Raw genomic sequence first — 72,089 nt, 5'->3', positions numbered from 1 at the left:
CGTGCATGCCTTATACAGTACGTGTGCGTTCATCGCTGCTAGGTCAAGGATGTTGTAGAACACAGCAACCGGCCACCTGCGTGTTCCTGTGCGCACTGAACAAGCACGCGCCTTCTGGTCCATGATGTCAACGCCACGCTGGGGAAAAAAGAAAGACAAATATATGTGACATTTTGAAGAAATCATTTTATCACCAGAAGAGCACCAGAATACTTCGTCACACTAATATGTTTTTCATTAGCATACCTTCATGTGGTTGTAGTCTGTGACCGTGTTTGTTTTTTTTTTTTTTATCTTGCCCAATCTCCACATCATGGTGCATTGTGCTGAGAATGCAGACAGACTTCATCTTTTTGGGCACATACACTGTCAGCATGGCACTGGGAGATCTAAACACCAGCGTGGAGAATTGTTCGTGTATTGAACTGACTTTAGCTGCAGGTGGAAGTTCCCGTCGCACTTTATTCATGGTGCCAAGCAGAGTTGTATTGCGGTGCAGCAGTCTATTAGCCAGCGAAAGTGACGTGAAGAAGTTGTCTGTTGTTACGGTTCTGCCTTTGTCCAGAAATGGCTCCATAAGCTTTATGACCACAGACTCGGAAAGTCTTTCTCCCGTGGGACGACTGGGATCTTTTCCTAAATAAGGAGTGGCATTGCACATGTACTTTGTCTCCAAATCTGCCGCAATCCAAAAAGGCAGAACCGCAACAACAGACAACTTCTTCACGTCACTTTCGCTGGCTAATAGACTGCTGCACCGCAATACAACTCTGCTTGGCACCATGAATAAAGTGCGACGGGAACTTCCACCTGCAGCTAAAGTCAGTTCAGTACACGAACAATTCTCCACGCTGGTGTTTAGATCTCCCAGGGCCATGCTGACAGTGTATGTGCCCAAAAAGATGAAGTCTGTCTGCATTCTCAGCACAATGCACCATGATGTGGAGATTGGGCAAGATAAAAAAAAACAAAAACAAACACGGTCACAGACTACAACCACATGAAGGTATGCTAATGAAAAAAATATTAGTGTGACGAAGTATTCTGGTGCTCTTCTGGTGATAAAATGATTTCTTCAAAATGTCACATATATTTGTCTTTCTTTTTTCCCCAGCGTGGCGTTGACATCATGGACCAGAAGGCACGTGCTTGTTCAGTGCGAACAGGAACACGCAGGTGGCCGGTTGCTGTGTTCTACAACATCCTTGACCCAGCAGCGATGAACGCACACGTACTGTATAAGGCATGCACGGGGTCCGCTGAGAAAAGAAGAGTGTTCATGGCTCACCTTGCAGAGGAACTTCGTCGTCGCTTCTTACAGGAAAAGGCGATGGAAAAAGAAAAGATGATACAGCGTCAACAAACTTCCGTTCTAAGACCTCAGCTTCCCCCAGGGAAGAAAGTACAGTGTCAGGTGCTCATTCACTGTAATAGGAACCATAGCACAGAGAGGTGTGTACACTGCAACAAGTACACATGTCGTAAATGTAGGAATGGCGGACCTTGGGTGTGTGGGAACTGTTAATATTTGAATGTGATGATTTTATATAGCACGGATCGGAAATCAGCAGTTCTTAACATTGCACCACGCAAGCTGTTGTATCAACCACCAACTGTAACTTGCTTTCTTTATTCTTCGGTTATAGTCTTGAATAAAAGTGCACTTTTATTTATGTGAAACCAGCTGTGTCAGATGGGGTTGTATGGATTGATTCTGAATGTGACTGCGAGAATGAAAAGTGAATTAAAAAAAAAAGCTAACCTTTACCAGTATCATAAGTTACACCGCCTGTTACAGACTGAAATCAAATTTATGTTGTTATTCTAAAATTGTAAGAATAAGAGCAGTTAAATTTTCGAAGTGGAGCCGTGCGGAATCGAACTCGCCACCCTCTGATCCCCAGTCAGGGGCTGATACCATTACGCCACCACGGCGGTTGTAGTAAGAAAGTCAATGTGGCATGCTAACGCGGCTTTTTTTTTTTTTTTTTTTTGCATGAAGGCGCACGTGTTCTTTTATTTGTACCTTTTGTGAAAGTGTTTCTTTGATATATGGACTTCAGGCTTCATACGTTATATAGTTTATGCCTACATTTTGTCATTTACTATTAGAATATGAAAAACGTTTCTGTTTTAAAAATGTGTTTGCACAGCCAACTATAGAAATGGAACACACATGAAATGCGTGTATTCCAAATAACGCTAGAATTATTTCCACTGTAAAACTCCACTTCAATCCCAGGTAATCAAATCAAGGCAAGGCTTGAGCTAGGAGAGAAGTTCATTCTAAGTCGGTGGGGGGATGGAATAGCTGGCTGCTAGTAGCTTTATCAGCACATTTAGATGACAAAGGATTCTGGCGGAGAGGTGCAAACGGATTTAAGACGCGATTTAAGGTGGGACGGATTTACGAGTTTTTTCGTAGGCTCTGGTAATTCTAGTGTTAACATAGAAGAGTGCTGAATGCCACATACAAGGTAAAGTAGCATTCATTTGAAATACAAGTGGGGTGATGCTAACCTGAAAAAAATTAAAGTGGTTAGGGGTTCAGGTTGACATTAATTATTCATTGTTTTAGTGAAGAAGCAATTTAAAAAGCCAATCACATGTTGGATCATATTTTGAAAACTACTTAATCAAGATATATTAGGTTTTATAATGCCCTAGAGCAGCAGTTCCAACGCTGTTGTCCATGGACTGTCAGTGGTCCCCAAGTGTGTGTGAAATAGCCCACAAGGTGATGGTCACTGGGGCAGAGACTTTTAAATTGCTCAGATATGTTAGTCAGATATGTTCTTACTTACATATTTATTTGTAACAATCAATACTGTTAGTCAACATCAGTCCTACTAACTCAATATACTTAAATACATGAGAAATGGGCCTAACATTACCACCATAGGGCGCCCTATCCAACTTTCCTGCAGACTCCGCATTAACGCATTCCTGCTCTATTCCTATTTACTTGTGTTGGATGCCCCCTCTCACTCTGGTGCAATGTTTCTTCAGCCTCCATAAGTGCACAGGTCTGTCCTCTAAACTCACTTTGATGTTAGCCTGGAGAGACCAAGTCTGGTCAAGCAGTCCTTTAACTCCATGCAGCCAATGATGTGCACATCAAGGCTGTCAGCTGCCTGCTGTTACTCATCTTCATGTCTATGAAGTTATTATAGATCACTGGCTAAAATCTTAGACTACGAAAAACAAATATAAGAAATGTTAGATTGGAATCTTTGTCCTTTTTGCATAAAATAAGTTGACAATGCAAAATTACACTAACAGGTGACTGTTGGATTTAAGTGGTCCACTATTAGCTCTGACTTCAGCAAAGTGGTCCTCAGTCCAAAGAACTTTGAGTACAACTGCAATATTGTGTCTGCATCTGAAGTACAGTGTGCAGTTCTGGGGACCAATGTCCTAAAAAGACATAGCAGCTCTAGAAGTTGTGCACAGAAGATCAACTAAGTTTAAGTTGTAGATGATACCTGGACTGAACTGAGGCTTGAAAATGTATCTAAGTAAATGTAAAGTAGTATCTGAAGAAAGAAAAGAAAATTAGATTTGAATTTACAATGGGAATTTTAAACTTGAAAAGTGCTTTCTATGTCCAGACAGTGTTCAGAGGTGATCAAGAAAGGCGAGTAGGGTGTTAGGTTCTATTTGATGATATGTAAGTACAAGTCAAAGGAGGTTATGTCTAAGCTATTGTGGAAGGTCAGCCCCCGGACACAGACAGACAGACACCAGAATGTCCAAAACACACACGTTTATTCTCCTTTTCTTCTTTACACAAGATCTAAATGCACCAACACCGGTTCTCTTCTCTCTCTCTTGCCTCTACTCCCCTCCTCACAAGCTCCATCTCTTTCCTCCCAACAACGGCTCGTCTACTGGAGCGAGGCAGCCCCTTTTATAACAACACTTCCAGGTGTGGCACAAGTGTCAGATGAGCACCCGGAAGCCCTCTGGGTGCCCCTGCGATTTCAGCCAGCAGCACTTCCTAGTGTGGCGGAAGTGCTGCCATCCGGGGTTCCATAAATGTCCGGGTGCCCCCCTGGAGGTGGCCACGTCCTCCCACAGGATTGAGCTTCCCAGCTCCGTGACCCCCATGCAGTCCAGGGAGGCTGCCCTCCTGTGCTCTGGGGAAAGTACTGCCTCATTTCCGATCGCCTGCTTCTTCCAGTGTCCCAGTGTGGCAACGTCCCCGGACGTCTGTCACACTATATAATGCACTAGTAAGGACTCACCTGGAGTACTGTGTACTGTTTTGGTATCCATATTGTAAAAAGACATAACAGCACTAAGGAACATTCAGAGAAGAGCCACTAAACTTATTCCAGGACTGCAAGGTCTGAGCTATGAGGAAAGACAAAAGGAGCTGAGCATTTTCAGTTTAAGAAAACTGAGATTAAAGAATAATATGATTGAAGTGTTGAAAATTATGACAGGAATTAATACAGTGAATACCTGCTATTACATTAAAATAAAGTTTTCAAGAAGAACATATAGACGCAGGTAGAAAAATGTTAAGGGTACATGTCACACAAACATTATAAAGTCTTTATTCACACAGAGAACAATAGAAATGTGGAAATATGTTACCAATAGTAAAGAGCAAAATTTTGTGTCACATGCAGTTCAGCAAAATTACACCTCAAATTTGCTTTGTATACGATTTGGCAATTTTGAAATGTGAAACTCATTAAAATGAGGGTTTTCTGGGGGATATTTTTAAAGTTGTTTGGGATGGAAACATGGAATATTGCTCCCTGAGGGTTATTCCACACCATTTCCTTCTTTCGACGCCCTCCAACACCGCTGTAGCATTGTCAATCATTCACGACTGCTTTTATGTGGCTCCAGATGCTCTCATCTACCTTTGTGCACTGCCTGCCTTCTGCTTTGCACCACTCATTTTGGGTGATTGGTAGAATTTTAGATTTTAGCCATACAGAAGTATTTGTAGGTAAGTTCTCTTCAGCCACAGCCTCTTTTCCATGCTCTTCACCTGAAAAAAATCTGCCATGTTTTTGCACAAGGAGAAGAAGGTTGCAGATGAGATGCACATATATGTGGGTAATGGAATTAGTTTCACTGGTTGTGTAATAAAATTTGTTTCGCAATTTTTTTGCAAAGCAAAACCCAGTGTTTCCATTTTCCACAAATCATTTCAGGAACCTTCCAAACTCAGGTTGCTATTATTTTGGAGAAATTACATGAAAAGGATTGATGAGCTGTGTTGGACTGTGATGGTGCAGGTTTGCTCCATCATCCCACTCTTCTTTGCGAGCTTCTTGAACCCACCACTGTCGATAATCTTGCAGAGATGAGCTGAGCAAATTAGGACACATACATAGTAAAGGGTAGATGCTAAAGTGAGCAAGTGCTTTAATTAAAACATTCCAAATCAAAGTGCAGTGCTCCATCCATTATGACAATAAATAATCCATAAAAACCATGATGATCTGTGAGATAAAATCCAGAATCTAAATTAAGAATAAAACTGACACAGTCATCGGGTCAATGTTCTATCTGTTGAGCCCAGCACAACTCCCCAGTTCACTGATTGCTCACTCAGTCAGCGGAGACACCAGCAGCTGCAGCCCTCACCAACCCAAACCCTGTCTTATATGCCTCGAGCAGTGTCATCCAGACCACTCAGGGTCAATTGTCCTCTCATCATGCAACTCACCCCCCTGGTTTGACTCAGATCCCTGGAGAGGAGTCCGCCACGATCGCCTCTAGTCCTCCGAAAAATAATCAGTGAGGACTATCCACCCCTAGAGCGCCGATCCTTCGTTGGGCCAATGACTGTGCTGCCTCTCGCCCACTCGGTAGCTGGCTCGTCCTGCCTCTCCACCTGATGCTGCTCTCATGGCACTGTTTCTGTTCATTCTGTTCTGTCTTTTTTCTGTGCCCCCTCTATTCCATGCAGGTTCCTCATATACTACCTCTCTATTTGGGCACAGGTGCAGTGAGCTGCCCCTTCCATGGCACCATTGAGATACTTGACTGATCTGCCTATCTCTCCAAATGTGTGTGCCACTGTTAGTCAGCACCTCAATTAATCATGAAGCGAAATGTACTCGCTCACCCCATGCCTACACTTTTTGGGGCGCGATTATTTAATTAAAATTCACACAGCACCACAGACCTCTTACCACACAGACTGGCTGGCATATTCTCAACAAAATTTTTCTAATGCTATAATAACCAAATGTATACCAGGGAGTTAAATTCCCTCACTTTTTATTAGTGAATGCTTTACAGGGACCTTGTGAGGTCCTTGGTGAGGAGTACTGTGCAAGAACAAAGTAGTTTGTACAATTGTATTGTATTTCTGAGGTGGCAATGATAGATTGGCCATCATGCTCTGTGAAGAGGATTACTTGTGTTCTGTTTTATGTGTTGTATTTATCCCATTTTGTGACACTCATTGCATGCCCAACCTACCTGGAAGGTGGTCTCTCTACAAATTACTTTTCACAAGGTTTCTTCCATTTTCCACAAGATTTCTTCTATTGCTTTTTCCCTACAAGTGTTTTTTGGAAGTTTTTTTTTTGTCTTCTTAGACAAGACTGGATGGGGGCTGTCAAAAACAGGGCCTGCTAAAGTTGTTGTTGTTGTGAACTGTTGTTGCACACTTCAAAACAAAACAGACTTCACTCTTAGTCATCTGCTGCAGAATTACCCAGAAGATTGAAATTTTGCGGAAAATGATACATCATAGTCATTTCCACAAGGGATGTCTTTGAAGCTTGAGATGAAGTTGGATACTGGAAGGAGAACCCAACTAAGCATGACCAAGTCAGCAAATTCAATTTACCAATTTAATAAACCCACTAGCTAAATAAATTGATACATTGACCAAATACTGACATTCTTACGTACTCTTCAAGGCAGAGGTACTCACAGGTCATTTTTTTGAACTACTATAGAAAGCCTTACGTCAATGGTGATATTGCCCATTTACACCTAGTCTTAGTGTACCATCATGCAATGTACTATACATTTCCCTCAAAATATTTATTTAATCTATTCTTTCTCTTTAAATATTTTAGTACTTTAATTTTATTTCAGATACAATAGTTATTAGTATGGTTTATTCTTTAATTAAATACATTGAAGACCCAATTTTTCATTTAATGCAGAGTTATCATTAAACCATTACATCAATCCTCATTAGGGATTCATTCAACACATCAAATCAAGAATAAATCCACAACCATCTCTGTAGTATGTATATATTCAGTTAACTACATTAATATATGAATCAAGACAATTTCACAATGGAAATTACAAAGGAAGTTGGAAACAGGATTTCAGTTCAGTTCTTTTGAATACATTCTGCATCACCAGGTAATAATTCCTACTAATATTCACTTTTAAGTATATAATTAAATTTCTCCCTTCGCCCCTTTGTTACATCATTTTAAAAAAATATTTTACAGACTTTTAGAACGGAATCATTTCCTGCCGTTACTACATATCCTTATTTAGTCTTTTGCATCTTGGTCTACTATTTATTTTGATTACATAAAATCAAAGAGTGAGACATCATTCTTAGCTTTCTACTTTCATTTTGTTAATGCTTTTCCGCTTTTCTAAATGTTTGTGGATAGCACCTGGAAACGCTACCTGAATCCTTTAACAATTACAGCAAGGCGTGGAGAGGTGCGCAAATGGTCCGAATGCACGACAGCAATTGCTGGATTCATCTTGATTGAACCTGTCTAGCCAGGAATCTACAGTAAAGAGAATAATTATGTTGCATACCATTTCACCTTCTTACACGAGAGCATTGCAGCAGACGAGTCTTAGCTTGTGTGACTAAAACTTCTTACTGGTGCTGCAAAGAAGACAAGCCTAGCAATAAGCCTAGCAATAAGCTCCTGAGGTGTAGTCTCTAGGGAGAAAGTAAAAACTGCTAAAGAAAAAAACAAACAAAACAAATATTTGTCATTCCATGTTGCCAGTGACATTGGATGTAACACAAACACCTGATGAATGTTCATAGTGAATTTAAGCAAAATTAAAACACTGACTCAGAGTGACACAAACAGATCAGCACGTGATAATGAGAAATTTAAATCACATCAAAATGAAATACGTTAAACTGCTTTTATTCAAGATATTTTTATTTAGCCTTTTGTTTTCTTATCAATTGTGAAAATTATCATTGCATGGTAGCAAAGTAGTTAGCACTATAACCTCCAAGCTCTAGGTGGCTGCCTTAAAATACCAGCCCTGTGGATGTTTGCACATTTCCCCCCTCATTTGTTTGTGTTTTTCTCCTGCTGCTCTGATTTTCCTCTCACATTCTGAAGATATTTACAGTACGTTAGGTTCATCAGTGACTCTAAGCTGACCCGATATTTATTAGTTTGTGTGTGTCCTATGAAAGGCTGGCACCTTGTCCAGGCTGTTTGCTGTCTTTTGCCTGAAATTGCAGCCTTCTGCAAAGAACACTAGAGTAAGGAACTATAGGAATTTATAATTGAATAATGAATAAAGAATTAGTTGTGCGGCACAATATTTAATGCTGTCATCATATGGAGCTTTCAAGACATGATTGCTACATCCAGTCCCTTACAGTATGGAATGTACATGTAGTTCTTGACCCTGCAGGTTTTTCTCAGATACTTTTGAATTCATCCCACATCCTAAAGAAATGCTTCTTGGGTTAATTGGTGATTCTAAACTAACCCTGCATGAATTAGATTCCACCACCACGACAACCCTGAATTGATGTTATTTTACATTAAAAAATTAATTTCCTAGTACATTGGTAATGACAGTCTTTCTGAATGCTTAAAAATCATTTTAGTTAATTCAAACAGCAAAAGGAAAACAAATGGCATATTCAAATGAATAACATCTTTGCACTGGTTACTTTCAGATGAAGTACAGTATGAAATTGAAGTCTTTAGTATATACCATATAATATCCATGTATAGCGGAAAAAAGAAAGATGTCTTAGGGTAACTGAAAATATACAACAAGTAGAATTTTTTTAGAGTTATACTTTAGCATAACATACCTAGAATTTCCCATTGCTGGACATTGTTGGGCTATCATGGCAGACATGCCTATTCAATGTTGCCTGGTCATTGGGAGCTGTGCCCCTGGATTGGCAGACCAGAGTAGTGTTCCCTGTTTTTAAAAAGGGGGACTGGAGTGTGTCCTCCAACTATCTGGAGATCACACTCGTTTTCCTCCTTGGAAAAGCTTCTGCCAAGGTGCTAAAAAGGAACTTTGCTCCAGTCATGGAACCAAAGATCCAGGAGGAGCAATGTGGGTTCCATCCAGGCCTTGGAACATTGAACTAGCTCAGACCCTCATGAGGATCTTGGAGAGGGCACAGGAGTACAGCCAATCAGTCTACATGTGTTTTATGGACACGGAGAAGGCGTGTGACTGTGTTCCTGCAGGGATTCTGTTGTTTGCTTTTTCAGACATCAGTGCCTGAGGCAAAGCCCGTGACGTTGCACCATAGCAGCTCCTTCGCTTATTTGACAAGGTGAAGATCAGATTATTACATTCATAGGTCTGAATTGCAATCTGATTATTTGAATGGTTACCTACCAGGTAACACTTGCGGTTGGTCGACCATTCGTCCGAGGTTCCATCTCCATAAAGCAAAGCAAAGGCGTGTACACCTGATAAGCCCCAATTAGGGAGAAACACGTGTCGTGTACTCTTTATATTATTTGGAAGCTTCATTTTGACCCAGTAAAGGAAGTTTATTAAGCATGTTCAGTGGTAGTAGTAGTAGTAGTAGTAGTAGTAGTAGTAGTAGTAGTAGTAGTAGTAGTAGTAGTTCTGTTTAACATTTTTATCTTTATTATTATTATTGTTGTTATTATTATTATTATTAGTGGTAGCAGTAGTAATAGTTTTCCTTCTTTTTCTTCTTCTTATTAGTAGTAGTAGTAGTAGTAATATTACAATTGTTTTTGTTTGTGTTGTATCATTTATCACAAGCGATGCAGTTGGCTATATCATGTAACAAACAGTAACAGCACATTGATACCCTGAACCATTATTGTTATTATTATTGTTATTATTAGTAGTAGTATTTAGGCCTTCATTTATAAAAGAAACACGACAATTGGTATATCATTGCCATTAAATACAACTGAAGTCCAAATCGATGGGTTGCCCACTGGATTGCAGCAACCTTTCCAGTTACCAGTTTTCCAAAACTTAAGCACATAAGACCACGGTTTTCAAACTGTGGTACGCATACCACTGGTGGTACTTCAAGTCATGCTAAGTGGTACTCGTGTGGTCCTTTATTTTCCACGAATCGATGTTGCTAGAATGCCAATATGTTGCATATAATCATATATAGTATAAGTATACTACTGTAAATGCGTGGAAGACTCCAAGCCGGCTTTTATTAGTGCGGGCACCCATTTCCTTAATTAGTTTAATATCACTTTAACATCATAATTATAGTCATTATAGTGATTATAGTGACTTTTTCTTCAAAACAACACGGGCGTAAATTAACGATTCATTGACAGTGGTACTTCAGTTTACTGGTCCTCGCGGAGTGGTACTTGTTCAAAAAAGTTTGAAAACCGTGGACATAAGACATACTTGAGATCATTCATGGCACAAAACTGAACAAGCAGCTTGGTAATCACCAGCTTCAGCTCAGACCTTCCACAGGAACTCTCGTGTGATGACTTCATAGATGAAGTTCATCTTCAGAAAATGTAGACATGTATGGTTGTGATATGCAACAAAGAGACTGAAGAAACACCTAAACATTCAGTTTCAAGTTTTTTTTTTTTTTTTATTTGTATTTGATGTTAAAAGTTATAGTTAAGTTTGTGATATATGTTTCTTTGCTTATTTATTATTTATTTATTCTTCAAATTAAAGCTGTTATAAGAAATACTAATTTAGTGGATTTAGGGAGAAGAGGGGTGGGATGGATTTCCACTTAGGGTCCCAGTTTGGCTAGGGGCGGCACTGTATGAGATCAATGGTCTTTCTAATTGAAGTTAACGGTAAAGATTGCAGCTTGGAAAGTGAAATTGTAAAATTTGCTGAAATAAAAAAAACAAGACTGAATATTGTCTGAAACCGCAGAACAATCTTGATAGTGGTACACACTCAGAAAGTGCATTTCAGTGTATTACGTGTGATATGTTAACAAACATGTGACTAAAACATTACATTTAAATAGAAACAGAAGACAGTGAGTTAACTTAAAGAAAATTTGGATAAAGGTTTAAAAGTTTCTCCTTCCTAAATTAGAGTCTACTTCATATTGATCATATTGCTTGACACAATAAAGACTAATTTCTTTTAAAGGTATAGTAGTTTATACATTCTGCTTTATGTGTTATGTGTATGGATTTTGTAATATAAGTGTGAACTCATTTAAACCAAGAGTCCAAACTTGGCCAAAGGAACGAGTGTGTGAATGTGGCAGGTCGATTTCTGTCTTTTACACCCAGTGTGGCTGTGATACGTTCTCACCCTGGCAAACTTGACTTGGATTAAGTGGGTTTGAGAAAGTTACTGTATGTCAGTTTAGAATTTTTTTACTATGTCACATTTACTCTACAAAACATAAACCAAGTACTTCTCAAAAGAGAAAGTTCTATAAAATTATTCACAGCTAATAAAACATCTGTTTAAACCAGGTAGGAAAACATCTTAGCCCATTTTTTTTCCCTCAAGACAGATCCAGCTGTGAAAACACACACACAGTTTTTTCTAAAGATGTTTCTGCTCATTTATCTTACTTTGTCACACTCATGGCAGTTTGTAAAGTATATATTGTTCCATTTTTTCCTACATCATTGGATCAATGTCATGCTGAGTGTGATGATTTGCCCTTACTTGCCAATGCTAGACCAAACATTTAATTACCTGGAAAGCTCATTGTTGAGACTCAGAGCCTTATTAGGCTCAGGTTTATGAATAAAAAACAAATATTATTTGATGACTAAAGACAGCTAGCCTTCAATTTGTAATGTAAGCGTCTAAAAAGTAACTGCATTACTTTGTGTTATTTTAGCATATAGTAAAGCAGTCAGCATACCGAGATCAACATTTGTGCTGCAACATTTTTTTTTTAGTTATGTTATATATTAGTTTAAAACCAGTCGGATCTGTCTGTCGGTCTTTCACAGTTTCTCATCCTTGTTTTAGACTAAGATTTTTGCCTGCTCCAAATGACTTTGTCCACCACCTGCTGATTTTCTCTTTTACTTTCCCACTTGGAACTTTACTTTTGCAAAGTAAGCACAATGCTACCCTGGGATTGACCTTATAACATATTTCATAGGAACTACCAATCCTAGTTTATACAAAGAACCACACTAACCAATAAACCAATTAGGACCAATCCTCCATTACCAGAGGTGGTTGTCCACATCCTTCATTCCATCATATCCATCTATTTCCTTGCCTGTTATAACATAAACATTGGAATAGGAAAAGTATTTCTTTAGGGACATTATACATTAAATGTAAATTGGGTTTTACTGTGCATTTTTAACTCAGAGTCTTGCACTTTTTTTAGTAGTTAGCAGTTGCTATAGCAAGTGAATATAATCTATCTATCTATCTATCTATCTATCTATCTATCTATCTATCTATCTATCTATCTATCTATCTATCTATCTATCTATCTATCTATCTATCTATCTATCTATCTATCTATCTATCTATCTATCTATCTATCTATCTATCTATCTATCTATCTATCTATCTATCTATCTATCTACAGCCTTCCTTTATTATGTGATTTGTGTCACACAGCTGACTAGTAATTCTCAGTCCTTCATTGTTTTCTCTTCAGTTTCTTCCTACGTGTTTCAGATACTTCATGAGAAACACACATTGGTATAAATGTGACCAATGTGGATGCTCAGCTGCTGGTTTCTTTGTAACAGGCAGCAGATTTAAAAAACAAGAGGTAATTGAAAACAGTAAATCCAGCTAAAAGAACTTATTAAATGTTTGGAATTTTAATAAGAAAGTTAGCTACAACAAAAACAAAAATGATACTTGAACAATAATTGCATCTTAACTTTCCATTGGGGACTATCTATCTATCTATCTATCTATCTACAGCCTTCCTTTATTATGTGATTCTCATCCATTTCTGAAAATGGGTCAGAAAATGAAAAAATTGCGTATCGAAAGACCATTTCTATTTTTTGAATGGAAAAAATAATAATAGAAGCTGTATTTATTTTTTTTATGCAGTCATTACATTTGCTGGACTAGACCCTGTACGATTGAATGAAGTTGTGGGTGTGCAGCTTTAGTTCTTGGCTTTTCTTGATAGGATCCGACACCTACTGCTGAAGACCATGTTGACAGTGAAGTGGATATTGACTTTTTAAAATGCATAGAGTGAATTGTTTATTTGGCTTTTCCTAGATCAGATACTAAAAAAAAAAAAACATGCCGTAGTCTGGATCCAAATCAGTAAGTGCAAGTCCTACGCAGTCTTTGCATCCACAGGCATGTTGGTCACCTGCCATTTTGGTGAGACAGAGGGAGCAAGCGTCTCATCATGCATCCTGTGTGCCTGGCAGTCCCGTCTTTAGCTGGAGAAATCTGTTCTTGCCTAATCGAAAAGGAAATGAGTAGTAACCACAAAACAACAGTGAAAGTTTTCTTTATAATTTTTTCAAATGAGAAAATGTGAGTCAGAGAGTAACAGAAGGGAAGAAAGACATGTAGAAAGGAGAAAAGGAAAGTATTAGAAAGCCAGTGGTGCAGAGGTATTCCTGAAAGGCAGTTCGTCACTTTGAAAAAAAATAGGAAGAGAAACAGAAAATTCCTACAAACATTTATTTTTTCAAAACAGAGCCTTATAGTTGAACTGATTAAATATGCCGAGGAGACGAAAACACCTCCTGCTTTAAACCATTCTGTTGTGGAGTGGCTCTGCTGCACAGTTCATTCAAATGCCGGACTTTTCAGTTGTTCCTCTGTTTGTAGGAAGCTCTGCACAGCACCACTGAGTGAATGGGATGATTTTATTCCAGCTGCCTTACACTACGTCATCTGTCTGCACTTTTGGAACACCACCGAGATTCAAATGCCATTAAAATTACAAATATATTACTGAAAAAACTGCTTAACTCACTTCCTGATCATCATTTTCTGCCTAATCCCGTAATAATCCTTGTTTTTATTTTTTTTCTATGCCAGTAAGTACTGCAGCTTAGTATGTTATTTAAAAAAAACTGATGAAAATAAATCAACAGAATTATTTTTCAGATGTCGGCACATACTTGGCAATTTCTTTAAAACATTGTATGAATATTTGGTTGACATTGAGCTACTGAATGACATTTAATTCCATCGGAATGTAAAAGATTCTTATTGCTGATGTCACCCATAGGGTGTGGGTGGCATTGTCAACACTTTGAACCTCAGACCAACACATTCAAGAGGTGCTGTGTGCTTTGACTGTTATTAATTTTAGCCCTTGGATATTTCTAAATACATTATTGATTATTCTATACTCTGTGTAAGTCGCTGAAACTTCTTTCTTTATTTGTTTGATTTGATTTATTTCCCCTTTCTATAAGCAGGATATGTCCAAATAAAATTCCAATATACTTCTTATATTTGTCATCCAAACAAAATATAATGAAAGATACCTGCATTTAATTCCAAATTCACTTTGCACGTTCTTGTTGGGTCACCATGGGTTCCCCACTTTGCTTCCACATTTATGAGATGGGCAGTTTAAATGAGTTGGAGTTGCTCTGAATGTGTTGGCTTTTTAAAGGACAGACATTTCATTCCAGGCAGATTCCTGTCTTGTTCATAATTCTGTTAAAGAGCCATGTGAAGGAAGTAGAATGAAACACATGTGTCTTCAACGGCCTTGTGCTTTCAGCAGCCAAATTTTAAAAAGTGCAATGCTGCCTTACAATCTCGGTGTACCTCTAGAGGATTACGAGTTCAGAGTTTAGGTCAGTGTCCTCACTACAGTTAATTAAATGGGGACTGGTATGTTGTATCTGTTTTTGGAAAAATCACAACCATTTCATTAGAGGGCTCTGTTGGTTAACATTAGTTTAGTAAAGATTTTGGTGTGATTCACAAAAAAAGTGTTTCTTATTCCTGATTATTTAGACATAGCACTGTCTCTGTGTGTGGTGTCACACACATGTGAGTAGGAAGGAGCTGTATGGACCAAGGGAAGGTAATTCTACATCATGCCAGGGGGTGGTGAGGTAAACCTTCTTCTCTTGCCTCTGCAGTCCAAACACGGGAAAACCTGCCTGATTCACCCTTGATGACATCACTTCCAGTTCTGGCGCACAGAAGAACGTTACTTACGGTGCAGGCCTTTAAAGCCACCATATTCTCATTAAGACATCAGTTCAGTTGTGGACTCTAAACTATGCACATCAGTGCAATTTTCACACCCTTTTGCAGAAAGAGATATTATACGGGTGTCTGCCCCAAACCTTTTTTGAGTGTGTCGAATCTGTTTATTTCACAGTGGACAACAACAGATCATGGATTTGTCCTGCATTTGAACAAACAGTTAATAACAATAACAATAGTGAAATGTCATCAACTGAAAAGTCTGCCTTTTTATCATCAATAAATGCTTCCCAAAGCTTTGCCCGTATTCTATTTTTTAGCCTGTTATATGTATGAATGGGTCAAAAGTCTTACAAGGACAGATATAAAGGGGACACTTGGGAAGGGTTATAGAGTAGAGCCACAGCTAGCATGTTTGGGCTTTTCCTCCAAACCTGGGAGCACTGCAACATGGAACATTTCCTGTAAGCCTGCCTCTGATCTACCACCTAGTCTACCCTTTCTAGGGCATATAGCCGCCACCTCCATAACCAAGAAGACGCAGAAGCATCTCCACTTCCTTCAGCAGCTGAAGAAGGCAGGACTATCAGCCCCATCCATTCTCACAGCTTTTTACTGGGGCACCAATGTCTGCTTTGGGAACTACAGTGACGCTGACTGTGAGGTCTTACACCAGATAGTGCATAATGCAAAAAAGATAACTGGGTCCTCTGTGCCCTCCATTGAAGACATCTTTGTAAAGTGTTGTATCCACAAATCTTACAGCATTTTGAAAGACCGCTACCACCACTACTATGGTGTCTTTGTCCCCCTTCCATCTGGTAGAAGGTTCTGTAGCATGTGAACCAGTTCTGCCAGGTACTACAACAGCTTTCCCCTCTTGGCTGTCTGGACTCCGAACTCTGTGCTGTCCCACTGCCCTCAGATCTGCCCCTAGTAGTGAATTTATATGAAGTACATTTATTAATTTATTTTCATCAGTAATTGTTACTACTGCTGTTTTTTATTATTAGTTTGACTGTTAATGTATATAAATTATTTATTTATTACTATCCATTTCAAATGATTACTATCTATTCTCTTACCTATTATTTATTTATAGTATAGTATAGTTCTTTACCTGTCTTGCACTTGTCCTGTGTTTATGTATATGTTTGTAGTATATTGTGAATTAAGGTTTTAAATAAAGTTGTTATGAACCAGATAACTAAGGTAAATACATGAACAGTAGGGGGAGTAAATAACAGAAAGGGGTTAGCAACAGAGAGCAATGGAGACGGGCGTCTTTTGTAAAGTTCTACTTCAGGTGCTTTAATAAATTAAAAGCTTTTCTGAGTTAGCCATCCGCCTTGCACTGAATCCTTTACGGAGGCTTCCAGAGCGAATAAAGAATATTACAGTGTTACAGATTGCGATTTCGTGCCCCTGTATACTGCAATAATGTGTTTGGAAGGCACACTGCTGAGAACTGCATAGCCAGTTATTTTTTCTGGTCAACCACTTTCCTTATGGCATTAAATGAAGACTCTTTGCTAGATTTCCAATCTTTACTCTAAGCCAATAAAAAAGCTTCAAGTGTTTCTTTGTGAGACATATTGTTCCAAAGATCTGTACGCCAATGGGGTTAAATCTAAAATGAAAAAGGAAATAAGAGGAGTTTTGTTCTTGATGACAGCATTCCCTGTTTTCAACCACGCAGAACACATATTTGAGTTTTGACTGAGTGAATGTGAACCTCCCGAGTCTTTTCCAATAGACATTCATAAAGTAAACAGTGTAGTCTAAGTCTCAGGCAAAACTGGATTTGTAACTTATACCCTCTTAAAAATAACATATTTTTCTCCTAGCTGCTTCCACAAAAAAAGTAAAGCTAAATAAAAAGCTTTAAATGTAATTTGTATTAGTGTCTTGGGTCTTCTGGGGGTGGCCCAACATGTTTAAACAATGCTGTTGGTGAAACTCTTGCAAATGTTGCAATGTCAGTTATTGCTCTGCCAGAAATTCTACCTGCTAATCTTAATGAAGCAAATAACACCAAGGACTAATACTCATGGTGTTGACTTGTCATAAACATTGAGGGGGCAAAAAATTATAGGATACAGTATAAATAATAATTTAATCTGGCTGTATTCGGCAGGATATTATTAACAATATTTATTGCATGCGTGCAGAGATTCATCATTGGTATCAAAAAAATTCAGTGCTAGTGAACTGCAGTAATGCTTTTAGTTAAACAAAACAACACAAGTTTTGAATATCTGTTGAAAGGCATTGTAAGCTTCTTGGAATTTTTTCTTAATTTAACAATTTGTCTGGCAAACATGCCTTTAATGGACTTAAGTTCAAGACTGTTAATGAGGTCACCCTTGAGGGACAGTGATGTAAAAGATTCCCCTTTAGATTCATAGTGATGAAAAATAATTATGACAGCCACACTTGATAAATGTAGAATTCATTTTACATTTTTGTCTTTTCTTTACTGGGATGAAAAAATCTGTTGAGGGCTTGTGCTGTGATTTTGAATGCTCTGGCTGGACCGTGTTTCAAGAATCCTGTGCTGAAATACTGTAGATCAGGGGTGCCCAACTCCAGTCTTGGAGGGCCGCAGTGGCCACAGGTTTTCATTCTAACCCTTTTCTTAATGAGTGACCAGTTTTTGCTGCTAATTAACTTCTTTTAAATTCATTTTCTTTGACTTGCTCTTGGAGACTCAGACCCCTTAATTGTTTCTTTTTCCTTAATTAGCAGCCAAACAATAACGAGACACAAAATGAGCCAAAACAGGCCCAGCAAACTGTGACCATCATACAATATCTGAAAATAAAGAAATCAGGAATGCTGATCTGCTCTTAGAAAAGAGAAAGTCCTTAATTTCGGAAATGTCTGCTATTACACAATGAGAGTGGCAACAAGCCATGGAATTAAAGAAAGGGTTTAATTAATGACAAGACTCAGCGCCTCATTAAGCAGCTTGTTGGAGTGAAATTGGTTGGAGTTTGAGGCCCTGACTTAGCTGGCCTTCTGTTGGCTCACTCACTTCACATATCACTTCTGCGTTGGTGCCATTTAAGGAAAGAAATGAAGCAATTCAGAGGAACGACGAAGAAATTCAGGGAAACATTTCTTAAAAACCAAGTCAATTAAACTTAATTCAAAAGAAGTTAATTAGCAGCAAAAACAGGTCACTATTTAAGAAAAGGGCTAGAATGAAAACCTGCAGCCACTGCGGCCCTCCAGGACTGGAGTTGGGCACCGCTGCTGTAGATAAACTGACGGACATGGTAAAGCAGTTATATGAACTTTTGCAAGGATGCCTCAATTCCTGTTAAATCAGTTAAAATATATTCTAAAAGCAAGCCGTGCATTACCAGAAATTTAAAAGAATCGTTAACCAGATAAAACAGTGCATTTCAACATGGAACATTAACAGGACAGAACAGAAAGGACTACAGAAGAAGGTCAAATGTGACATCAAGTATAAGGACAGGATAGAGAATAAACTGCAGACTGATAAACTGGGCACATTGTGGAATGGCATGAAGATGATGGATTGCATTCACAGTAAATACAATCAACATGTTGAATTGGCAGGGGTTAAAACTGACTATCAGATGACTCAATAATACATTGAATTCTGTGTAAGGTTTGAGACACAAAATTTTGCTTTGGAAATCATTTGCCACACGAAAAGACTTAGAACTGAAGCTAGGAGTCAGCCTTTCTTTAATCAAGGCAATGTCAAAATAATCCTTCAACAAACTAAAATCAAAATGAGTTCTGGCCCAAAAAGACTTAGTTGATGTCTGCATCAATCCTGAACAGGGCAGCTCTCTCCAATACTCCTCTCTTTATTTAATATACCTCTGGATTTACAGCAGGTGCCCGGTCTATGGAAAAAGGCAAATGTTATTTTGGTAGCAAAACATACACAGCCAAAAGCATTAAGTGACTTCAGATTGGTGGTCTTAACTGCTTGTATAATGAAATCCTTTGAGAGGTTAGTTAAGAAACAACCACTTAACAAAACCCAGGCCCATCTGGACCCTTACCAATTTGCATACAGAGCAAAGATGGTGTGGAGAATGTCACAGCAACATTTCTCAGTCTGCTGGAATAATAATAACAATGCATTTTATTTATATAGCATCAATCCTGTGCTAAAGATGCTCAAGGAACCAAAAAACCATGCAAGGTTGCTGTTTATAGATTTCTTATCACTTTTTAATTCAATCCAGACCCACAATTTAGTACACTGCAGGAGTTCGCTCAAGGACAATCATATTTTGAAATTTGAAGATAATTCTGCCATTTGTGAGTCTTATGCTGTGTGATTTTTGTGCCACTCAAGAGACCCAAAGTACTTAAGTCCTCAATAGTTCCCAAAAATGTCCACGAGAAGGGGAAATCCTATCAAAAACCCTGGCTATGAACACAGAGAATCATTATAGAATAAAAGATTTATTCCTAACAAAAATGCTTTGGCATAACATGGAGCTTCATGGAGCACAAAGAGGCAAAAAGGAGTTGCCCAGAAACAATAAAGCAGTCCAATAGAGTAATGTAGTCAAAAGCAGAGCCTGAAGTCAAAAATCAAAAAAAGCACAGTAGAAACCCAAGTAACCACACCAACTCCCAAATGCATTTGAATGAATCGGCAGAAAGTGTGCCTTTATAGGGCTGAGAGAAGTCCCTGGCAGTGATGAGCAGGTGGTCCTGCCTCTTGAGAAACCACTCACAAGACACAAGGCACATAACACATCCATAGAAAACAAGGCAGATCAACAACACAAGTAACATTAACATAAATAACTGACATAAAAATGAATGAAAAGGGGAGAAACTCAGGATAAAATATACAGTAACAGTGATTCACTTACCTATAATAGCCTAAGAGGTTTGAGGCCTTTAAAAATATCCAGGAAAGCAGCCTTAATCCCACCAGCTTGCCCAGAAGGAGATGCATAAAAAGGAAGCCCAGCTTCTACTAGAGTAGCTGTGTCTGCACCAGACAAAGATGTGCTAAACAGATAAACTTCAAAAATATACTTTGAAATGTTCCAAAAATGCTCACAAAATGACCAACTAGGGAGGGAAAAACTGTCAACCCTTTGCTAGTACAGCGTAAGGCAACAGAAACTCTTCAAAAAATGAGGTTTATTCACAAAAATAGAAAAAAAAGGAAAAACTCAAAAAAAGAGGCTCAAAGGAGATTGCCTAAGCAAAGCCCCAGTACGAAATCCAGAAATCATAAACTAAAAATAGTGTAGTATAATGTCAAAAAAGCCAGTAAATCCAAAGAATAATCAAAAGAAAACAAGATACACTCAGCAACCGCAAAGCACATAGTAATGTAGCACAGAGGGACTGCAATTCCCATGAGCCTTAATAGCACTGAGATCAGTCCATCAAGAAAGATGGCACCGCCTCTCACAAAATAGAAGGGACATGGCAGGACAAGCATCCACATATAGAAACCAAAAAATTAACAAAAAATACATAATTATATAAAGAATAAATATACATAACAATGTTAACATAAACAATTAATAATCAAATAATTAAAAATGAATGAATCCTGGCTTAAACATAACATGTAGAAGATAAGCCATTGACTTATTGATACATTTATTTAATGGTGTGATTGTTCCTTTTTACAGCTAAATATTTTTAAGGATACCCCACTGTCTTAACAATAACTAAAAAGGAGAGTATGGACATGTCAGAACACCACCAGCATCTAGGCACAATCATTGATAATAGACTAAACTTTGATCTTAAAACAGAATACATTTGTAAGAAGGGACAGACATGGCTATTATTTCCTTGGAAACTGAATTGTTTTAATGTGGACAAAACTATAATGACACCTTTTTGTAAGCCCTTTATTAAACCTGTTGCCACATTTTCTTTTATACTGTAGGTTGGGTTGGCAAACTCAGCATGAAGAATTTTAAACTAACTTAAGAACACTGTAAAAATCATTAGTATAATTATAGGTCTGCAGCAGAACCCTGTCACTGAGTTAGTTGCATTACAAACAAACTAGGCCAGCACAGTTCTGTCAGAGAATGACTGTGCTATATTGGATTATTTTCTAACAAAACTTATTGTGACCACTAGGGGGTACTCATTAAGACACAGGACGACACCTGGGATATTGTTCAAAATCAGCAATGATAAATGGTTTTATTTAACCTCTTTTGAAGTTGAAAAAGCTCATAGTGTTCCGATCTTTAAAGGGTTGAGGTTCCAACACTTATCAAGTATACAGAAAAACTTCTCAGATGGAGATTTTACCACCTTTTTTCATGTGCCATCTTTTATGAAGCTGTTCATAGGTTTATAACGAGGAGGAGTCTTTCATGCATCATAGATCACTTTGTCCTTCATGGGTGAAATAAGACTTGCTAGAAAACTGTCCTGTGGAGAGGAAACAGACTGGGATGTATCAAGAGTTTCTAAACCTCTCCTCACAGTCCTCCCCATGAAAAGAGAAGGTAGAGTGAACTGTGGCATTACTTAATTTTCCTAATTTAAAAAACATTATATACAAATGACTCTCTCAATGCTGGACCTTGTTGTAAAAGAGTGAGAGGAAATGGTTGTGTCTGTTTTTTAAAACCACATGCAAGAGATCATTAATCCAGGCTCTGTAATCGTTAAATATTCTGATGAATGCAAAATGTAATGCTAACCCATTCCCTTATAAATAAATCATACAGCCTCCCAACCAATAGTCACTTTCACAGATATAACTTGGGTAAAACACGGAAGGAATTTATATTGAAATTTGTTCATTTGCACCTAATTTGCTAGTTTAAAGTGCTTCCACATATCAACATGGAACACTCAGTTAAGAAGAAGGCCCATGGCCACGTCTTCTGAAAATCTGGATTAATATAGATCTTAGAAAGACTCAACCGGAGTGTACCTTCCTTAGTGAAATTTCTGCCCATTTTTCAAAAAACTAAACTTTGAAAATGTCTTATTTAACTCATTATTCCCTGGTCCCTGATGATTAGTGCATGTTCTTTAACAACAACATCTTAGCTAAGGTGCTCATAATGTATTGGTTGTAGTTTTACAGCTTTCGTCACATTCTAACAAAGATATTATATTATTGTAGGCTTTAATTTAGGAAATTGCAGGGTCAGGTTTATTGGAATGTCTGGTTTTGTTCATTCAGATGCACCCTCTACCTGGCAATCTACTGCTGAATTCCTGCATGGGATTGCCTGCATCTTTGAAAAATGATAATTGATTTGAAACTCTCCAAACAATAAAGTACATACCAAGGATCTTATTCATCGTTGAAGTGTCCTAGTCATAAGCACAGAGGTTAGTGCTATTGATACATGGCTTCTAGGTTTTAATCACAGCTCAGTCATTGTTTGTGTGCACTTTATAAATTTTCTTAGGTTTAATCAAATTCTTGGTTTCATCTCAAAGATATAGATTTTAGGCTAATTAGCAACACCAAAGAGTATTATGGTGCTGCTCTGGTTAGTGCTGCTGCTTCATGGTTCCAGAGTCATGAATCTGTACCTCATTTTGTCTATGTGAAGTATGCACAGTTTCCTCTGTTTCCATACATTTTTCTCCAGTTCTCTTCCTAAATTCCTTGACGTGGTGTATGTTAGATATTAAATCAGGTGTCTGTGTATGTGTGTGTGTGCCATGGGATGGCCTTCATCACTCCACCCAGGATAAATTCTTGCCTTGTGTTCCAGCCTGGGATGCCTCTCTAGGATTAATGGATTTTTGGTAATGGATGGATGGACTAACTCTAAATTATTACTGCTTAGGACAAAGTTCACAATAACAATGGAGAGCTATGTCAGAATTACTAACAGTTTTGCTTTTTTAATGATGAATCAGCCACCTTATTGGCACTCCTTCCAGGGATGTTTTTGTCTTGATTCCTGTAATAGATAACAGCATAACTAGTTTGCATATGGATGAATCAACAAACAAATTGAACTAGTTAGGATATGATTGAATCCACTCACAATCACTGCATGTTACTTCCAGTGTTCCAAAACATTTTGATGTTGGTCTGTTGCTCTTCAACTCCTCATTGCTTACACTGGGATTCCTTATCCTCCAAGATGTGCATCAGAGGGTCATCTTCTGGGCTCGGCAGAGGTAAGCACTATCACCCCAGGAAACGAGGAGACATTGTCACTGACTATCTTGTCTCTTCCCACTCACAGCTAAGAAAAGATGCCCAATGAGGGCAACTGACTCCACCCCTTCCAGTCCAAGGTCTATAAGAGCAGAGAGTCTCATTTGGGGATAAGCAACCCACCTGATGTAACTCCAACCTGAATCCAGACTGATCTTCATAGCCTTATCACCTTATCTATAGCAGATACCATTTTTTGTTCTATACTGTGCCATCTGTGTCTGTTATTTTGTTTGAACTTGTTGTTTCACTATGCAGGGTGACCCAGTTAGCACCCTAGCATTTTATTTGGACTTGAACGTTCCTCTCGGTTGACAATAACTCAAATATGGATGACAAATAAAGTACTATATGAAATTCAACTTTGTTGTGCACCGATCGTCAACATACTACCTACCTTAATATATTACCTACCAAATATCCACATGACCATTATCACCTAATTCTTCCATGTAAAGCCTGAAAACCATGAGGACTGATTTAGATCATGTATGTTAGGTAGAATGGCTAGTGGGAGCTGGGTGGTCTCATGGCCTTGGAACCCCTCCAGATTTTGTTTTTTTTTTCTCCAGCCATCTGGAAAATTTCTCTTGCCATCCACTGTCCTGAATCCCTTCATCATTTTAAACACTTCAATCATGTCTCCTCTTAATGTTATTTTGCTTAAACTGAAAAGGCTCAGCTGTTTTAATCTTTTCTCATAATTCACCCCCTGTAGCCCTGGAGTCAGCTCAGTAACTCTCCTCTGCACTTTTTCCAGCATTGCTATCTTCTTTTGGCAGCCTGGAGACTGAAACTGTGCACAGTACTCCAGGTGAGGTGTTATAAATCTTCATCATAACCTCCTTGGACTTGTACTCCACACATCTTGCTATATAACTAAACATTCTGTTAGTCTTCTTAATGGCTTCTGAACAATGTCTGACAGTTGATAGTGACAACTCCACTACAACTCCAAAATCCTTCTCATAAGATGTACTTTCGATTTTCAAACCTCCCATTGTGTATTCAAATGTAACATTTTATTTTCTTACATGTAATACTTTAAATTTACTGAAAATTAAATTTCATCTGCCACATATCTGTCCAAGCTGTCCACGTCTCTCTGTAATGGTTCAAAGAATTCTAAATTATCTGCCAATGCACCTAGTTCGGTATCATCTGCAAGCTTATGATATCATTTGCAAGCATAATAACTGTTGTTATGAAATTGTCATAACTTTTGTTATGAATAAGCATTTCATTGACATTTTCAGAACCTCTTTTGCCGATTGCATCACAATTTTGCAATGTTTTCTTGCAGCAGTAGCCATATTGTGTAATGGTAACTGTGGTCAACATGATATCATTACATGCAAAATACAGTATTAAAGATGGTGTATCCTAGGTTTTCGACACATTATAAAAACAACCTTTATGTGTGGTCAAATTTATTTTGTTTTGGGCTTTCTCTGATTAGTTTTTGTTTCATCTCTGCTTTAGCCCTTACAAATTATAATTTTGCCTTTGTCCTCTGGCTTTGTTTTCTTGTTACTCTGATCTTTTCTTACCAACCCCAATTACCAAATTATGTGAATTCAGACCATATGTCAGCCTACTTTCTTTTAAAAAATAAATATAATCTCTTTTTGTTCCCTGATACAAAACCTTCTTTGATCATTTTTGCCAGCCTGCTCATTACAGGTACTTTTCAGCACAGCCAGTCTGGATTTCCTCGCAAAAATATATGGTGAAAGGAATAGACAAGAACACCAAGTGTCACAAGGTGGGGACTTTACATTGACAGAATTAGGTCTTTTGGTAGTAACTGAATAATGTAAACTACAAGCGATAGTGGATCTAGGCTTGAAAGATCTTCCTGGCCTTTGGACCTATTATCTTGGAGTTGGGATGTAGTTGCAGACAATAACTCAGCTGGGCAAAGGGAAAAAATAAGAAATGAAAGCCTCCATAGAGAAAGAGAGTGGTTTATTTTGAAGGTGGGTATTGTAGTGGGAAAATGTACCAGCCACCTCTTGGTGTATTATTAAATATTACCATCTTTTTATCTCAGCCTAGATGTAGAAGCTAAACTAAGGCAAAACATCAAACTAATGAAATAAAAAAAGTTGGATGAGATTTGTTTAAAACTAATTTGTATTTATCATTCTGCTTCGACCTCTAAGTACAATTCAACTTATTTAATTTCTGAATTTAATTTAGTTTTATGCATAGACTTATTACCCTTGTTCTTACATTTACAGCATTTGTAATTTTACCCAGAAAATAATAAACCCCTAAATGTGTACATAAACAAAAATGTAATATCTTCTGTGGCGAACGGCTGGGGTTTGGGGTGAGTCGACACCTGGAAGGACCGGAGGAGGGATTATGCCTCCTCCAGACCACGAGGGGGTGACCGCCCTGGTGGCTATGCGGACCATGCGAAAGGAGCATGGAAGCTCAACCCTATAGGGGCCCATGGTCACCGCCAGGGGGCGCCCTGGTGCCTGAAAAGCCCTGGCCTTCAGCACTTCTGCCACACCAGGAAGTGCTGGGGGGAAGACCAGGGACACCCAGAGTGCTTCCGGGTGCACAGCCGGCACTTCTGCCACACCAGGGAATGCTGGCAGTAGCTCATTGGGAGGCATCTGGAGCACGTCCGGGTGGATATAAAAGGGGCCGCCTCCCTCCAGTCAATGGCTGGAGTGGAGGCGGACCAAAAGAGCAGAGGCATAGAGAAGAGGCCAGAACTTTCTGGGTGAATAGTACGGGAGTACTGGGTTGTGTGCGTCACTGTATATAGTATGTACAATAATGTGTCTTGGAACCTTCAGTGTCTACCTGTCTGTGTCCGGGTCAACTTCCACACTTCTTAAGACTCATATTATTTTTAAGCTTTGATCAAATAAAATTTTTATTTCCGTCCATATTTTCAAGATCTGCCTTTGCAAATGCTAGGTAAAACAGAAACTTAGGAATATCCTTACAGCTTCAGAAACAAAAGAGTAGAAAACAACCCGAGATGGGATGCCAATCCATGTCGTGGCATACACAAATACAAACACAAGGAAATGAAATTACGACCAGGAAATCTGTATGAACCCGCTGAAAGAAATGTGCAGATATGGTAGTGTATGAATGGCTATTCGGTAGGCCAATGATCTGTAGATAAAAACTGTCCCTGAATCCATTGGCCCAGATGCTTCTTAGTCCTTATACCAGTATGAACGAGAGAGGAAAATGACTATGCAGGATAGCTGAGATCTTTAATAATATGGTTTGCTTTTCTAAGGAAGCATGTGTTATGCATGTCCTAAAAAGAATGGAGTTGTGCACCAAAACTATTCTGTGCCAACATCAACTGTCTTTGTAGTGTGTTGAAGTTCTGGACTAAGCATGTAACATGCAAGGAGGTGATGCAAGGGGTGACGAAGGATCCATCTATACATTTAATGAAGTTGGCAAGCTTAGACGGAGATATATGGGCTTCCCACAGATGTCTAAGAGAGTAAAATTGTCAGTGAGCATTCTTGAAAATAGCAGAGGCATTGTGTGCTCATTTCAGATCATCTGTGATGGTGACTCCAAGAAAGTTAAACTTGTTCGCCCTCTTCATAGCATTCCCTCAAAAGTAGGTGAGAATACGGTCTGCCTCCAGCTTCTTCAAATCTATGACAAGCTTTAGGCTTTTGTTGAAACTAACAGAGATTTCTGTTGCCCTGGTTTCAAGAGGAAAGCTTTTCCCTGTCAGCCATCTCATAATTGTTGGTGATCATGCTTTGATGGTGCTGACAGCAGCAAATGTAATGATGTGGGTGCCTGTGTTGAGGATCTTGTGAAGGAAATGTTACTGCCAGTTCACATATCTTTGGACACTTTTAGGATGTCTAAAATACAGTGTCACATAGCCCACAGTAGCTTTTATCATCCAGGTATGGAATATGTCCTCCTTTGTGGACAGATTATGACAAACTCCAAACTGGAAGTGGTCCAGATTACCTGGAATATTGCTTTCAAATTGTCCAGGCATCAATCTCTCAAAGCATTTCATCACAACAGTACCGAGAGCTGCTAGTCTGTAGTCATTGGCACGGCCCATTTTTGTTTTCATTGCTTTTACATACTGTGACAAACTTAAAAATGTGATATTATGTAAACTGTATAAAACCATTGGGTAGCTATTATGTATAGTGTGTTTTACCTCATGTAACTGAGAATAGGTGTTACTAAATGGAAGGCATGTTGCATAGAGTGGTGGAGGGTCTTTACAATAGCTCTGTGCAGTTTCTCCCAAAAAGGACATCTGACAACTAGCAAACACACTACCATATATTATCATTCTTCATTGCTTTCCATTTAACAAATGCCATTCACCATATCCAGATATATTTTCATCATTTTTTTAACTAACTACTAAATTATGAATAACTTTGCATAAGAAGAGGGCCCATTATTGTATTATAGTTGCTGATGCAAAAATAAATGAATACTGCATCTTAAATGTCCCTGTTCAGTATTATTTAGAAGCTACAGAACAGAGCAAAATGACAGAAGTAAATGCATTATTATTTGTTCAAAATCAAACTGTAAAAGTAAAATTTTTAAAATTTTCAGAAAAAATCGATAAACGTTTCCTTCAACATATACTTAATCTATTTTTACAAATAAACTATTTGATGAAAATATATTTTTACATGAATATGCATGTGAATTGTATAAACACACACAATTTTAGCAAGCTCTTCAGTATCCTTCATTGAGGTTCATGACTTTATTGCAGTTGAACATACTGTATGGGCAGTATTTACTACATTTTTATATATTGTACTTTAAAAAATTCTTCACACATTGCATAGTCAAACATGTTTATGAACCAGTCAACAGATTTATTATAATTCAGTTTGTTTCATGATTGCAGGAAGACTCCTTTTTACTGTCTGCAGTTCTCCTTAGTCTCAACACCGGCCATTGCACCATGCAATAAATAACTAAGCAGACTTCATCGAAAGGAGCTCATAAATATGCATTTTTATTTGACTTGTCAAAGTGGTGAAAAAACCTAGGAAATAAAAGAGAGTGTGTTTATATCAGAACAACTTTAAAAATATGAAACACCTCATTTCACTTTTGCTCAATATGTTTCAGAATCTTATTTAAAAGCACATGACTCATGTAGGTCAGCATGGAGGGGGAAGAATTTAGCATTAAAGCCTCGCACTCCCAGCCTGGGCATTGCCTGAGTGGAAGTTGCTCATTCTAGGTATGTGTGATTTGTGATGTACTGGCACCATGATTATAGTGGGTGGGGTGGCTCCCCCTTGGAATTATGTAAGCACAGTGAAAAGACAGATTGTTTGAGTAATTGCGATGAGTACCAGCCCACTTCAAGCACTGACTACCATGTATAAAACCCACATTGCCCATCATTTTTCCACACCTGCTTAATGAAGAACATGCAAGTAAGAATTTCACTGTACTCTCATTAACATGACAATTGTCCTACTACTTCTACTACTACTACTATAACTAATGTTTTACGGTTACAGGTGGCTGGAGCCTAACCTAGTTGCATCAAGGGGAAGACAAAAGGAAGTTCTGAGCATATAGGTCCAATACAAGCAAGGTACTACCATCAGTGGTAAAAAAGAGCTAGCGGAACTCCTTATTGTATGCAGAAATTATATAAGAGACCAGAATGGGAGGGTTTCCACCTTGGAGGTCCAAAAGTGTACTGCTATACGAGGTGAGAGACAAAAATAACTGGACTGGGCTTGGGGCTTTGCTGGAAAACCGTCTGGAAGTTGAACAAACATGAACCATAACTATATCTCCTCCTACACGCCCTTCAAACTGCCGACCGGCTAGGTATATCCTGTGAATAGCCCAGTCAGTATTTGCACAACAATCGCTACACGAGTTGCCACTATAATGTCGGGTGAAAAAATCAAACAGCAAATCAATATCAAATTTCTTGCAAAATTGAACAAAACAGCCACAGAAACATATGAAATGTTAAAAACAATGTACGGTGATAACAGTTTGTCTCATACATGAGTTTTTGAGTGGCACAAACGTTTCAAGGAAGGACAAGAAAATGTGGAAGATGTTTAATGCCCAGGTTGCCCACACTCGTCTCGGACAGATGAAAACATCAAAACTGTGAATCAGATTGTTCGAAATGATCATACTGCTTTTTCCGTAAAGTAGGTTTTCACTGCCAAAAACATTCCTGTCCTCAACCATCCTCCCTATTTGCTCGATTTTGCTCCTTGTGATTTTTATTTGTTCCCGAAAATCAAAAGTAACCTGGAAGGAACACATTTTTCTTCAATGGATGAAGTGAAGACAGAAACGTCAAGCCTGTTGAAGAGCCTCAAGCCTGAAGACTTCCAGTACTGTTTCAATCATTGGAAGATACGTATGGAGCGGTGTGGAGATCGGGAGGGGGAGTATATAGAAGGTGACAATGTTTAGAATGCTGTAATTCATCAATAAATATATATTTTTTTACCAATCCGGTTATTTTTGTGTCTCACCTTGTACATAGACTATACTGAGTGGCAGGTGGTGTGTTTCCCTCTTGGAAGTACGAAAACTCAGTGAAAGGACAGATTGGCTACAGTGTGTAGCCGCCCACTTTCAAGCACAGACTAACATGCATTAAACCCACATTGTTCTACACTAGACCCATTAAGGGATGTGAAATAACTTTTAACTTTTGGAATGTGAGATGAAAACCAATATACAAGGAATAACTGATCAGACAAAAAAAAGACACAATCCCATCCACTTCAACACTAATTTAGAATGGCCAATTATCCAGGAATGGATTTTATCATTATCCTAAAATGGAATAAAAACATAGAAATTAAAAAGTGGAGAATATCCCAAACTAGAAGATAACAATCACAGTGGGATTATAATACCAAATTCTCTTGATTACAGCTGTCAGTTTTGAGAGACGACTACAAACACTAACTATGTTAGAGATGGTTAAGTTGTTCTTAAAACCTGATGACACATCTCAGTTTCCCAGGTTTGTTTTTCATCTACAAGATCTGATTTGCAATCCAAGTATTCTCTTGTTGTGTGTATACTATTTGTACTATTGAAATCTCCAATGTTTCTACAAAACACTGGTGTACAGTTAGTAAAGCCATAGTAAAACCACATCCTTCCATTCATGAACACCAAGCAACAGCAGCTTCATATCAAGAAAAAAGTTATAAATTATTTTTAAACTTTACATTCTGGAGCATTGGCCATTTATTAAATATTTTTCATTTATATAATGTTCAGCAATCTTAGCTTTCAACATGTAAAAGGGTAAGTGCTAACAATTTATAAGGTGTGCCTTACCTTTACTAATCGAGTTCTTTAATAATACAATATTCTGAAAGAAAAAAGAAACAGAACTGTTAAAGTTTCTGAGAAAATTGTAACTTTCCTGTGTATTTTTGCTATCAAGCATTGGTATAATATACATGTGATGAGGATACAATGAAAGGATAAAGTAAGCACATCCATTCCTGCTCAGCAAAACCCAAAAAAACTCAGCATAAAAGAAAATGTGAAACAAAAAAGACAAACACCATTGACACCCTGCACACACTTTCACATCCACCTCTTCATCAGAACCTTTAATTGCTTTAAATAATTAAATGTGTTCGTTTATATGAAGCTTCCAGCAACAAAACAAGCCAGCTTTCTAGGTGTGCTGTTTTTTTAATGTTATAAAGTCAATGAGGAGTATTTAAGGTAATTTAAGGTAATTAACTCTAGTACCTCTAGCAACAAAAGGATATGATCAAAGTAGAGCACATGATATTATTTATATGGACTTTAAGAAAACATTTGATAAGGTGCCACATGAGAGGTTGGGCATCAAATTAAAAGAAGTGGGAGTTCAGGGTGATGTTTTTAGATGGGTGCAGAATTGGCTCAAACAGCAAGCAGAGGGTGATGGTGCGAGGAACCTCATCTGAATTGGCCGATGTTAAGAGCGGAGTTCCACAGGGGTCGGTGCTAGGGCCACTGCTATTTTTAATATATGTAAATGATTTAGATAGGAATATAAGTACCAAGCTGGTTAAGTTTACAGTTGATACCAAGCCAGGTAGACTGGAAGATAATTTGGAATCTGTTGAGTGACTTGGACAGCATGCAGGCTTGGGCAGATTTGTGGCAGATGATATTTAATGTCAGAAAATGTAAAGTATTACGTGCAAGGAAGTAAAAATGTTTGGTTTGAATACACAATGGGAGGTCTGAAAATCAAAAGTACACCTTATGAGGAGGATTTAGGAGTCGTAGTGGACTCTACGCTATCAACTTCCAGAGAGTGTTCAGAAGCCATTAAGAAGGAACGCAAGGTAAGAAAATTGGTCTTGTCTATCTATTCTGTTGTCCAGTGTTATACATCAGTAACAGCAGCGTGGTATCAATTTTCTTGCTCTTGTTTTGGCCACATAAACGGCGTTCATAGCTGTAATGCGAATGATTGATAACTTCATGTGGTGGGGGTTGGATTAGTGAAACATCAGGAAACCAAAGTCCTGACTTGACTAGACTAGACTTATTAAACTTGACCAATGCAGTAGCGACCACCACTGCATTTACCGAGCTCAAAGAGTGGTCAGTTCAACAAGCTAACCCAAGAGTAGCGGCGAAAACCGGTGGCTCTATTCAAAGTGGAAAAAGGCCAACATTAGGGAAAGGGATCGGATGTATATTATTATATCAGGCCAAATGAATAATCCATGTCTACTTGTAAAACACTGAGGTCCATTTGTTTGCCTCCTCAGAGCAATCTGATTGGCCAGTTCAGCTTTGGTGATGCGACAAAAGGGGAAATGCAAGTGTGTGATGCAGGAGGAGGTGTAAAGGTGCACACTTTAGAGAGTCATCTTCACAGACAAAAAGTATAAAAGCAGATTGGACAGGAGAAAGGAGCTTAGAAAATAATGACGCAGTCACAGAAGCAGGCTTTACTGGAACAAGCTTGGGAAAGGGAACGTCAGTCGGAAAACAGAGGAAAGGTCCTCAAAGTACAGGTAATTCAAAAGATAGCAAATATGTTTAAATAGAGGTCCACATAGATCACTTAGATTTCAACCTGTCTTAAATGGGTAGCAGAGATAGTCTGTTTGTAAAGTTTCAGTATTTAAACGGCTTTGCGTGAAAATAATTTATTCATTCAGAAGAAAAGGGAGCAGATTTTGGTACACAGGGTTGATAACTCCTTACTTGTGCAAACTGACTAAAGACCTCCTGGCTTTGCTCAGAATAAACTTTTTTTCATATTTCTAAAGATTGGATTTTTCCTTTTACTGTATTTGGTGGATAAAAATGTTACATTGACCACCCGTCATTTACTGGAAGCACAGTAATTGCTGCTTTCTTTTTGTCATTAAAGATAAAAGTGAATTGAACTACAAAGTACAAGGAAGCAGCTGTGTCTTAATTGCCTGAAGTAAGAAGGATGATTTAATGGCAAAGAGTGGAAATCCCTAGACGACAGCATTGAGTCAGTTGTGATTTAATTTATTAAAAATTTAAAATCACTTGGAAATAATGACATCATAAAAATTCATAGTCTCTTAGTATACAGAACCTGCTTGTAAATGTGTGGCATGAAGAAACTGGAAACATTCATGAAGTAATAAAATAATTTCACTTATTTTAGCCGGGGAACATATTTTCTAACCTTTTAATCCAATTCATAGTTGCAAGGATGGAGATGTGAGCAGATGAAATGAACATTTAAATGGATTTAATGGCTTTATGGGTAGCATTGTTGAGCAGTGCAGCTCAAACCCATGCTTGGTCATCTTCCATCCATATACAGTGGTGTGAAAAACTATTTGCCCCCTTCCTGATTTCTTATTCTTTTGCATGTTTGTCACACAAAATGTTTCTGATCATCAAACACATTTAACCATTAGTCAAATATAACACAAGTAAACACAAAATGCAGTTTTTAAATGATGGTTTTTATTATTTAGGGAGAAAAAAAAATCCAAACCTACATGGCCCTGTGTGAAAAAGTAATTGCCCCCCTGAACCTAATAACTGGTTGGGCCACCCTTAGCAGCAATAACTGCAATCAAGCGTTTGCGATAACTTGCAATGAGTCATTTACAGCGCTCTGGAGGAATTTTGGCCCACTCATCTTTGCAAAATTGTTGTAATTCAGCTTTATTTGAGGGTTTTCTAGCATGAACCGCCTTTTTAAGGTCATGCCATAGCATCTCAATTGGATTCAGGTCAGGACTTTGACTAGGCCACTCCAAAGTCTTCATTTTGTTTTTCTTCAGCCATTCAGAGGTGGATTTGCTGGTGTGTTTTGGGTCATTGTCCTGTTGCAGCACCCAAGATTGCTTCAGCTTGAGTTGACGAACAGATGGCCGGACATTCTCCTTCAGGATTTTTTGGTAGACAGTAGAATTCATGGTTCCATCTATCACAGCAAGCCTTCCAGATCCTGAAGCAGCAAAACAACCCCAGACCATCACACTACCACCACCATATTTTACTGTTGGTATGATGTTCTTTTTCTGAAATGCTGTGTTCCTTTTACGCCAGATGTAACGGGACATTTGCCTTCCAAAAAGTTCAACTTTTGTCTCATCAGTCCACAAGGTATTTTCCCAAAAGTCTTGGCAATCATTGAGATGTTTCTTAGCAAAATTGAGACGAGCCCTAATGTTCTTTTTGCTTAACAGTGGTTTGCGTCTTGGAAATCTGCCATGCAGGCTGTTTTTGCCCAGTCTCTTTCTTATGGTGGAGTCGTGAACACTGACCTTAATTGAGGCAAGTGAGGCCTGCAGTTCTTTAGACGTTGTCCTGGGGTCTTTTGTGACCTCTCGGATGAGTCGTCTCTGCGCTCTTGGGGTAATTTTGGTCGGCCGGCCACTCCTGGGAAGGTTCACCACTGTTCCATGTTTTTGCCATTTGTGGATAATGGCTCTCACTGTGGTTCGCTGGAGTCCCAAAGCTTTAGAAATGGCTTTATAACCTTTACCAGACTGATAGATCTCAATTACTTCTGTTCTCATTTGTTCCTGAATTTCTTTGGATCTTGGCATGATGTCTAGCTTTTGAGGTGCTTTTGGTCTACTTCTCTGTGTCAGGCAGCTCCTATTTAAGTGATTTCTTGATTGAAACAGGTGTGGCAGTAATCAGGCCTGGGGGTGGCTACGGAAATTGAACTCAGGCGTGACACACCACAGTTAGGTTATTTTTTAACAAGGGGGCAATTACTTTTTCACACAGGGCCATGTAGGTTTGGATTTTTTTTCTCCCTAAATAATAAAAACCATCATTTAAAAACTGCATTTTCTGTTTACTTGTGTTATATTTGACTAATGGTTAAATGTGTTTGATGATCAGAAACATTTTGTGTGACAAACATGCAAAAGAATAAGAAATCAGGAAGGGGGCAAATAGTTTTTCACACCACTGTAGTGTTTGATTAATTTCCATGTCTTATTGTGGATTTCCCTCCAGGTACCCTGAATTACATCCTACATCCTCAAAGATGTACTTGTTAGATGATCACGCATTTCCAATTTCATGCTTTGTGACTGTGGATTTATGTGTGTGACTGGGCCCTGCTGTAGCCTGTCACTCACTATAGAGCAGTTTCCTGTCTTGAATATGATGTTATAAGGGTGGGCTCTGGCCCCCCATGACCCAGAAACGGATTACCATAGGTGTATTTGAGTATGTTATATTACTTTTTTTATGCTTAAGATTCAATATTGTAACGGTGCTGGACAAGTTACATCAGCCAGGGACAAGTCACCAAAAGAATGAGCTGGCATTACGTCATCAATAGCAGGAGCACCTATAAAAATGGTCATTCTGCACAGTCGCACATGATTTTTCCAACTAGTGAGGCAAGAGGCAAGCAGTCTTTTTAAGGATAGTGAGCCACAGCAAAGAGCCATGTAAAGAGCAGAAAATCCACCCATTGTGGTCCTTGCTGCTGACACTATATTGGTTTTAGAAGTGGGATATGGAGATGACCTACAATCTGATTTAGCATAGCACCAAGTGCTTTGGAGACCTAAAATGAACCTGTTTGGCTCTTTGGAGTAGGTGCTGGAGAGTCTTAAGGCTCAAGGCTTAGAAATGGAGACAGCTGAGAAACTGACATGTCTGCAGCTCCACCACCGCTTCTCTATCTGCTGAGGTCCATTAGCCCAGGTGCCTTGAACACTGGTAGAGCTTCAGGCTTATGAAGCTTGGGAAAAGTGCCACAGGTCGAGTTGTCACTGACCCCAAGTGAGCTGTGAGAAGCAGGGCTGGTGGTAAAAATGTGCAAGCAAAGGAGAAGGCAGACGATAGAGGCATTGTGAAGTGTCTCAAAGCTAAGATCCAGACCTGGAACGTGGTTTGCAGCACCAGTTCAGTAAAAGCACCTCTGTTGAACTGCATGACAGCACAGCACTTAGCATCCCAGTTATGCCACCTGCCAGTGCAGCATGTAATATCCCTACTGCGCCACCTGACAGCACAGCACTCCCAAACACTGCTGATGCATCCTTGTCACCAGCTACATGTCCGAAGCAGGAGAAAAGACCACCCAGCCATTTTGATGAGTTTGTGCACTGTTTCAGTGAGTTGGAAATGGCCAGTGTGGAGACAACAGCTTTGAAGGGAGGGCTATGGACAAGTTACATCAGCCAGAGATGAGTCACCAAAAGAATGAGCTGGAATTATATTATCAATAGCAGGAGCACCTTTAAAAATTGCAACTGCACAAATCACATGTGCTTTTTTCAGCTAGTGTGGCAAAAGGCATGCAGTCCTTTTAAGGAAAATGAGCCACCTCAAAGAGCCATGTAAAGATCAGAGAATTGATCTATTGCCTGAGAATCAATTCTATGTTCATCACAGAGAGGTATTTTCCAAGTCCTCTGGGTTCCAGTCAAACATTAGGAGATAAGACAGGAGATAAGAAAATATGAAATCATTTACTCCAGTTTCAGATGGCTTAGAATCTCCTTTTTCCTTCATCCCAAAATGGGATCAAACATGAATGAGTGCAAGCAAATGTATGTGAATTCATTAAAACCTTCCCAGCTTTTACAGGCAACAAATTATATACTGAAAATCAATTCATATTTATACATTCAAAGTTAAGGAACAATGTCATAGTTTAAGGCTTTACCTTCTTCTTGTGGCATTAAGAGGAACACCTTTAATCCCATGCAAGATGCTTTTTCTTGGAAATCCTGAACATGATCAGATGTTAAATTTCTGGAGCGGGCTTTAAAGGAAAACATTATTATTTTATTAGTTCTTCTGAATTTCATTTGTATTATGCTTCTGCTTAACAAAATGAAACTGATCATTAAAAAATGCATTTCTAGGATATTTTGTTCATTGACCATTCTGGCCATTGTCTCTTTAGATTTTTCTCGGTTCAAGTTTTTTTTTGTTTTACAGTTTGGTACAACAGTTTGCACCCACTTCCTAAAGATGTGGCAGTATTGTGATTGGTGACACAGTGTGATGGCGTGTGACAGGTCCCCACAGTCAACTGGTGCTACGTTCTGGCTTTGCTCCTGCCTTGCACTTTTTGCTGCTGGGATAAGTTATTTCTTCTTATAACCTTCTATAGCCATAAGAAGATTCAAAAATAGATGGATGAATTATGTTGGTTAAATATGCTAATTGAAAAACTGAAATGTAATGAAATTTCAAGATTTACTGCTGAAATAAGAATAGACAAATGAGAATAAGAAAGAAACAAAATATTATAACAACAATAAACACAAGAAAACAATGATGACTGTAAAAATTAACAACAGCTGGTTCTTGTGTGACCACTTCTTATGGCCACACCGATTTCACTCCTTTGGCAAACTGAGCCAAGGATCCTCTGAATATGCATAAGCGGGCTGTTATCTTATTCCTGCAGTAGGGACTGAGGAATTTGCTGGACATTGGGTATTGGCTGAGGGTAATGTTCCTTGATGTTGTGACTCTGGGTATCCCAAAAGTATTCTATAGGATTAAGGTTAGGAGAAGACAAAGGCTGATCAGCACCCACACAAGAAGCATTCCTCAGGACATTTGTGATCACAGCAGCTGTTTGTGGACTGGCATTGTACTTCTGTAGGGTCAGACATGTAGGAAGTCTGATTAGAGGACATTTGAGAGGACACCTTACTCTAAGGCCAGGTGTATAGAGTCAGTCCCTAACTGTCCTGTTATCGATGTAAGCATTATGTCTGCTGGCAGTTTCAGCAGTTGTATGGGTGGCAGATCTGGAATGATCTCTGAGATGAACCAATTAAATGGGTCAGACATGCTCGGGAGCGGTCAATCGAGAGTATTGCTTTATCTGTACCTTATTGGGTAAAAATGACCTAAAGAGCTTTTGTGTGCTTGGCAATTTGCACAAGCCACACTGCTATTCAGACAGATAAAACAACTTTTTGCAAACGTACACAAGCTTTAACAACAGATTGCTCATTACAGAAAATACTGTGTTGCTTTTCCCTATCAGTATGAAGAAAATTCATTAACAATGGGCAACATTTCATTAGATATCAGGGAAACCTAAGGCTGACAATTTGGATTCAGCTTGTGACTTTCTTCCACCTATTAAGTATTTAGAATTTGGTTTGTTAACTGAAGCTATATAAAATATAAAACCAGGTAGATTGAAATCTGTTGAAAGAAAGAAAGAAAGAAAGAAAGAAAGAAAGAAAGAAAGAAAGAAAGAAAGAAAGAAAGAAAGAAAGAAAGAAAGATTAATATTAAATATAATATTAAAATGGTAAAACACTAAATATGTAAAAATAAATTTATATTATATGATTGGGCTGGGTTTTCTGAGGGCCATGTGGCTGGATAACTACTGAGCACTACGCTTTCTGAAGGAGCAGTGCATTATGCAAATGACACAACCACAAGCACGAGAGACAGGTTTAAAATGGAAAGTGCTGGAATGGAGAAGCCCTTCCTTTGTGGTGATGATGGAGAAATATTCCCAGTCCAATGACAGCCGAAAACCCGCCTAATGGTGTAGTGGAGTAGCCCATTGAACAATGCTGTTGATGTTTGGTTTCGGACCCCTTAGAGTTCTTCTGCAGTGGACGTCTTTGTTCCCCTTTGAGTTTTGCTGCTGCTGATGCCGGGGTTCCCCCTTGGAGTTTTTCTGCTATTGATGTTTTAGTCCCCCTTGAAGTTTCCTGCTGTTGACTGTTTGCAACCCCCTTGGAAACTTTGCCATTTAGGTGGCAGCATGTAACCTTTGAAAACAGCATAAAAAATAGCACACCACCAAATCAAAATTTTGTCCCTGCACAACACTTTCAATAATAGCCCGATTTGTGGTGAAAACCGCACATCTGGAAACCCTGACGTGGTCCATCAGAGGCACGCTTACATACAAAAGGGATAAGCATGGAGGGTATATGTGAGCAAAGGGGAGTGAGGGTCATAACAACTGAGGCAGAAGAAGAGCCATGCAGAGAAGTTAAGGGCCAAGAGCGATTAAAGGCTTAAGGCCTCTCCCATGACCACAACAGTGGAAGTGCAGTTGTAACACAAGAATAAAGCTTTTATTTCAGCTTCTTGAACGTGTACCACTGTTGTTCCTCCCTGCCTGGTTGTGGGCTATACAATATTTTAATGTTCATGTAAAAATAGTAAAATATAAACAACAAATACATGCTTAGAATGACAAAAATAACGTACACACACATTATTTTATCTGAGGCTATTGAGGAACATATTAAATTATAGCAAAAGAAATATGAAATTAATTTAGGTAATTCAGATTGTCTAAAAGTATAGTTTGTTATAGACCACGAGTGCTCAAGTCCAATCCTGGAGGTCCATGGTGGATACAAGTTCCAAAACAATAGCTTAATTAGAAGCAAATATTTGCTGACTATGGCTTTTCTCTGTTTTCATTCTGGCATGCCCAGTTATTCTTTTTATCATAGATTTTTCCTTTCTGAGGATATCTTCCATATGATTTGTGTCATAGAGCTGACACGTAATTCTCAGTCCTTCATTGTTTTCTCTTCAGTTTCTTCCTACGTGTTTCAGATACTTCATGAGAAACACACATTGGTATAAATGTGACCAATGTGGATGCTCAGCTGCTGGTTTCTTTGTAACAGGCAGCAGATTTAAAAACAAGAGGTAATTGAAAACAGTAAATCCACATAAAAGAACTTATTAAATGTTTGGAATTTTAATAAGCAAGTTAGCTACAACAAAAAACAAAAATTGCATCTTAACTTTCCCTTGGGGACTATCTATCTATCTATCTATCTATCTATCTATCTATCTATCTATCTATCTATCTATCTATCTATCTATCTATCTATCTATCTATCTATCTATCTATCTATCTATCTATCTATCTATCAGCAACAATAGTTGGCTTCTAATTAAGAAATCAACATGGAACAAAAGTTTGCACCTACTGTAGCCCTTCAAGACTGAACTTGAGGACTCCTTGTATACTCAACAATGTTTAGTTGTTAGAATTCCTTAGATCCTCAATGAAACAAGAAAATAAAATATAATATTAGTATTGTAAAACTAAATTGATGATTATTTTACCATAGAGCATAATTCTGTTAAATGGATGATCTCCCGTTTCTTCGATTTCCTGTAAAATGATACTGTTCTTAGTATCCGACTGATAAAGGAATGTCTTCCTCTCAGGACGTCCTGTTATATTTACAAGGAAAATTTTCATTTAGTGGTGATGCTGTTAACTTAATATATACAACTAAGCAATGCAAATTTCTAATTTATTGACAAAAAGTCTTTTTAAATTAAGGGAAAAACAATAACAAATAACTTTCATAGCTGAATAGTATGATATTTAATAATATAAATTGTTAAGTGAATTCTCCCTTCAGAACACAAATGGTACATTTGCACTATAAATTTTAATTTGAATCAAAGTGAAGCATCTCTTGTAAACGGCATTACGATGGAAACGCAAGTAATTTCAATGTAAGATAAACTGAGTCTAATTAAGTTTGAAAAGCGTTTGAAAGTCAACTGATGCAAATTTAAAATAGACTTTTTTTTAATTACACTCTCAAATCCTTATCAGTCATAGCGTTTTATTCCAACATTTAGCAGTTTACATATAAAATGTTTTAGTTTGTTTCCTGTGAGTCTGTTACAAATCAGAAACTCAAAGGCAATGCCAAAAAAGATAACAGAACTTTAAAAAAACATAAAGAGTTAAATTAACTCCTCTGGATGATGACTTGTTGTGGCATTTCAGAGACAGAACAGAACCTCAGGTCAAATAGTTGAGGTGGGGAAACATGTGGCAGGGACGTCTAAAAGCATCACACATTCATTATAAAGGACATATTAGTACATGTCTTTAGTTAAATCATTTGGTTATCCTTGTTATACTCTTCAACGTTATATTATATTTTAGTTGGGACAGGGTAAATTTTCTTGTTTATTTTTTTTTTTATTTTATCCATTCCATTTGACAGCTCCACTTAAGTGTTTCAGTAAGTGTGCAGTAGTCAGCACACTGAATAGTCTAATCTGCAAAAGGTAGTTAGGGATGGAGTTTTAGAGGTAAAAGCGACACTGTAAGCAGAGGCGTAATTTGAATGTGATGAGCTTTAGTGCAAAAAAGAAAATGTGAAATTAAATCAAATCAAAATTAAATAATGGCCACCATCAGTAAAATACATCAAGCATATAAGCTACATAAAAGTTCAGAAGTCATAATAAACGTTTATGGAATTGTGGGAATGACAACACTATTAATCTGTTTTAATGTCAGATAGGCAAGCCTGCCAGTAGTAAAGCCTTGCGAAACAACAATCATACTCTTACCATGGGCCTTTCAACTCAAAGAGCTCTGGTGCAACTGGCCCACCCACGCTGCCTAAAGTTACAGCAATGACTGTAACAGTAACTTCAGTATGTTAATTATTAGCTGTGTAATACATAATTTTGTAACTGAGTCATTCTAAAATAATGCAATGAGCTTTAGATAAAAATTGATGTTCATTTTCTTCTCCTACCTTGCAGGTCCAAGCCATCTTGGTGCCTGTGTATGAAGTAAATCCACTTTTTATCTATGCATCCATGTCCACTCCTGAAAATAATCATAAACAATAACCACAATAATGAAGTTGATGATGTACAGCACTTACTGAACTGTGAGGTTTATTTTTTTTTTTTTATTATTTTGGCATTGCTGAATTGAAACTATATGAAAAACTGAAAGCTGTTAATGTTACTGCAGAATTCTTATACAGCATCTTACAGGTATGGTATATTAGATAGTCCAAATTATTTTATCCCCCATATCTTCTGTTTTATATCTGTGTTTAACAAGTTCACATATTGTTCATCCAGTAAAACAGACCCAGTTTCGTGATAGTCTTCAAACTAATGTTTGCTGTGCTCTCAGAGTGTACCAATGAGCTGAAGGGCCTCGATAGTTTGCTTTAGACTACCATGTGATTTGCCTTGCACAGAGCACATTTCTTCCTACGTTTCAATTCTCCACACATGCTGTATGTGTTTCCTTGAACTTTTAAGTCTCCATGCTAAGCTTCCCATTTAGAATAAAATTGGGAATATGGATGCAAATAAATACAAACAGCTTTACCATTAAACAATGTGCTTTTCATATAATTCTATTTAATTTAAAATTAAAGTATAACAATTAATAGATTATAATATAATCTTATCAATTAATTTTCACACTTATTATCTACAATAACAACTAGTTATGAAAGGTGCCTAATAGTAGAAGATTAAAATTTTTATTTAGGTAACCAGTGTGACCTCAGAGTATGAGATTTATAAACTTACTGCATTCATTATTATTATTAAATAAATTAAATTAAATTAAATATTATAATTATTATTATTAGATCTCAGTATGTGTGTCTCGGGAACTGCAGGTCTGACATTGTGGTCAGCAACACAGGAGCGCCTTTCTGTACTTTCTCCGGTCCTGTTCAGCCTATATACATCGGACTTCCAATACAACTCGGAGTCCTGCCATGTGCAAAAGTTCGCTGATGACACTGCTATCGTGGGCTGCATCAGGAATGGGCTGGAGGATGAGTATAGGGACCTAATCAATGACTTTGTTAAATGGTGCGACTCAAACCACCTACACCTGAACACCAGCAAAACCAAGGAGCTGGTGGTGGATTTTAGGAGGACCAGGACCCTCATGGATGCCGTGATCATCAGAGGTGACTGTGTGCAGAGGGTGCAGACCTATAAATACCTGGGAGTGCAGCTGGATGATAAATTGGACTGGACTGCCAATACTGATTCTCTGTGCAAGAGAGGACAGAGCCGACTATACTTCCTTAGAAGGCTGGCGTCCTTCAGCATCTACAATAAGATGCTGCAAATGTTCTATCAAATGGTTGTGGTGAGCGCCCTCTTCTACACAGTGGTGTGCTGGGGAGGCAGCATTAAGAAGGACACCTCACGCCTGGACAAAATGGTGAGGAAAGCAGGCTCTATTGTAGGCATGGAGCTGGACAGTCTGACATCCGTGGCAGAGTGATGGGCACTCAGCAGGCTCCTATCAATCATGGAAAATCCACTGCATCCACTAAACTGTGTCATCTACAGACAGAGGAGCAGCTTCAGTGACAGACTGCTGTCACAGTCCTGCTCCACTAACAGACTGAGAAGATCGTTCCTCCCCCAGACTATGCGACTCTTCAATTCCATTCGGGGGGGTAAACGTTAACATTATTCAAAGTTATTGTCTATTTTTACCTACATTTTTATTACTCTTTAATTTAATATTGTTCTATTTTAGATTTAAAAAACAAGAGGTAATTGAAAACAGTAAATCCAGCTAAAAGAACTTATTAAATGTTTGGAATTTTAATAAGCAAGTTAGCTACAACAAAAACAAAAATGATACTTGAACAATAATTGCATCTTAACTTTCCATTGGGGACTATCTATCTATCTATCTATCTATCTATCTATCTATCTATCTATCTATCTATCTATCTATCTATCTATCTATCTATCTATCTATCTATCTATCTATCTATCTATCTATCTATCTATCTATCTATCTTCATTTGATCTCATTCAGCGTGTCATGCAGCCAACATACAACGGAGGACATGCAGTATACTAGACAGAGTTGTTTCAAAAGGATTTAAAATTAATGTGACACAGATCCTGGACATTGGCATGCCTGACCATTTCTGAATGTTATTTGAAGTAGAAATACCTGAGAATATAACTAAAGAGCAGCACCTTGATAAAAGATGTCATTTTGATGCCGCAGTTGCTTCCAGGTTTTCCATTACTTTGAGTATTGCGCCTGAGTTTAGTTTAGTTTAGTTTAGTTTAGTTTAGTTTAGTTTAGTTTAGTTTAGTAATATATCCAGCAATGTAAATAGTAAGGTGGAATATTTTAATGCTAAGCTTAGGGCTGCCACCAACACAGACTACATTTGTTTAATGTGTGTAATGACATCCTTTACATGTTCTACAATTCTGTAATGGCCATTACAATTTTCTATGCTGTGGTGTGCTTAAGAAAAATAAGGTTAAGTTCTCTGTGTTTGATAACTGTAAACCTATCTATAACCTGCATTTTTAAGTTAAATTCTACAAAAATGATGTTTTTCTTCAGTAAAATCTAGAACTAGATTCTCAGAAAGTTTCAGTCAGATTTTAGATAAAATCATATTAAAGAAACTGGGTTGGTTACGGTAGGTAATGAAGTGCAGGCTAATGCTGACGTAAACACCATCTTTTTCTGTTCTGTTAGGTTTGAGCACAACATTTGAAACCATAGACCATAGCATTCGTTGATCGCCATAGTCAATGGATCTTATATAAAGGCAGAAAATTTGTTGTAACTTGTGGTGTGATTTTATGCCTGAAATTCATGATATTGTATATGGTGTTCCAAAAGGATCCGTTCTAGGCCCGCTGTAATTGTCAGTTTTCTTCGTACTCCCATTAGGCCAGATTATATGAAAATGCAGGGTGAATTACAACAGCTAAGTAGATTTCAAGCAGCCTTACTTAACTATGACCCCCCGATTATAACAGTTGTCATGTGTATGTGTAGTGTCAGTAATGAGTTTCAAACACAAGACAAGTTACAAGAGTGGATTTATGGAATTTTCTCTGAGAACTAGATATCCTGGAGTCAGTGGTGGAAACATTACTAGAAGAAAAGGAAAGTTTAAAATCTAGTCGATAATGGCACTGAAACTATTGTCTGGCTATACTCTTCAGGTTCTGGTTCACTGAACTGCATACCAGGAAAAATAAACAGCTACTGAAATAAGATGAGTCAGGAAAAAAAAAATTTTAAAAAATCCATTCGAATGAGTTACTAATTTTGTTCAAATGGATTTTTTTTGCCTGACACCTACAGGGCTCTGTTAAACAGCGATAGTAAATGAGGGGAAAAAAACCAGCTTTAGAGAGTAGGTTTTGATAGACTTTTACATTTGAGGAAAAACTATGTAACCTACAGGAAGCCATCAGATGAACACAGGATCCTTTCTGCAGAACGCAAGAGAAAATTGAATACTGTAGATTGAAGATTGCTTTTCCTTCTAAGGGTGAATTTAGGAGAGGGCCCGATGGCCCTGTGTGAAAAGATGGTGGGTGATAATTTCCTTGAGGTTTGGTATGGAGAAACCCTTAATACTTTTATGGGCATTTTAAAAAATTGTTTAGTTACTGTAAATTCGTTAATTTTATTGTTTTTGTACTAGTGTCTTGTTGTGTAAGGCACGTGGGTGGGGTGCACTGCAGTGCTAGATTTTATAAATGGTTGATTATATTTGTGTGTGTTTTCAGTATTTATACTAACAACTTTCATTCCGTTCTTACATTTGCTTCTGTCGGTGTGCTATGTACTTGTTGTGGCTAGTATAAAGAAGTGTTCGTCACTCACTCTCCAACTCTGACATGCATTCCTTTATTCATTTTTTCTTTTTTTCTGACATTCTGAGGATTGGTAGCATTTGTTAAAATTGTACCATGTCTGGGACAGAAATGTGTCTTGAGAAGTGGTACACGATGACCCTGAGGGAAAACCAACCCCGATTCAGTGTCTTACTAGCATTACAGAAGGAATGAGCAGTAATTTCATGAAACTAAAAAAAGGAAAAAACAGAAATTTTAGTTGTTGGCAGAAAAGAAAAAAATGAGGATTTTAGGAAAAAATAACTTGACCACATGGCTTTGCAAAGTAAGCACAAGTAAATAATTTATTCAGTGTCTTGGACACAGATCTAAACTTCAAGTCACATGTTCACCTTTGCCCTGATCTATGCCTCACCACAATTTAATTGTGGAATTCTACACAGAGATCCCTCAACTTCACTGCTTGGTTTTTGCCCTGACATGCATTGTGAATACACAGGCGAGTGACTGCCTTTCTACTCTATAGGCAATCAATTGAATTTTCTAGATGAATTCCAATCAAATTCTAGACAAATGTCAAAGATAAATAAAGTAAACAGGACGCACCTGAGCATAACTAGATGCCACAGAAAAGGGTCTAAATATTTCATTGCACAAGATATTTCAGTTTTTGATTTTTATTAAATTTACAAACATTTCTGAAAACATGTTTTCACTTTGCCACTATGGGTTATTGAGAGGAAACTGATGGGCAAAAATGGTAAATTTATCCATTTAAAATTAAATCTACAGCACAATAAAGTGAGCAGAAAGTGAAGGGGTATTAATAGTTCCTGATTCCACTATACATAAGTAAACATCCACCAATCCATCCATTCAACAACATATTTATTTTCTAACCAACTTACCAGTTAAGTATTTATAAACCGAATTATATGAAATGGGGACCAAAAATGGTCTCTTTATTGTGTTGACTTTGTTTTGTAATTCTTATAATTAGCAAAAACAAGGGTTAAATTAGAACTGTTTCAATCAATGTTTAATATGTAATTAAATTATGTTTATGTATTTTTTAATAATTTCAGTTTTAACATTTGCTTTGTCCTTGCTGATATGACTTTTTAAACCTTATTATCATTCTATTTCGTATTCAGGTATGACCTTACACTTGCAATGCTCCACGAAGGACCAGTCTTTCTGGACTTTCTGCCCCTTGAAGATCAAAGATGATATTATCTACATGTTTGAAAGTATGGAGATGGGATTCTTCTTTCCCAGCAGCTGCAATAAAATACCATGTCCCAAAATACTATGAAAGAAAAGAGAAAGAGGGCATCATTACAATATGCAGTACACTGGACCGTAAAAACACTTCAGTGAAAACAGGGCACCAACATCAGCATAGTTCATTAACCTCTATTCATCTGATTTCATAGTCTTCCAGTCAAAATGAAAATGTCCCTAGAACACTGGGGTCATCTACCCTATGGAGCAGACTATTTCCTGTATCTAATTCTTTGTGCATAAAGAAAAACTTTCTGATAATACCTGTGCCACAATCTATTTCTTGAAGAACCCATTGGATATCCATCCTGCTTAGTGCCTGTGTAATTTGAAATACTTTTTAGTTTTCAAACATTTCTGTTAGTTCACCATTTAATCTCCACTTGAATAAGATAAAGAGATTAAACTCCTTCCATACTACACTGCCCTAGAACTTGTACAGTTACTTTGGTATTCCTTCAATTAAATAATTCATCATATAATGCTATACCTATATTATTTCAATATTTTTTCACAGTAAAAAAATAGTAAGAACACACTTTATAATAAAGCACACTATTTAACATTCTTGATTATGCAATAACAATAAAGCACTCATTAGGCTGAATTAGTGTTTTTTTTTAAGTTTCGTAGTTTATGTAACATTTCAATGCCACAATCCTAATTTTCGCTTTGCTATGTGCAGCCCCTCTGCTTTTTTGCCGACGACATGTTTATTGAAAATTGTTTCAGCTTCATATATCACACTTGTCTTGAAGAGTAAATGTGCATTTGTCTTCACATTTCATAGAAGCTTGTTTGCAGTCTCCATGCAGCTTTTGTCAAAGTCATTTGCAGACGAATGTTGTTCATTCTAAACTTAATATGGAGTCATTTCAATTTAGAGAAAAATTTTCAGTTTTCCACTGGTATTGTCAGCTGTTATGTTCACAGTTAGTGACATGAACAGTCACATATTGCAATTGTGTGAGCCAAGTTTTGCACTTATGGCTGTTCTCTTCTGTTGAATATATATCAATATTGTATTATGAGGTTGCAGAATTTGATATTTCAATTATTCAAAGACAAAAATATCTTTTATTGCTTTTAGTCAGTTTTACGTGATTAGAATAAGTCTATTTCATGATCCATTGTGATTAGGTGCCACTTCTTTAAGAGAGGCAGAGTTCCTTGTTGTTTGGGTAAAAGAAGGCTGTTATATGATGTGGTGTGGCAGCACAAGAGATTTTCTTTTTGTGGATGTGACTTGGATAGTAAATATTACTTGATTTATTCAACACCCGGCATTGGCAGAAGCAATTGACTGAACACTAGCAGGTCATTGTTAAAGTTAAATCACATTGTTTTTCAGTTCTTGCCTTGTTTAATTTTAATAGAAATTCAAATTAGAATCAGTATTGATCGGTGACCACTGTTTGCTGGTGGATATCCATGCTTTTTGTTTTTCATCTGTACATGATTCTTTTTTGTCTTTTATTTTTTACTTTGTAGAGAATATGCATGGATGAAATCATGGGTTCATATAAATATTGCATTTCTTTTGGTATCATATTATTTTGAATTTTGACCAAAATTATTAGCAAAAAAATCATTCTCTATTCTTTAGTCAAAATTAACAGGAAATGTTTATAAAATTATGTAATTTCATGTCATTTTCTAACCTGCTGTATCCAGACAAGGGTCACAAGCAAAGGTGGATGCTGGAGTGTATCCCAAAGAGTATAGGTCACAAGGAAGGAACAGGGTACCAGTCCATCACAAGGTAAAAACATACACATATGGACACCTAACCTGCATGTCTTTGGACAGTGGAAGGAAACTGGAGCACCCAAAGTAAACCCCTGCTGGCATAGGGAGGACCCTAGATGTGAACCATGGTATCCATACTGTGTGCTGGCAGCACTACCGCTGTGCCAACCCTGTTTATAATTTATTCCATAGTTAATTGAAATGTCCCATTTGTGACTACACTGTCTCAAAAGAATTGTTTTTATGGAGCATGCACAATTGGGTCTCACAATGGAGTCATGTGGTGATGTGCATTTTAAGCATTGAGTGTTTTTAATTTATTTTTGGTACAGAAGGAGTCAGTAACAGTCACCAACAGTTAAAAATGTATATGGTAAAAATACTAAAGGTTTTTTGGTCTTCATATATTGCGGATTCTGAGAAATGCTAAATGCAGCTCTGGTTGTCCAATAAAGTAGTCAGTTTAGGCATTGCTTTAATCTGCTGAAGAAGTCATTGAAGAGGACCAAAAGATTGGGACCAAAAACCTTGAAACTGAACAATTAGTATTCAAGAGAAGTGGGAACAACATCAATAATGTTAGAGTACTCAAAAGTGTGTGCATGTTGAGTTCCAAGAAGTCTTACAGTCATGGGTCATTGGGATTAATAAAGTATCTATCTATCTATCTATCTATCTATCTATCTATCTATCTATCTATCTATCTATCTATCTATCTATCTATCTATCTATCTATCTAATGTATTGCGTATTTACAGTACGTACTTGTTTAAATTTATATCTACATTTGAATTGAATACTCATGTTTTTCCTTCATTCATTAGCTTATCAATGCTGTTGTCACTTCAAAAACTCATTCTTGTGCAGGTGTATGTCCTCTGCATACACTGATCTAAGATTTTTGGAGCATTTATTTAATGATATTTTACATGTGTTCATGTATTTTGCCCATTCATGTGGATTGTGCAACACGTAATGTGAGATTTTTTTCATGGATGTTTTTATATTGTTAGCTGATGTCCAGCATTGGTCTCCGTAGACGGTCATTCTATGAGGAAGTTTATCTTTGTTCGGGATGAGATTCAAATTTTTTTTCTCAGCCATCATTCGTATAAAACTAGAAAACTACATGGGGTAAAGTAACATACTTTATATGTTATACTTTATATATTTATACTTTTTATTTATAAAGTAACATATACATTTTTGGGTGAAGTACTCTTTAAATATTTCACCTTACATTTAGTTTGAAGTTAATTTTTGGCAGATATGCCACATGTGACAATTTGCTTTGATTTCTGGGATTGTAATGATTTCCTCTGTGAAAAAGAGGTCCGATATTTAAAATAAATATAACAGCTTTGATTTTTTCCTGTTCCAAATATTTGGAATTACAAGATTACAGTCTGTGTTGCATTAATATTTTATTTCAGCCACATTTACTGGTAAATTGATTCTTGACATGGTGTTTAGAGAGGAATGAAATGCTAATCACTACACTTTGTAAACACTTGGATTTTATAAAGATTTTACTTGGATTTATTAAGTGAAGGCCTTTTTTTAGCAAAGAATGCAGTGATTGCATACAGCTTTTTTAATTTGTTTCTTTTCGTGTGAAAATTTAAGATCTGATGGTTGACCTAGTCATTGTAAAATATGGTAGTAAAAAGTTTAGGCTTACAAATCAAACAACAGGTACAAGAAAAAGTAAAGAGCAAAATATGTATTTATTTTAATACATTTAACTACACACATACTACAGTGATTTACACCTTTAGAAGTTAAAACACTTGGGTGAATTAGCAAGTTTGTATACATACGTCTATTTTCTGAATTGATTTCATCCATTTAACTGTATTTTGGATGCACTATAATGTATGCTGTAGTTCATATGGGTGTTTTCTCCATCCATCCATCCATCCATTAATCCATCAAGTGTCTATATTACCATATGTGCAAGTAGGACTTAGTCCTTAAAGGGCTGGCACTGCATTGAATGGTACTCACACGCACATACACAAACACACATGCAGACACCATGCACAAAAAACATAACCAGTTAAGGAGAAGAAGCCATGTAGGCATGACCAGAACATGTATTTTATCAAATATCAAATATCACACCAAGTCTCCAACCCAGAATCCTGTGGCTGTCAGGCAGTAGCTCTTACCACTGTGCTGCTGTACTCTACCTGTAAACTTTAAGAAATTTTACACATTCAACTATACCATGGAACTACAGAAGTTAGTTCTATGTCTGTTTAGGTTTTTGATTAAAAATACATTTTTCATTAATTCCCAACTGAAAGTAGACATCCATAATGAAAGAATTCAAATTAGTCAGCAGTTTGCTTCTTCTCCTTTTGTCTTCTCTCATTTAACTCACTTGGTACAGTCACTCACTGTGACAACACCCTGTCAAGCTCAGAAAGTTTTGTGATTCAGTTTTGTTTTTAATTTTTATTTACTTTTATTGTATTTTTATTTTTAAGTATCTTTTACCAACAAATATAATATCGTTATTTTTCTTTGAATTCTGTTAATTAATTGTCAATTATGTTCTTGTCAGGGTTTTCCAATGCTTTTTTTTTTTTAATAATGTTCATTAAGTTAATTTTGTTAGTTACTTATTTTATTTTGTTGCATACTTTTTGTCTGAAGGACCAGAGCCATGAATGGTTGTGATAAGAGTTTTTTAACAACTTTTTGTTTTCCATTACAGATTTTATTGGGACACTAATTCTGATATTCATATTTTATTTTGAAATTGTGTTACTATAGTTACAAAGTATTTACATTTTTTCTGGCACCTTTTTTGTTTTTATATACATAGGAGCTGCCATTTTATATTTTTTGTATACTGTTATTAGGGTGGTTGCCATAGAAGGATGACTGGTTTTGACCTTTGATGTACTCAGGTCATCAGTATAAAAATCATTACCACGCACATCCTCGTCATCTGAGACTGCAGATTTCATTAAAGACTTTGTGTGTGTTGCTTTGCTTTAGATCATTTTGCTTTGTTTCCTCTTCTATGTTTTGGGCTTTGTTCCTCGATTTACCTTGACTTTCTGTTTTCGACTCTGGCTTGTTCTTTTACTCTGTTTAATCAAATTTAATCCAAACCCCAACCTGGTATACTTATGTAAAACAACTGTTCAGATTAATTATGTCGGGCAGCATGTCATTATGGCTTACCTCATTCTATGGATTAGTGCCTGGTGGTGGCCTTCCTCACTCTCACCCTGCATAGAATTGCTTGCCTTTGGTCTCATTTCCCCTTTTGGTTTGGTACTTTCTAAAAGTTTTCTAAGTCTAAACTTCAATTTAGGGTTTGGGGTTTTGCCATTTGTTTTGCAGTTCTTTGTTTGAGCTTGCTTTAAGGAATTGCATTTGAATAAACTATACTGTGAAGTATTAATTGCTTAACTGACTTGGTGTTGGGCGGCACGGTGGCGCAGTGGGTAGCACTGCTGCCTCGCAGTTGGGGGACCTGGGGACCCGGGTTCGCTTCCCGGGCCCTCCCTGCGTGGAGTTTGCATGTTCTCCCCGTGTCTGCGTGGGTTTCCTCCGGGTGCTCCGGTTTCCTCCCACAGTCCAAAGACATGCTGGTTAGGTGGATTGGCGATTCTAAATTGGCCCTAGTGTATGCATGGTGTGTGGGTGTGTTTGTGTGCGTCCTGCGGTGGGCTGGCACCCTGCCCGGGATTGGTTCCTGCCTTGTGCCCTGTGTTGGCTGGGATTGGCTCCAGCAGACCCCCGTGACCCTGTGTTCGGATTCAGCGGGTTGGAAAATGGATGGATGGATGGACTTGGTGTTTGATTGTAATGATTAAGTGTTCCCTTAATTTTTTGAACATTGCAGTTTGCCCTATAAGGTTTTCATAGTAGTTTTCACTTTGGAGTATTATAGCAAAATTTTATTATTATTTTAATATTTAAAACCCAGCCACAGGGAATGCACAAACCAGTGTGTTTCTTTGTGCCAGTCCCAAGACTGGATAAATGGGGAGGGTTACATCAGGAACGGCGTCCAGTGTAAAATTTTGCCAAATCAATATGCGGACAACAATTTTGGATGATCCGCTGTGGCAACCCCTAATGGGAGCAGCCGAAAGAAGAAGAAGATTATTTTAATATTTAACATTTTGTTGACACATTTCAAAAGCAAAAGTAAAATATTATATTTTGATTGAGTTTATAGTGTTTTCTTTTGTAATAGGGTTCTCTTATTTAGTAATTGCTGTCCTTTTTTCATTGTTGGTCTGATTTTGTAGTTTTACCATTATAAATCACAATATATGTCTGGTAATGTGTTATGCTAAAAAGAAACACTTTTCAGTGCAGTTGGTTTTATGAAAAGATCCATAAAAAAGAAATATATAAAAAATCTGAATGAAGCAGATGTTGAGTGTAGGGAAAAATTATTTTTATGTTGAAGCCTATTGCTAGCCCAAAGGCACATACATATTTCAAAATAGGAGGTGAAGGGCAAAACAATCAACTTTACAGAAGAAAAAAAAATCAGCACTTATCTTGACTTTTAATACTGACTTAACTTCTTTGAATAAACTGTTTTGAAAACACAGGAAGACAGCTCATCATTAGAATAGGAATCTCTGTTACAACACTGATAAGATAACAAAGGCAGGTTTTTTTAATCTGTTGCCGAGGTCCTGTCCCTTCAGTTGTGTTCATTTGGCTTGACTCAGGAAAAAAATCTTCAAAGGCTTAATGTTTTGGTGAATTCCGACAGGACAGTAAACGAATGTTACACCATTGCAACAGACTCAGCTGTAAGGTCATATAGCTTCTCTTTTTATCATTCAAGTAATGTTCACAAGCAATACAATACCCTAAAGAAAACAATATGGAATTAACTACTTTAACTTTTAGAATTTTTATGTACACAAATAAATGTAGAGTAGAATTAACAGGGAATTGAATGAAGTGTACAACTTTAATAATATATAATTTGAAACTAAACATTTTGTGTAGAATAACGTGAATAAGTCACACAGACAGATTGGTTCATGGCTTAATGCCTCTGTCCACTTTGACCTGCACACCTATGGGGTGTGTGTGTGTGTGTGTTTTTGTGTGTTTATTTCTTTCTCTTCATCATCCGGCATGTGCTCTGGTAGGGCACACACACTGTCAGCTATCTTCACTTATAAATTTCTTTAAGTGAGTGTGTGCTTGTGTATGCCTCTGTATGCATACTGTACACGTGAATCTAAATAAACTCTGTATCTCAGAAACTACTAGTGTAAATATCTTGCAAATCAATATCTCTAGTTCCTGGACTAAAGAATCATGGTTAAATTTAACATTTTCTACTGCATTTATCTTTGGACATTTGTCAAACGTTTTGTAAAGAATACGGAGATGAGTACTGGACCAAACTGGACCAAACTGGACCAAAAACAATAGGCCTGGAGCCCATGACAAGACAAACAAGATGGAACTTGTTTAAAGATGAGATGTCTTTTTTTTTTTCCAAAGTTATCTTTGCACAAATGTCTTAGCATTCAGGGAGGATATTTCTGAAACCACTTGATCAAAATGTTTCTGTCTTTGCTAAGGTATAGACAACTAGGAGCTCAACAATACAAATAAAAACATAATTGTCCAACAAAAATTGCAATTTTACAATGTTAAAATTAATTTAGATTTTCTGCAGATATAGACACCTTGCTAAAATAAACTTTGCCCAATGTGTTTGAACATTGTAGAATCAGAATCTGAACTTAACTAAACAGCAGATTTGTGACCCCATCATCAAATTTCCATTTACATGGAAGTAAAACCTCTTCTCCCTGGGGCTCGCTCTCTGTCTATAGTTTTTGCTTCTATAAGAGATATAGGGCTTGACTTTCACCTCTCTTTTATTTTATTGCATTTGGAAGTTTATATTTGAAAACAGTCATGTCTCATATTGTGATGATGCGGGTCCGCTCCATGCTCCCATCTTGCGTTTGGGAGCCCTGAACCCGACACTGTCAGTAATGTCACTAAGATAAGCTGACTTATGAGGACAACTCTCAAATGAAGCCAGGGGATATTTCCAAAAGTGCCAATGTGCTTTTATTTCAAAACAACAAACAGTGTCCAAACAAAAAGTGCAGTGCATAATAGTTTCAATAAATATTCCATAAAAACAGTGCAAAGTGGGGATAAAAACAATAAATAAATCCTTTAAAATCAGAGGTTAAAAATGCAGTCTCACTCTTCTTGATCTTAGCACGCCTCCTTCTCTCATTCTCCCCGGCTCACCCATAACTTGCGTAGCCAGCAGAGACCCAACAGCAACGAGCTCCTTTTGGCAGTCCTCCGTCTTGACTGCCTCTGGACATTGCAGCCAGACCGCCCGAGGTCGGCTCTCTTCAGGAGAACACCTGCCTTACTCACCCCACTCACCCAAACATTCAGTGGGGTAGACTAGCACCTAGAGCGCCACAACTAAATGCTCCTTTGCGGGGCCCCAGCTCATGCTGTCTCCTCCTTACAGGTTGCCAGATCCTCCTGCTAAGACTGCCTTTCACTTTCTTTAACCTATTTTTCCTTTTCTTTGATTTTCACCTCGATCGATCTATCCATCCCCCTTTCCTGGTGCTGACCCGTGTATATACACATCCGCCCGTGCCTCTGTGGGTGCAGCTCCTTAATCACACACCGCAGGAAGGCAATGAAGCAATTGAGAACGATCACACCCACACGTGCAGGTGCGACTCACTCCAACTACCCCATTAACTCCCCGCGGTCGTGCAATCGCGCCCATGGAGAACAACACGGCTATAGAGATTTAAAACCTGGCCTTTCTTTTTGAAGCCGCGGAACTGCTATACCACATACCTCCCCTCTTAAAGCCCCAGTTGCATGGGAAGTTTCCATGCCATTACCAACCCAGTGCAACTGGCGGCCCAGGTCTGCGGCTCGGCCACCCTATCACTGCACTAAAACCGATAAATAAAAGCACTAACAACAATCTCGTAATAAAACCAATCCAAGCCCCCTTCGTAAAACCAGGACATTAAGAATAAGAACTTTTAAAAGACAGTAAAACCAGGAATAAATAAATGTCCATTAAAAAGCTCATCAGGCACCAATCCCACTGGCTCATTGGTCTTCTGCTCTTCGGTCCCCACTGCCAGCTTATCCCACCACTGCCACCAAATGTGACGGTGTCGGGTTCAAGAGCTCCTAGCAGTCAGATGGGTGCGTGGAGCGAACCCGCATCGTCACACATATAATATCTGATTTTTCTGTACAAACAGTGCTTATCATGTGTAGCAGTCTTAATCTATGCATGCTTAGACAGACAGACAGACAGACAGGCAGGCAGGCAGGCAGGCAGATAGATAGATAGATAGATAGATAGATAGATAGATAGATAGATAGATAGATAGATAGATAGATAGATAGATAGATAGATGTCTTTATATTTATTTAAAGCCTAAAACAGAGGTACAAAGTGAGGATAGATTAAACTTTGCATGCACAACATTAGGCCTAAGCAGTTAAAGTATCTTAAATATATTTCTGCTACACATGATTCATGACAAATAGGATTAATACATCAGACTGGAATGAAAATGGAAGCTTATTGACATCATTCTGGAACATTTTGCTAAAAATGGTTCTTAACTGAAACAATAATTACTTTTCTCCCAAATGCACATGTCAAACACTGGCATAAATAATAGTCTAGGCTGACCACATAAGAACAATAGCTGAAGGGGGATTCATGGAATCTGTTATGGCAGCGGATCAAGACTTAACAAGGCTCTACCACGTTCCTCTTTGTGTTTTTGGCTGCAAATGTAAATTGTTGATGTTAAATATATTTCTGTTTAAATTACTCATTAAAATATACTTATAAATTTTTCACTAGGTTTATTTGTTTATTCACTAGGGAGAATTTTTTGCTTCCATTGGCAGAGCAAACGGGGCGTTTTACATGAAACATTCATTGGATTTTTGAGGTAAGTTTAAAATGACTTTACACGGTTTTGTGGGTGTTTGTTTGATAGCGCTAGAGGAAGAGTGGGTGGGTCATACAAGACACTGAATGAAAGCTTCAGGTGCAAGTTGGAACCAATCCTGGGTGGGATACGGGTTTATTGCAGGGCACACTCACTTATAAAAGACCCATTTAGAGTTGCATGTTAATCTAATATTCATTCAAAGTGGAGAAAAGAGAAAAAAAAAAAGGTTTTATTTTGAGTATTTGTGTTATTTATTAAATACTGTGCAGACTCAGTGGACCTGGAGACTTCATTGCTGTGTGGCTAGTTTTTTAAGCATTTGTTTTTAATGAATTAATATGCAAAATTAATGAAGCTCCACAACTGTTAAATAGTGTTGTCAAGTTTCCTTTGAAAGAAAATGTTTACGGTTGAAATGTTATCACAATGACCTGTATAGTTGTGAGTCATATATAGTTTACAGAAATGTAGAATATTTACTCAATATATAAACTGAACTTTGTGGCTGTGAAAAAGTGCACAATTATTTGTACATCCTAGTAGATATCGAGACACATAGTAATCAAAAAGCAGATTGCACATTTGCCATCATTTAGGACATCTTCAGTTTGAAAAATATGCTTGCATTTGTCATTGGATCAAAAAAAAAACAGCTTTATCAAGTCCTACACTTGGATTAAACAGACTATCCAAATGAAACCATGTTGCAGTCAGTCCTGTATGAGTGACACAAGTGATTTAGACAAGAGGTGTTTTATTTCATTAGGATTATCTGTTGAAGGAAATGAGCAGAGTATGGGAGGAAACCTCACAAAAATGTACTGTTTGCTGACAATCCGTACAGAAGGGAGGACTTGACCAGGAAGAATTTCTGTAGACCCACCTCTGACCTACCAGTGAGATCCCCTTCTGGTCTCCAGGGTATTAAGCCTGAAGATACAATACAACAAGACGGTGCCTTTGTGGATTAGCTCACCAGTTATTATGTTTTTCTTGCCAGTTACCATTAAGAGCCTTAAATGAGGACATTTGTTGTGGGTCTTTTTGACACTTGTTTTGTAGCTGTTTTTTTTTTTTACAATGCTCAATATTTAAGATGCATCACATCTTTCAGTGCATTTTTCAGATGATATTAACAGAACAATATGAAGAATCTAGTGTAGATTAGGACCCTGAATTTGCCAAATAACAAGATACTTGCACTTCAACAGAGCCACTAGTCACCTAACATGATCCCCAAAGACATTTTCATGTCATGGCCACAGGGACACAAATTCAAATCAACAGAAAAGGAGCAGAGATGAAATTAGTGCGTTTAAAGTGGTCACTAAGTAAGACAACTGTGATATAAATGGTAGAAAGACTAAATTAATGTGGAAGAGGTTTATGATGAAGGGATGTTTTATAAAAATTTTAAGAGCAGCTAATAAACTGCTATGAGAGGCCATCTGAGATTTACTGGATCGAGCTTGATAATAACCTTTAAAAGTTTTAATATTTTCTGAGTACAGGGAGAAAATGCTGTCCACCCAAGAACTCCTGTTTAAATGGCCTTTTCATAAAAACACGAAAGATAGACTTGATATTTCCCGTACTTCTATAAATCATTTATTCCCAGCTATCTTAAATAACATTATATTACTGTATTAATGTCAGACTACAGTAATCCCTCCTCCATCGCGGGGGTTGCGTTCCAGAGCCACCCATGAAATAAGAAAATCCACAAAGTGGAAACCATATGTTTATATGGTTATTTTTATATATTTTAAGTCCTTATAAACTCTCCCACATGGTTTATAAATATTCCCCGTACAGTTATACAGCATAAACCCTTTATATTCTCTTAGTTATTAGGTAAGATTCGTTGAAATTATGTATGTAAACACAGTTTATATACTACTCACAAACATACATATCGTATATCATTGAGTTTTATTTAATACGTAATACAGTTTTAAACATATTGTAATTGAGTAGGTAATATAAAAATACGTGAAAAATCTATAACATGTAAATGCTGTACATAAAACCAAAATGTTATTTTAAAGATACTGTAGAGCGTCTCCGATATCACATTTGTCACAGTCATTACGATAGACAGGCCACCGGCAAGAAATACCAACAATGCAAGGAAAAAATCGTATAAAATGTGTGCACAGAAAAAAGCAACCTTTTCTGCAAACAATGCACAATGCTTGTGCATTGCAACTTCTCATATATTGTTTGCTGCCATACTACTGTTTTATTGTTATTTTACAGGCAAAATTTATTCCACTGGATCACTGACTGAATATAGCATAGAGCAAATTAAAAAGTGTGGAAATGAAATGCTATAATTACCTTGTATGACAAACTATTGTTCTGGCTAAAGTAAAACATTGCTCAAAATAGCCATTTAAATGTAAGGTCTGGGCTGTGTAAATCAAAACCTCTTCAAAAGTGATTAAGAAGCTAATAAATCAGGAATCAGCGTCCAGAAAAATGAGAGTCTGTCAAGGGGAACAAAAGATTGATGAATTATACCAGGCAGCCAGCCAAAGACATGAAACACAAGAAAATAAATTTAGAATCTTAGACGTAGGACTTCAAGTAAAATGTGGGCAGAGTTTTAGTATAAATTCTGAGGCTTGTAGCTTTGAAAAAAATAAAAAAAAAACAATGAAGGATAAAATGCTGTAAAAATATAGCATGGCCCTTGTTTCCTACCAAAATCAAGTCATATAAATATTTTAGCAATTCGCACGGCACTTTTTTTTTTTACCATATACAATATAAATAATAAAAAGCTGAAGAAGCTGGTCACAGGTGTTGTGCTGAAAGATGATAATTGATGTTAAAAATATCTCTAGATTTATGAAAAAGTAAGAGAATATATATATATATATATATATATATATATATATATATATATATATATATATATATATATATATGTATATATATATATATATATAGATATGTTCTTTATTTCACCTTATACAATTTCTTGTATTAGGAATTTGTTAGTTTTCGCATACCCCTTGGGGTCAGAGTGCAGAGTCAGCCATTGTACAGCGCCCTTGGAGCAATTACAGGTTAAGGGTCTTGCTCAAGGGCCCAGCAGAGTAGGATCTCTTTTGGCAGTGACGGAGATTCGAAGCACAGATCCTACATACTCTTACTTCAGACCTCTGGAACAATTCACCTGAAATCATTGGCAGAGTGTGATCTGAAAGTGACATTTATTTCTAGCAGCATAAATGGCAGTGCCTTTTTAAGATTAGGTGTTTGCAGTGGGGAAAAAAAAATGGATCGAACTTGTCTTCACTGTAACAATATTGATATTTGACAAAATAGGATAGAGGAAATAGATTTTCTGATTTAACAAAACAATGCTAATTCCCCATATATATGGTAATTTGACATTTCTAGTTCCATCCAGTATATCAGCCCCACATTAGGTATGCCAGTTAATTCTTAAAAAGTAAATTATGAAGACTTTGCTATGGGCATGTTACTCACAGTATGTTATAGGTGCCTCTGTGCATGAAGTTCAATCATCAGACACACCCTATGATAAATAATAATATACAGCCCTAATAATACAGCCCAAATAATAAAATATGGCCCTAAAAGTGAATGGCCATCTTCTAAATGACATAAGGATATTTTTAAATGGTGTGAACCAATTGCCCATTGAAGTCACCATTTGTTGCAATTAGACGTCCTGTCCAAATGAGAATAGATTGGGTATCAGAGTAGATGTTATCATTTATATAACTGACTCTGTGGATAAATCATGTTGTTTTAGGTATGTTTCACTTGCCAATATGCCATCATCATGGGGGATGTTTGTGTAAAGTGCCTCACCATCCATTGTGGCCAGTAAGGCTCCACAGGTAAGCGGGCCTATAGCAGACAGTTTTTTTGAAAATCAGTGGTGTCTTGGATGTAGCTGGTTGTACTGTGGATGAGGGTTTTAAGGATGTGCTCCACCCAAAGCTATTTACTATCTTTTTCAGTTCTTCTTGTAGAGACCTGTGGGGTCATCCTTTAGTTTGTAATAATGCATAGTATTGGACAATTGCCTTTTGCCTCCTATATATAGTCAGATGTGTTCATGATAACTAAATCAGATGTAAATTGTACTTCTGTGGTTACAAATGATTAAAACACCTTCATTCTCACAGATCCATTTCTTTATCCAAATGCTCAGTAACTCTTGAAAATAATATTATTGTATATTGTATATATATATATATATATATATATATATATATATATATATATATATATATATATACACAGTGCATCCGGAAAGTATTCACAGTGCATCACTTTTTCCACATTTTGTTATGTTACAGCCTTATTCCAAAATAGATTAAACAATAACCTGAAGAAAAGAGCTTTCAAAGGTGGTGATCAGCATGAGCTCAAGCGCGTGCAGAAGGAACTCCGAGTCCAGCTCAGGGAGGCAAAGGAGCAGTACAGGAGAAAGCTGGAGCAGAAGTTGCGGAATAACAGCATGAAGGAAGTGTGGGCATCACTGGCTGCAGCTCGAAGCGGGGTACCACCATCGAGAGAGACGTGAAGAGAGCAAACCAAATAAACAACTTCTTTAACAGGTTTGACCACCCTAACCCACTCTCACTCTCACCTCGGAGTACTGCACCCTCCACAAATCCTTCTGCTGATACCAGCATAGGAGAGACATTCCCACCCATAATTACAACAGTGCAAGTGAGCAGAGAGCTGAGGAGACTTCGTGCCAGCAAAGCAGCGGGTCCAGATGGAGTATCGCCACGACTGCTGAAGGTCTGTGCATCGGAGCTGGGGGGTCCTCTACAGCGCATCTTCAACCTGAGCCTGGAACAGGGGAGAGTCCCGAGGCTTTGGAAAACATCTTGCATCACCCCAGTCCCAAAAGTATCACGTCCTAGTGAGCTGAATGACTTCCGGACTGTTACTCTGATGTTACATGTGATGAAGACCATGGAGGGGCTCCTGCTTCACCACCTGAGACCACAGGTTCAACACGCCCTCGACCCTCTGCAGTTTGCATATCAGGAGAAGGTGGGAGCGGAGGATGCCATCATCTATATGCTATATCGATCTCTCTCCCACTTGGACAGAGGCAGTGGTGCTTTAAGAATTATGTATCTAGACTTCTCTAGTGCCTTCAACACAATCCAACCTCTGCTCCTTAGGGACAAGCTGACAGAAATGGGAGTAGATTCATACCCAGTGGCATGGATCGTGGACTATCTTAAAGACAGACCTCAGTATGTGCGTCTTGGGAACTGCACGTCTGATATTGTGGTCAGCAACACAGGAGCGCCACAAGGGACTGTACTTTCTCCGGTCCTGTTCAGCCTATATACATCAGACTTCCAATACAACTCGGAGTCCTGCCATGTGCAAAAGCTGATGACACTGCTATCATGGGCTGCATCAGGAGTGGGCAGGAGGAGGAGTATAGGGACCTAATCAAGGACTTTGTTAAATGGTGCGACCGACTCCAACCACCTACACCTGAACACCAGCAAAACCAAGGAGCTGGTGGTGGATTTTAGGAGGCCCAGACCCCTCATGGACCCCGTGATCATCAGAGGTGACTGTGTGCAGATGGTGCAGACCTATAAATACCTGGGAGTGCAGCTGGATGATAAATTAGACCGGACTGCCAATACTAATGCTCTGTGTAAGAAAGGACAGAGCCGGTTATACTTCCTTAGAAGGCTGGCGTTCTTCAACATCTGCAATAAGATGCTGCAGATGTTCTATCAGACGGTTGTGGTGAGCGCCCTCTTCTACATGGTGGTGTGCTGGGGAGGCAGCATTAAGAAGAAAGACGCCTCACGCTTGGACAAACTGGTGAGGAAGGCAGGCTGTATTGTTGACATGGAGCTGGACAGTTTGACATCTGTGGCAGAGCGACGGGCGCTCAGCAGGCTCCTATCAATTATAGAAAATCCACTGCATCCACTAAACAGTATCATCTCCAGACAGAGGAGCAGCTTCAGCAACAGACTGCAGTCACTGTCCTGCTCCACTGACAGACTGAGAAGATCGTTCCTCCCCCAAGCTATGCGACTCTTCAGTTCCACCCGGGGGGGTAAACATTAACATTATACAAAGTTATTGTCTGTTTTTTACCTGCATTATTATCAATCTTTAATTTAATTTTTCAGTAAGGTGCTGCTGGAGTATGTGAATTTCCCCTTGGGATTAATAAAGTATCTATCTATCTATCTATCTATCTATCTATCTATCTATCTATCTATCTATCTATCTATCTATCTATCTATCTATCTATCTATCTATCTATCTATCTATCTATCTATCTATCTATCTATCTATCTATCTATCTATCTATCTATCTATCTATCTATCTATCTATCTTTTCTTGAGGGGAAGTCAATGAATCCACAATCAATCCTCAGGACACAGGTAGACTGAAGACAATCCAGACCCCAACCACGAATATAATCCAGGACACAAAACTAATTACGGCTTAATCAACAGAAGGCAGTCTGACAGGTAAACGGAACACAAAATACAACAACAAAACACACTTTTTTTTTCTTTCGGACACCTGCCCTCTTTTTAAACCCCTCTGACCACCTTTGACCCCAACAGCCCCTGCAGGGACTGCTGGGAGATGCAGTTTTAACTACAAGTAGCCCTGCTACAAAACTGATTGTCCTAAAGAGAACAATAGTAATGAAAAACACTCTTACAGCATGCAGCCATTCCCATTAGTCATTCTCAAAGATGAATTAGATTTAGGAATATGAGGCCATTTATCCATCCATCCATCCATCCATCCATTATCCAACCCACTATATCCTAACTACAGGATCACAGGGGTCTGCTGGAGCCAATCCATTCAGTCTCAATTAATTTGTGAAATTTTGATCCCATGCCTCCTGCATACCTAGAGTGTTACTGTTTATACTCGTCTATTGTCTGAAATTTGAAACAACAAATACTGGGAACATTTTTGGGAAAGGTCAGAAGTTGTGCATAAGGTGTGTGGGTTGAAGAATGAGTCAAAAGTAGAAACTGAATGGCCAATGGCATGTCATTCTAGGTGTGTGGAGCGTGAAAATACAGGAATAAGCCCAACAAAGATCATTCCACAATGTTGAGACCAGACTGTTACAAGTATCGAGAAAGACAGCTGCCTTTATGGTTGTATGCCTCATTAAAATGTGATATTCAGTTAAAATAGTGGCACTGTTAGAATGAATTAAATATTTCAATGAAAATGTGGACACAAATGAGAATGAGGTGAGCATGAATGAAATAAGCATTAGGATTAAATAAGAATGGAAGCAGAATAGAATCTGAGTGGTAAAATTTTGCCATGTCTAAGAGTTTAATTATGAGATGATAACCAGAGGTTGAAAGAGTGCCTGTCTAGCTTCTGCAACGTTCTTCAAAGTCTAAAATAACATCTCCCCCAGGAAATGAAACCACTATAAGTAAAGGAGAAAAGATCCTATGTTTTTTTTTGTTTTTGAAGTTTAGCTCAATTTCTGAGCAAAGAAGAAAGTCACAGAGGCTCATTTGTTTTCTGAATATCTCTTTATTATATAAAAAAAAATCCTGGGATGAGACGAGACTTTTTAGCCTGGGACGTGACACTGTCAAGTCCCGTGAGACAAGACTTTGTGCCAAGAGATTTAACTACGCCCGGGGCCGGAAATAAAAGACAAAGAGTAGATGACAAAGTAGAACATCATAAAGTGGTTCAAAAACATTGGCGCAATACACATGCAGAGCAGGTTAGAGATAATGAAAGTACTAAAATTTGAAAGTCTCAAAAAAATGATAGTAAAGCGCCAACAAACGGAAATTATTACTCTGTGAAATAACGGAACAAAGAAAAGAGATTGAATATATTGTTCAGATTTAAACTTTAAGTCAGAGACTTGTAGGTCGTCTAATTCGTGTTGCCATCAGGGAAAAGTAGATAGATAGATAGATAGATAGATAGATAGATAGATAGATAGATAGATAGATAGATAGATAGATAGATAGATAGATAGATAGATAGATAGATAGATAGATAGATAGATAGATAGATAGATAGAAATAGGGGAAATTCACATACTCCAGCAGCAGCATACTGATAAAAAACTATATTAAATTAAAGAGTGATAACAATGCAGGTATAACAGACGGACAATAACTTTGTATAATTTTAACGTTTAGCCCCCCCGGGTGGAATTGTAGAGTTGCATAGTGTGGGGGAGTGTGAAAATTAGTGTTTCTTCCCAATGAAGAGGCGTAACTGTGAGAATTAAAAGATTTATTGTTTAGTGACAGTGAAATCCACATATGCGAGTGGCAGAGACGTGAAGTAGCTGGTGTGTAGCGCAGGCTGGGGGATTGGCAAGCGAAGCAAGCAGGGCACAAAGCCCCCTAGTCTGTCTAATTGAAAAGAAAAAAAAATGTTTCTATTTAAGTGTAATTGCTTTATTGATTGTAAGTGTATGAGTTATTACATCTTTTCACTTGTGGCAATCAACTTTTGTTACCTGTCCTATTACACTTGCTGAAAAACAGGTCCTGGCCTAATGTTACTCAATTGTCTAAATGTAAAACCAGATTATGTTCTTTTGACGAAGGAGTTCAGAGAGAAAAAAAAAACTCTAAAGATAAGGAAGGGATGAGCGATTAACTAAAACGTGATATTCTAATTGTATATTAGTAAGTTCATACATGTATAGTCACTACTGGAGAAAGTTTTATACTTTAGGGGCATGCAAAGTGAACATGGAGAACAAAGAGAAAGAATTCTAAAATAATGACAATTTGCATCCAGATTCATTATACCATATATACTCGTGTTTAAGTTCTCCCGCAGATAAGTCAGGGCTTGATTTTACCGTATAATTTTAGGTATTTTATAATGTCGGTCATATAAGTTGAATGTGGAAACTCACACTATTGGTCCAAGAGATTATGATATGCTAACGCCCATATGAGAGAGTAATCACAGAGCACACTGCCTTTTTATTTGTGCCTCCGCGACCCCACGGTAATACCCAAACTATTCTGAAGCGACATTTGCACTGTTTAGTGTTTTTTATATCTCACACCTTCATACACCTTTATCGTAAGAGCATCCCTTATCTACGATGGAGCATATGATCAGAAGAAAATATGAAGCTGGTTTTAAATTAAAAGTCATTGAAGTGGTGAAAGAAATTGGAAACTGCACTGCTGTAACAAAATTTGTATCTGAGAAACTGGTGCGAGATTGGAGCAAGAAAATTAAGTGTCGTATTTTTGAACAGGCGTATAAGTTGGGGTCTGATTTTATGACCGATTTTTCGGCTTTCAAGACCCAACTTATACACCAGTATATATGGAAATTAATTACACAGCTGACAACCATTGAAGTACGGATCTAATATTAATATGAAATCTGAAAACTTCAGAAATTTGAAAGAGCAACATAATAAGCTAGTAAATAAATAAGAGCAAAATTCAAGAATATATTTGTGTGTCAATGGAATTTGAGTGATTCTAATTATGCAGATTAACAGCAGTTTAAGGGAAAAATCTTGGAAGACTTTGAGTGAAGAAAGGAACTGCCATAATAACCAACTGTGTAGATCAGATATATACCAAAACCCGTTAATTGAAAAAGAAGTGACCAATTCACAAGAATGAATTGAGGTTATGGGTATAAAACCTAGCAAACAAATAAGCAGAGAGCTCTAGATTGGACTCAGGTAAACTGTGCAGAATGAATATACAGTGGGGTTGAATGGGACAGAGGAAGGGTTGAATGACAGTTGTATGGGGACAAATAAAAATCTATCTATCTATCTATCTATCTATCTATCTATCTATCTATCTATCTATCTATCTATCTATCTATCTATCTATCTATCTATCTATCTATCTATCTATCTATCTATCTATCTATCTATCTATCTATCTATCTATCTATCTATCTATCTATCTATCTATCTATCTATCTATCTATCTATCATTTGGAAGATAGAAATGAGAAATATGAGAAAACCGCCCCAGCAGCAAAATCTGACTGTTAGATGGCAGTGATAAGTCTGAATACGATAATTGTAGGGTTGAATCAGACAGTAGAAGAGTTGAAAACAAACAAAAGTGAATTTTGGTGTAATACCTGAGCCACAAAAGCTAGTGAGCATAGAAGACTGGTTTAGATATGATATCAGATGATCTGCAGATATAGGCAGCTAAGAACTGTGTTGCATCCAGCAGCCCTAATGTGACAGAATTGAACAATTGAAATAAATGATATGGTAAATGATCTGGAACAACAGACTAATAAGTTAGAAGCTAAAAACAGTTGGCAAATTGTCTCTTTTTGTTAAAACAGCTATTTGAACTAAAAATCAAGTGTTTCTCGTAGACAACAGCTGCTTAGGTACAGCAGAGAGACAAGTACCATTTGATTTGAAATAAAATTGACTTGCAGGTCTAAACTTTCCCAATCAGGGTATCAGTACTCTCTCCTCCAAGTTAAGAATTTGGCAGTGGTTATCAGAGGTTGCTTTTGGCCTCTGCTTCCCAGTGTTTTGCTAGAAAATGAAAGTGGAGATACTTGGTGATGTGACATGATGCACCATTCTGTATACCAAATGCTTACTACAACAGCAAGATCATAAGCATCATTAGACTGAAAATCAGCAAAGGTGAAGCCAGCGAACTAATTCAGATTGCTGTCAGTCTATTCCTGATCACCTTTATTGGAGTAGGTAGGTTACATTTGGACTTTCTAGAGAGACTGAGTCAGTACAGACAAGTGCAACTTGCACTTCAATGTTATCCACTGTTTTGGGATTCCTTATTTTCAATACTTTGAGTTGATTGGAATGTTTGTTCTTCCATTTTCATACATTTATTATTTCAATTAAATGAGAGATAAACTCATTTGAAAAAATTGCAGTGACCAGACCTAAACAAAACATAACTACTCTGGACTGGACAGTGTTTTTGTATATGTTTCTGTAATGTATTTAACTGATATTTTCTCCACTCTAGGGGACTGGATGTCAGTTGCTAAAACATAATAACATGGGGGTGCCAGTTAAAGATTACTGCTGTTGTGTCACCACCTAATCCTTCTGCTAATAGTTTGAAGTACTGTTTATCCACAAACACACAAGTTTTATAGCTACTTTAAGTATGCGTGGGAGAAAACTGAACATGATGACATTTCAAGTTACGTGGGACTGAAGCAGTGAAAATATTGAATGATTCAAATTTAAATAAAGGTTGTCCTGAAAAGGAATTTGGAAAAAAAAACAGACTGCACAGTTTCAGAAGGCTAGTGAAGAAATAGCAAATAAATTGTTCATCATAAATTGTTCGCTTTAATACTCCATCATCCATAAAATGTCTCCCAGTTTCTGGCACAAACAAACAATTAGATGCAGCATAAATAGGCAGAGTTAAAATATTTTCTTGCACTTAGTCAAAAAACATAGTAAATCTCCTGACATTTCTGACCCCAGTCAATTATTATTTCATAGTTGCTCATTGAATAATGGGAAACACTAGTATGTATTAGTTTGATAGCATGGATTTAAGGTTCTCAGAATATCAAGAAAATGTTACACACTAGTATTATTGTAACTTCTTCTATGGTTATATTTTATTCTAAAAAAATAAAATGGTCAGGTATCCAAAATTACTTTTTTTAAATCCATTTATGCATCTATTCAATTTCTGAATCTACTTTGGAAGGGTTGTGGGAATTTGGAGACAAAGCCAGCAGGACTGACTGCAAGCCACAAACCAAGCCAGTCCATGACATGGCCTGTAACCATACTTTCACCACTCAAAGATGATAATTTTTTTAATATGCTACTATCTTGACATTTAAACCTGTTAAGTGAGTAAATACTTTCTTTCTCTTTAATTAATGATTGAGACCTTTGACATTCCAACTCACATAAGTCACTGTTTGGTCAAAAAAACATTGTTTCTGAACTTTTGTTGACATTTTGTAATCTTAAATTCAGGTAGTACATTTTTATGCATAATAGCTTTAAACTAGATTTCACATTTTTGCCCGGAGTTATGGCTACTAAGCCCATTGTTGTGTTACTATTACTATGATTATTGGGGTAGGAAGAATAAATAAGGAATAGCAAAGCTTACTTTCTTCAGCAACCACCTCCATTTTGCCCCTCTTGTGAGGCAGACCACACTTCACAAAGTCCTGGTCCTCTGACATACCAAGAGAGCCAGAGGGTGTCCAGAACAAAAATAACCTCTCAGTAGCAGTGTAGAAAAGGTTAAAATTGAGGTATCTTGACAGTTCAGTTCCAATACAATAAACTTAGGGAATGATGTACCCCCTTTAATGTCCGAGATAAAATGTTAATCTCATGTTTTTATGAAGAATAGAGAACAATGGTAGCCTGGGGTAACATTTTTTTTCCTCAGCCATCACTAAAAAGTACATGGGGTAAATCAAATATTAAAAAATAGTTCTTAGTGTTCCTACTAAACAAGCCAGATTTCACCTGTCAATTATCTTGTTTGTTATCTTGATTTGGATATGAGATGAAAATACAGCATTGAAAAGGAAACCCAGGTAGGACTGGCAGGATTATGCAAAATGCTCAAAAAACAAATCAGATCCAAAATGCTGTGAAATGAAATCACTAATCACTATTCAATTTTGTGTCCCATTGCTGAAATTCATGCTTCAATATTTCTCTAAAGATTTTGTAGAAAATGTCTATGCAAGTCTTTATTGGTTTTGCTTAGATATGATCACAAGAAAAAGGCTTACTTTAAAGTAGGCTTGTGTTTTTTTCTTTGTCACATACTACCTTCTTCAGAAGATACATATGCAGACACTGTCATGTACATTGCTTTCAGCCCTAATGTTGTAGTGAAAATAATATGTAAATCAATACTACATGCAAACAATCCTTTTTATATTACTTCATCAGGATTATAGAAGATATTAAGTTACTTTCTTAGGATTACACAGTGAGATATCAGCAGGCTTGGACCTGCCATCTTTTGCTTAACAGTCAAGCATTTTAGGAAATTTCTTTAATGCTTACCTCTATGCGATTGAGGCTTCCAGCAGATATTTTCAAAGGTTCTTCACAATTCCAAATTATTTGTACCACTAGTCCATATAGATAAACCAAAAAAGACCAAGCACTTTTGTACATTGTGCTTTGACTTGTTTTTTAATTCCAAATACTGGCTATAGAAGAAGCTTAAATTTTTGTATTATTTTAGATATTCTAAAATAAACCCAATGTTGTTACTTGTGAAAACTGTAGACACTTGTAACTAAGTGGGAATCCAGTCATTTAATCCTTTCATGTCAATGATTCACCAGAGAAAATGTTTACCTGTGGCATGGTAACTCTACATATCAAGGACGTGTTACAAAATGTAGATAAATACTGGGAGTCAGTTTGAAAACATTTTCAAAGTTCACCTAGTGAAATTGAGAGTAAGTTTTCTTTATGTTTGCTATTCATCTAATCATATAACATAAAACATATGACATTCTCAAACCTGTTTATGACAATTCACTTTTGTGGAGTGCCATGACATATCTTTGTAGCATAGGATAAAAAGCAGGAACCAACCACAAATGGAGAGGTGTCAGTCCACTGAAGTGACCACATACACACACTCCCACATGGGACTATTTCAGAGTAACTGATTAACCTAACTTTTGGGCCTTTGATGTGGGGGAGAAAACAGAGTACTCCGAGAAACACCTACGCAGATGTGTAGAATTTGTTGTAATAAAATTATTAATTACTTACAAGCTGAAGAAAGATAGACAGATTTTGTTCTCAGTAAGTGGAAATTCTACCATTGGGTTAGAATAAGGTCACTGTTCTCCTTGCATGTCATTCAGCACTTATTATGGCCTTATCCATCTTCTTTGATAATGCTGTTACTTCAACATATGTTTAAGATGGTTCCCCTATTTAGTTTTCGTACAGGTATTGAGTGAGAAGGGGCATGGTCCTCTATGGAGTTTTTGAGCAGCTGACAAGTGGGATTGAGGGGTCTCCCAAAGACTTTTCACACGCTTTTCCATTCATATCAGAATGAAGAACAGGAAGAAGAAGGGCTGGGCTCTCAAAGCAGTCATACACCATACACTTCAGGGCAGGTAGTACACTTGGATGGGAGACCAACCAGGAAACACATGGGTTGCTGCTGGAAGAGGTGTTGCCAAGGCCAGGAGGGGGTGCTTACCCTGTGGTCTGAATGTGGATCCCAATTCCCCAGTGCAATGACAGGGACGCTGGAGCCATCCTTCGGATGAGATTTAAAACCAAAGTCCTGACTCTATGTGGTCATTAAAGATCCCTTTGCATCTTTTTCGAAAAGAATAGGGTGCATCCCGATGTCCAGTTTAAATTGCCCACTACAGCCTAGTCATTTTGGCCACCTAATCTTTCCCTGTCCATAACTGGCTGACTATCTCTTTTTCTCATCACTTCACCAACTAATTGCTAATGTGTGGTGAGTGTACTTCCGCAAAATGGCTGTGGTCACTTAATCCTAGTGGATGCTACACAGTAGTGGTGGTTGAAGTGGTTCCCACTCTCTGAGTAAAGCATATTGAGTAGTGAGAAAAATGCTGCATATAAATGTAATGAATTATTATTAAATATCAGGGGATGGATGTTTAAATCAGGGATTAAGGGTTTGGAAGCCTGCTTTTTCTCTAGTTTCTCCTGTGTGTGTTTTTTTTTTTCAGTTATATATTTCCAGAATATGAGGATTAATTATTCACAGTACAGTGGCATTACTTTGTATTATGTTTATGTTGTTATATGCAGAATTGGCACATGGCTCCCAGTTACCATGGAAGTTATGTAGCACATGCTGCACTTTGCATCATCAGTGCAACCCTTGAAAACCAGAGCAAACATTCAATTCTACCATTCTCTCAATGACTTTGATTTCTGGTTTACGGTTAAGCTTTGGTGATTAGGGTTTGATCTTTACGGTTTTGACTTGTTTCTGGTTTAACACATGTTTCATCTCCTGGTCTTCTTCTTGCCTTCGGGCAGAATAGGGTGGAGGTGATTGTAATGGGTGATGTCTTGAATGGGCATGTTGGAGCCAGTGATGATGGTTATGAATGAGAGCACGAGGGCTTTTACTGTGGTATCAGGAATTTTGAGGCTGAGAGGATTCTGGAGTTTGGTGATACAATTGAAACGGTTGTATGCAACACCACATTTAAGAAATAAGAAAACAAGTTGGTGAAATTTGAATCTAGTGTTTTAAGAAGCACAAAAGACTTTGTCTGGGGAGGAAAGTTGGGGCATGGTGAAAAATATGAAATTGATTCCTGAAGATGGTTGCACATAACAGCTTTCCTTAGTTTTAGGACATCTTGTAGACAGACACATGAAAAAAACGTAACAAGAGTGATGAGGGTTTTAAAAACATCAGTCTTAAGTGGAAGAAAATAAAATAAAAATGAAAGAATGTTGAGGAAAAAAAGAGATGCTGTAAGGAGTGGCACAAAACAAAGGCAAAAATTATAGGCAATCTACTGTATAAGGAAACAAAGTGAAATGTGAGAAAAACAGTTGGGAGGGTACAAGAAGCTAATAAATGGGTTTGCAAGTTAATCTGATGAATGAGGAGGGAAAGAGAAATGTATT

The 72,089-nt window shown here is 37.6% G+C and overlaps 1 protein-coding gene across 1 annotated transcript; it reads right to left on the bottom strand.

The window, feature by feature from the left end:
- Nucleotides 1-28,236: 28,236 nt before the first annotated feature.
- On the bottom strand, nt 28,237-69,768 carry apom (apolipoprotein M). Its single transcript, XM_028800310.2, has 7 exons — nt 69,495-69,768; nt 46,573-46,715; nt 41,539-41,612; nt 40,091-40,201; nt 36,672-36,770; nt 30,854-30,887; nt 28,237-28,553 (listed from the first exon to the last, which is right to left on the bottom strand). The coding sequence occupies exons 1-6, from the start codon at nt 69,606-69,608 to the stop codon at nt 30,859-30,861; spliced, it is 570 nt and encodes a 189-aa protein (XP_028656143.1). The 5' UTR covers nt 69,609-69,768; the 3' UTR covers nt 28,237-28,553; nt 30,854-30,858.
- Nucleotides 69,769-72,089: the final 2,321 nt, after the last annotated feature.

This window comes from Erpetoichthys calabaricus, chromosome 1 (assembly GCF_900747795.2).
Source record: "Erpetoichthys calabaricus chromosome 1, fErpCal1.3, whole genome shotgun sequence".
Taxonomy (NCBI): Eukaryota; Metazoa; Chordata; class Cladistia; order Polypteriformes; family Polypteridae; genus Erpetoichthys; species Erpetoichthys calabaricus.
The sequence above is the reverse complement of the archived record's forward strand: the minus strand, read 5'-3'. Positions and strand labels throughout refer to the sequence as shown.

Coding starts and splice junctions, on each gene's coding strand:
- apom (XM_028800310.2), bottom strand. CDS start 69,608: ATGTACAAAAGTGCTTGGTCTTTTTTGGTTTATCTATATGGACTAGTG. Junction 46,716..69,494: donor GAAGCCTCAATCGCATAGAG/GTAAGCATTAAA, acceptor TTTCTTTCATAG/TATTTTGGGACATGGTATTT. Junction 30,888..36,671: donor CTTAATGCCACAAGAAGAAG/GTAAAGCCTTAA, acceptor TTTTTCTTTCAG/AATATTGTATTATTAAAGAA.